The following is a 72,089-nucleotide window of genomic DNA, read 5'->3' as shown; positions in this document are numbered from 1 at the left end:
CTTAAACAGCTAAATAAAGTTAAATATACACAATAAATTAATAAATGCGTTTGCTTAACATTTGAGCACTCATGAGTAAATAGCTTTTTCATTGTATATACTACCATATCATATATTTGTATTTAATACTGTTTTATTCATATTTAACATTACATGCAGTTTGTAATTTACTTGCAATTGTACTTTTAAAATGTAACCTATGTATCTACAGTATAAGCATATTTAACTAATTCTGCAGTGAATAAAAAATTTGGTCTGACTTTTAGATAAAGTCTTTATTTAATATAATTTTATTATTGAATTAATTATTATATTATAAATATGATTCTTATTATCAATATTCTTGTCAAAATTAGTGTTTTAGAGCAAGCATTGTGCCAGAAGATTCTGCGGAACCTCTTCTCACCTGTCATGCACTATATGCTAACATATCATACATTTTTGTATTCTTTGTTGTACTTTGTTGTATCATTTGGCACACACGCGCGGGTGCATTACAACAATAATAACAATAATAATAAATTCGGGGTACTACACTAATGTTAATAATAATAATACTGAATAGAGAAAGCTCAGTCAAAGAAGTATCATCATTGGAGGAGAGAAATAAATGAAGAATAAATACATGTCAGTATTTACAGTTTGAGCTCGACACATTTATTAGCTCTGTCGCTTACTGTCAATGGGCGCCTAAGAGAGGTAACACATTTTTAGCTTCACACAATACTTCAGATTGAAACATGACTGCCCCCCTACAGGTAATGAACGGCATGTTCACAGCTTGCCGTGCGCTGTCGCGGCAGCTCACAAGATTCCTTTTCTCAAAATGTGCGTTCTTAATTGTCAGATCTGTATGTAGCTTAAAGAGTTCATCAATATCAGATGTGGTGTAAATGTTCTAATGCAAATGTTCTAATGCATTTCACCACATTTTGGATAGCTTTAGCCTATGGTAGCTATTTGGTTAATTTTTTTAGTTAGCTCATGACACTGTTATCTATAATGTTAGCACAGACACTTTAGGACCCGGTGGCTAAGATACTGCCTTATGTAGCTTACAGATGTTCGTAATATTCAGATGTAAAAACATGGTGGTTGTGTCAAAAAGCATCATATTGTGGTGCTTTTCTTCCACAGGGACAGGAAAGATGGTCAGCATTGATGTGTGGATGGATGGAGCCAAATACAAGGCAATGTTAAAAGAAAACCTGTTAGAGTCTGCAAAAGACTTGAGACTGGGGCAGAGCTTCACCTAAACATACAGCGAGAGCTGTAATGAAATGGTTTAGATCAAAGCATATTCGTGTGTTAAAATGTCTCAGTCTAAGTTCAGACCTAAATTTAAGTGAGATTCTGTGCATAACTTAAAATGCAATCTCCATTAAATCTCACTGAGATTGCGCTATTTTACAAAAAAGAATGGGCAACGATTTCACTCTCTAGATGTGCAAAGCTACTAGAGACCTACCACAAAAGAATTGCGACTGTAATTGCAGTGAAAGGTAGTTCTACACAGTATTGACTTAGGATGGCTGAATACAAATGCATGGCACAATTTCAGATATTTATTTAAAACTATTTATCAATTTCCTTCACAATTATGTGCCATAATGCAACAATTAAATTCTGAGTGTTGACCTATCCAAAATGTTTAGGGCCATTTTTGTTTGTTTGTTTCTTGCAATCTTAAAATAACACATTTTCTTGACATTGTGGCTTATAATATAAAAAGAAGAATGATAAGGTTGAGCTCAGACCCTGTGCCCATGCCCAGCTCAGACCTAGTGCCCATGCCAAGAGCCAGCTCTGTGGCAAGCTCTGACCCAGTGCCTGTTCTAAGCTCCAGCTTAGACCACACTGTAAAAAATGAATCATGAGGCTTGTAATTTTCATTTTTTTTTTAAATTATGTAATTATTAAAAATATTGTGCATATTTAATCAAAAAATAGGTTTTCTGTGTTTCCTATAATATATTGAGAACATTTCATTAATTAAATTAGTAAAAAAATTATCTATTTTTTTTAAGGAAATGTGCAATTCTTAGGTCTAATTTGAGGAACTGTTTACGCAAAAAAATTGAGGAAAAAAGGCTTCATATTTATTTTAAGAGAATTGGTCCAATTATCTGGGTTTGATTGAGTTACCTTCATTTGAATCTTAACAACAGCTGTGATTAGACACCATTTGAGAAGTGAAAAATATTAAGAGGTATATTTAGTCCCTTACAATTTTTTTCTGTTTATTTTTGATTTCTTAAATAAGCTTCTCAGGAGACAGCTTATTCACGTTAGTACAGGAATTGTTTTACACTGATTTTTAAATCTGAACAACAGTGATCATTTTGGCATGTGAATCAGTGACTATGTTGAACCAGGTGTTTTACAATAAAGGTTTACAATTATGCGATGTTATTTGATGTGAAAATCTGAATTCAAGCTCATTAGTCATAACTCCTCACATGCACGTGCTGGGTAGAATGGACATGTTGGTCGCTAAAGCAAAAATTATTACGGCCATGCATCGAGCTTGATAGACGGGGCAGTTTCTATGATTATACTTAAAAACTTTTAGGAGTGTTAATGTGTTTATATATTCGCTTCAAATTGTAAAGATGTATTAAATTTGTGTTTAATCATTTCATGCAATATATGCATTTTTTCATTCATCCTCGACGTTAGAGGGCACCCTCTTAAACAAAACAAGTCACAAACACCATAGAAGCAGCATGAAACAGCAGCAGCATGCTTTTGACTAGTTGAACAATACAAACATCTTTGCAAAAATTAAGTCATCATCAGTCTCCACAAAGAGTAAGATATATCTATAGCAGTTTAGATTTTCTCCTTGATTAATGTAAAATTTGACCTGACTAAAGTTATTTGAACACATTTGAGATTTATAATAATGCAAATTTATTTAAAATTAGTCTTTAACGATATAAAAAAAAGGTTTCGTCTTGTTTAGCAGTATTGGGTTTCTAGGCTTAAACCATTCTAATTTCATGATTTTTGTGATAAAAAATGTAATAAAAAATTCCACAAACCTTACATTAAATGTAAACCCCTATAACTACTTTTCCTTATGAATGATAATTTTAACAGCAACTTCTGAGATGACAACGAAGCTTATGGTGCAAGAAGCTACTTACATTTAATTATGTCAGTGCCTATGCTTAATTTTTTTTAAATATTATATTATACAACTGATTTTATTTGAAGCAGTTTTGTCAAGTAAATGATTTTTTACTAATCTGATTTAGTTTTTAATTATATATGTTTTTACAGATCATCGTGAGAGTCGTTGATGCACCATCTTTAAAAGCATTTGAGTTTTCAACAGAAGTGGTATTTTTCTACTATCTTATAGCTACATTTTCCATTTAAGCATGCTGCATCTAAGAATGTAAAAAGATAGCTTGAGATCATGCTATGGCGTTGTAAGGTTTAGTAGTGGACATCAATTTCAAAAGTGGGCCATTTACACACAGCCATACTATACCTTGTCCACATTACAGATGTCCATGCTCTTTCAAAAAACATGGTGCTCTGCGCACACATATGAGTAGAAATCATTTAGCTGAGGAATCTCTGAAGTCAGGAACAGTGCTTTCCTTTAACTGTAAAATTTGTAATACACCACATTCTTCCGAAAAGGACTATTTTTAACATTTAGGTCAACATCTTAGAAGTTATGAAACAGTAGAATGTGTTTTTTCTGTCTGTAATTTTAAGACAAATGTTTATGGGACTTTTATAAGTCACAAAAGTAGAAAACACAATCCCCATTCTTCCAATAATCTTAAGGCAGAGGTTCTTGTGATAAGCAAGTCCACACAGCATTCATTTGCCCCTGATCCACACTGGAAGGATTTAGAAGAAGTCCAAGGAGAAACTGATGACCAGACTCAGAATGTGCCACAAACAGTTGTTATTAAACTAGCTTTGCTTCTTTTGAAGCTGGATAGTGTTTATTATGTTTCTTCTACAGTAGGTGTATAGATGACTTGTCAGGAGAGCTCAAGTTTATTTCTTCTCTGGCAGCGGTACAAGATGTACGAAACACTGTTGAGTCAAATTTAAGGTAGAATAACTGTGTTCTCAGTGAAGACAGTATTAATGAGTTTGTCATTGAACTTAAAAAAAAAAGATAAACCCCATAAAATCAGCACTTGAGGTAGGAGGTCCCCTTGGCTCTTCTTTTAAAAGAAGATTATATTTAAAAGACAATTTGAAAGTTGTTGAACCTGTGGAATATATTTTGGATGCCGCTAAGCGTAGACACCATCAGTATGTACCTATTCTCCAAACATTACAGCAAGTGTTGAATAGCCGGCACATTAACTTGAAAAGGTCTCAAAAGAGTTCAGAAGTCCCTTTAACATTTAAATCCTTTGTTAATGGCAGATATTTCCATGAAAATTATTTTTTTTAAGATAAAAATCTCTTTGATATTATATGTTGATGACTTTGAAGTGTGCAATCCACTTGGAACATCCAAGAAAAAGGAGAAAATCACAGCAGTTTATTGGGTTTTGGAAAATTTGCCACCTGAATTACGATCTGCTCTTACATCAATACATACAACAGCTGTTCTCAGTAAAGCTGAAGATGTAAAAAGGTTTGGATATGAAGTCATTTTAGAACCACTTTTGAATTATCTTTCTATATTGGAGCAGGAAGGAGTTTTCATTGCCAATTATGGAAAAAAACATCAAAGGGACTGTGATCAATGTGGTAGCAGACAACCTTGGAGCCCATGCAATTGGTGGTTTAGTTAAAAATTTTACTGGGGATTACATCTGTTGATTCTGTCTTGGCCGCCATGCTGAATTCCAGGAAAAGGAAGTGAGATTAGGTGCTTTTCCTCCAAGAACAAAGATGTCTTATGCAGTCCATGTTCAGACTGTGAAGGATAATCCTACACTCACCCACTCCTTTGGTGTCAAAAAGGTTTACATTTACTGACAAACTAAAGCATTTTCATTTCACTACTGGTTATCCAAGAAAAGTCGGGGTCCTTTTTCAAAACTGGGTTACTGCAACTCACTCCTGGCAGGCCTGCCTCTGTCCACGATTCGTCCTCTGCAACTGATTCAGAATGCAGCAGCACGTCTCGTTTTTAACCTTTCTAAGTTCTCCCACACCATCCCACTCCTCCGCTCCCTGCACTGACTTCCTGTAGCTGCCCGCATCAAATTCAAAACACTGATGCTTGCCTACAAAGCTAAAAATGGCCCAGCACCCACTTACCTCTCTGCGCTAATTACACCACGCACTGCACCATGTTCCCTCCAATCCTCCAGCCCTGCTCGCCTCATCCCACCATCTCTCAGGGATCGAGGGCTGCATTCATCCAGGCTCTTTTCTGTTCTGGCACCCAGGTGGTGGAATGAACTTCCTCTAGATGTCCGTGCAGCAGAGACTTTGACTATCTTTAAACGACGACTCAAGACTGTTTCTCCAGTATCCCCCCATCCAAAAAAAAAAAAAAACCTCCTCCAGTTGTGTTGCACTAATGGCACTTAGTTATTAACCTAGTTAACCCAGTGTAAGTCTCTTTGGATAAGAGCGTCTGACAAATGCCTAAATGTAAATGTATCCCCCGGACATAGCCCATGACTTATTTGAAGGTGTCATTCCTGTGGAGCTAGCACTGTGCCTCTCTGTTTTAGTGAAGAAGAAATATTTCACATTGAGTTCACTGAATGAGGCAATTGCAATCTTTCCCTACAAACGGACAGATAAAACGAACAGTCCTCATGCAATCCCCCCAAATTTGGCTGCACGTCGAAGTATAGGGGGGAATATGCATGAGAATTGGGCTCTTATCAGACTTTTGCCATTTTTGATTGGATCCAAAATACCTGTAGATGAACCTGCCTGGCAAATTCTTATGAATTTGAAAGATATTGTTGAGCTGGTTGTGTCACCTGTGCACACTGCAGAAAGTATTGGTTTTCTTGATTTCAAGATATCAGAACATCGACATCAATTTCTTGAACTTTTTCCACAAGAAAGACTGCTCCCAAAACACCATTTCCTGGAGCATTATTCTGAGTTGATTGAGTCTTTTGGTCCAGTTGTTGGACTTTGGACCATACGCTTTGAATCTAAGCATAGCTTTTTTAAGTGTGTAGTGAGACCTACTACAAATTTAAAAAATGTCCTGATATCTCTTGCTACAAGGCATCAGCTAATGATGGCTTACTACTTACATGCCACTTCTGAGAACACTTCATTGCATGTGAGTAAAGTTTCCAATATGCCATTGGAACTTCTGCATGACGAGGTACAGCAGGCCATAAGAAAACATTTCAAATCATCAAACATTTGGTATCCTCTGGCAGCTCATTGTCTGGGTAAAAACCGCTTTGTCAGCCTGAAACATCATATCTGCTGTTCTTATTATATAGATGATGGTAGTATGATTTGTACAAAATACTGTCAATCCATAAAAGGATAATTCATATATAAAAGAGTGAGTAAGGAGTAAAATATAAGGAATTTTCTTTTTTTGGATAAAATATCCTGTCCATAACATTCAGTTAAAAATCCATAGATGCATGTTTAGAACGACAATGTCAGTAAAATAGTAATATTTAAGTTATACCTATAAGTAGTTTTTATTTTGCTATTAGTAACTTTAGGTTTATGTTTTATTACTGGTAATCTAAACTGTTACAGACTTGATGTTTATCAGACTTGTGCTTTGTATAATTTTTTTAGGCATTCAAATGACAATATGGACCCTGCAGCATTAAGAGTACTTATAAAACAAGAAATCAACAAGTTAATCCTTCCAGAAATCCCCAAAACTTTAGATGACCTTACGTTAGCAGTTGAGGAGGCATTTGATATTCATGAGGATTTTTTTTTTCAGTAAAAAGATTCTGAATTTAATGAATTTGCATCCATTGACCAAATTCAGCACAAGCATACTATAAAAGTTGTCTTCCATACACCTGTTATTCTTACACTCTTTGCTGAAAATGAAGGAAACCGTAGTGCTAGTACGTCAATTTTAGTAGATAAAAAATCCTCTATTTCTTGCACTACATGTTCATATGATGATGTTGGCCAACATCTATCCACTTCCTCTGGAGATACAGTCATCCTTTCTCCCCAAAGTAGACCTGATAGGTTGCCCTGGCCTCAGGAGTTTCCAATTCCATTTTTTTCTCCAGAAGTAGAGATGGTGCTCAAAAAGGGCATGGAGGCTTACAAGAAAGACGGCATCCTTCTAAATGTTCAAACTGTGAAGTGGGATATAAATGAGCATTTAGTAAAGGCCATCCATACCTACACATCATATCTTTCTGGGATTCAGGTTATCATTGTTGCTGAAGCACTTTCCCGAAAATATCCATGTCTTAAGGAACCAGGCAGTTTTTCTGGGTTTTATGGTTGGCAGATGAGCCTAAAGTACAAGATGGTAGATTATAGAAGACGACTCAGTAAGTTTGGTTTTCCTAAGGTTGCATGTAACACACTTCAAAGACATGAGGTGGTTGAATTGTGCCCGACTGTTGCAGAATTTAAAGATCGCTGGCCTGCTCTGTTTTACATTCTCCAGGTAGGGATTTTACATTTTGTCATTAAGTACTATCACAGATAATAATGTAGTTGTCAACTGAACATAATTATAAATCAGTGTTTGTGTGTTTCATTTTTTAGATTAATGAAGAGTTTAGAAGAATTACTACTCTGCACCTTTAGCTAACATTTATTAAGATGTTGGATTACTACATTCCTAAACTTTTCACAATATTTTCCTTCAGTACTCAAAGAAAATAATGGGTACCATACAGCAGGTATTTTAATTGGTATTTTTTATTATTATTTGATTGGTATTTACTTCATTATTATTGGGTTCTATTACTAATTTCTACACTTTTGGTGCCTTAGGATTCAAGGATTCAAGGAGCTTTATTGTCATACCAGCACACTTCCATGTTTAAGCCACAGAGATAGCATAGTAATATATATATGAGGGTGTAAATATGTATATACATGAATATAAATTAAGCAGTCAGAGATATATTATGCAGGAAATTAGACATAAACTATACATAGTGTATTACACATTTTCAGAGGCTGTATTGCACACATTGTATATTCGACTTATAGGGATATATATATGTATTGCACCATAGAGTTTTATATTACACTAAAAGTTCGATTCTGTTTAATGTGAGCGGACCTATAGAGCACGGCTAGAGTTCAGCAGTCTAATTGCTTCAGGGTAAAAGCTGTTTTTGAGCCTGGTGGTCTTGCACTGAAGGCTCCTCAGCCTTCTGCCCGAGGGAAGAGGTTGAAATAGAGCATGTGCAGGGTGGGTGGAGTCCTTAATAATGCGGAGGGCTCTTCTTCTGCATCTTGCAGTGTACAGTTCAGTGATAGAGGGGAGCCTGCTCCCCACTGTCCTCTGTGCAGCTTTAACTACTCTCTGCAGGGCTTTCCTTTCAGCTACGGTGCTATTGCCATGCCACACAGTGATGTAGGAGCTGATGATGCTTTCAACCGCTCCTCGATAGAAACTCTTCAAAACCAGGCTTCCAAGCCCAGCTCGTTTTAGCTTCCTGAGGAAGTAGAGGCGCTAGTGGGCCTTTTTAATCAGGCCCGAGGTGTTGACGCTCCAGTTTATGTCCTTAGCTATATGGACGCCTAGATACTTAAAGCTGGAGACCACTTCCACAGCTGCTCTATCAATGTGTAGGGGGAGAGGAGTTCGCTTGTCCTTTCTGAAGTCCACCACCATCTCTTTGGTCTTTTTTACATTGATGCAGAGGTTATTTCCCCTACACCACTGTACCAGTTGTTCTACCTCCCCTCTGTAATATGATTCATCGTTGTCAGTGATGCGTCCCACTACTGCTGTGTCATCTGCGAATTTGACTATATGACAGCCGGAGTGTTTTGCTATGCAGTCATACGTCAACAGAGTGAACAGGAGGGGGCTCAGCACACAACCTTAAGGCGAGCCTGTGCTGATGGTGATGGTGGAGGACAGTTTGAGATCTGTTGGTCAGGAAGTCTAGGACCCAGTTCCCTACTGAAGGGCTTAAGCCAGAAGAGGAAAGCTTTAGAATTAATGTCTGTGGAGAGATGGTGTTGAAGGCAGAGGAAAAGTCCAGGAAAAGCAGGTGGACGTAGGAATTCTTATTCTCCAGGTGTGTAAGGGCTGTGTAGATCACTGATGAGATGGCGTCGTCTGCAGAGCGATTTGTCTTGTATGCATACTGATGGGGGTCTACAGTGACATCGATGAAGGCTTTGATGTGAGTCATGACCAGCCTCTCAAAGCACTTCATGACTACCGGGGTTAGAGCTATGGGGCCGTAATCATTCAGACAAGTCACTGTTGAACACTTTGGGACTGGAACAATGGTGGCAGTCTTCAGGCAGGTAGGAACAGTCGCAGTTGACAAAGAGGTGTTAAATATGTCAGTTAACACTTCTGACAGCTGGTGAGCACAGTCCTTAAGTACCCTTCCTGGTATGTTATCAGGGCCTGCAGCTTTGCGGGGGTTAATTCTTTTTAGAATCCTCTCCACGTCGGCTGTTGTTACTTTAAGAGGCGTGTCATCAGGAAGTGATGGGAGCTTGGTACAGGGAGGAGGGTCATGTTCCTCGAAGCGGGCATAGAATGAGTTTAGTATATCAGGCAGGGACGGGTCCCAAGGGCATTGTGCATTTTTGGTGTTGTAGTCTGTGATGCATTTAATGCCCTTCCACATACTTCGCGGATCGTTGGACATAAGGTGACCCTGGATTTTTTGGGCATATGTGGATTTAGCCCTCCCAATTCCTGCCGTCAGTTGTTTCCTCGCCAACTTTAGCGCTGATGCATCACCTGCCCTAAATGCAGCATCCCTAGCTTTCAGCTTTACTTCAGCATTCAGCCAGGGCTTTTGATTAGGAAAACAAGTGATTTTCTTGGTGGTTACATCATCAGCACATTTAGATATAAAGTCGAGGACGGAAGAAGTGTATTTATCTAGGTCCAGCTTATCCCCATAAGTGGCTGCTCCTTTAAGATCTGCCAGTCAGTGCACTGAAAGCAGTCCTGGAGAACAATGTCTGCATCACTGGGCAATACAGTGATAGTTTTCTTTGTGTGTATTATCCTCCTCAGCAGGGTGCGATAGGCTGGCGCCAGCAGTACAGCTATGTGATCGGAAGCACCAAGATGGGGGCGGGGGAGAGCTCTGTATGCACCGCGGATGTTTGTATACACACAGTCCAGAATATTTTCTCCCCGTGTTGGAATTTCCACATGCTGGTGGAATTTGGGAAGAGTGTCCGTCAGTTTCACGTGATTGAAGTCCCCCGCAACCACGTAAAATGCCTCCGGGTGTTTAGTCTGCAGCGAGCTGATGGTATTATGAAGCTCCTGCAACGCTACGCTAGCATTAGCACCCGGCGGGATGTAAACAATGGTGACGTACACAACATTAAAGTCCCGCGGCAGATAGAATGGCCGACACTTTGTTGTCATGAACTCAATCGACTCGGAGCAGTGACTTTTTAACTTAATTACTGCTTGTACACCAACCTTCATTCACATACATACAGAGTCCACCTCCTCTTTTTTTCCCTGACCGGTAATCGCGGTCCGCACGGAAAAGCCGAAATCCATCAATTTGAAAGACTGAGTCCGGGATGTTTTGGTTTAGCCAGGATTCCGTTAGGCAGAGAACAGCGCAATTCCTCATTTCAGAGTAAGCATTAATCCTTAAACGTAGCAGGTCCATTTTATTATTCAGGGAGCGGACGTTGGCCAAAAAAAGAGTAGGAATCGGAGGTCGGCTAGCCTTTAACTGTACAGACGCTCCGGCTGGCTTTCCTCTCTTCTGTCTGCGAGCACAACATTTTCTATTGCCCGCTGTCCCCCGCGCTCTGCTACGCCACTTCGGTGTTCTCAGGAGGCGCTGTCTTCCGAGTTCAGATTTTAGTCCTGGTGGAATAGAAATAATCGAACTGTCTCTGATGTACAACAGTTCATTTACGCTATACTTTCCTCGCATTTTCAGCGTTGAAAAAGCAATGTCTCTTGTATCTGGTGTGCTATCAAGAGGCTTTGTTCCGGGAGCTCGAGAAGCCGCTGCATCAGCGTGCGCCGCCATCTACTCATGAGACCTCACATCAAACATAGAACACACAAGAGATGTTGTCCTCTGTTTCTTGGTCTATTACTTGGGTGAAAAGGAGGAAGACCTCATCCCAGAGTACAACGTAAATGTCTAAAACTATTTTAGATATTTATTGTTTGCATAAAACTGCATTTAGCATTTTTCGTTTACAAAAACAGAAATACATCTTAAACATGAGTAGAAAAAAAATTGCACTAGTGTCAGCAATATAAATGAAATAAATTAAACATTGTCAACATTTTTGAAAATATCCTGTCCGCTATAAGCCATAGTATATTTGAGTTTGTTGTAGTATCAGTCTCCATATTTCACTGAAACAAGTTTTTGGGAGTTAGTGTTTTACAATGTTACAAAGATATGAACCTTGGCTGTGCCAAGCTTCAGCCCCATATCTGTGCCCATATTTTTTTTTATAATGCAGCATTAATTCAATTCAATTCAACATTATTTGTATAGCTCTTTCAACAATTGTCATTGTCTCAAAGCAGCTTTAAACAATCAAAATAATTATTTAAGTTTGTATGGAATGTAAGTGTGCATGAATCAAATGGTAAGATAGTCCCTGGTGAGCTAGCCGAGGGCAACAGTGGCAATGAAACACTCCCTGAGATGATACTCCCTGGTCATAAAACTATGCTACTTAAACTAACACACACGCACACACAAACATACAATCAGATTGGAGGGTGCTGTCTTCAATGCATTGAAACAATGCTGCACGAGGATGATGAACGGTCTGTTAAACAGATTTAAAATGAGCTTCAGATCCGACTGCATTTAAAATATCAATTAACACTATTAGAAGGTCCATAAAGAAACTTGGATGGACTTTTGGCAAAGCCCAGTAAGCGACTATAATAATTTTAGCTACCATACATTATATTTTATACAGTATTTAACATGTTTATCTATATGTACTCAGCAAAAAAAAAGAAACGTCCCTTTTTCAGGACTGTGTATTTCTACAATAATGTTGTAAAAATCCAAATAACTTCACAGATCTTCATTGTAAAGGGTTTAAACAATGTTTTCCATGCATGTTTAATTAACCATAATCAATTAATTAAAAGGCACCTGTGGAATGGTCGTTAAGACCTTAACAGCTGACAGAAAATAGGCATTTAAGGTCACAGTTCTAAAAACGCAGGACACTAAAGAGACTTGTCTACCGACTGTGAAAAACACCCAAAGAAAGATGCCCAGGGTCCCTGCTCATCTGTAGAGTGCAGCAGAGACTCCGGCAGAACTAACTATAAAAGCATAACTAAAAGGGAGAGCCAGAAGGAAACCCATACATGAGGGCTCCCTGAGATAAAAGCAACCAATCACCTCACTGTCAACAAACCTGAGTGATCAATGAGAGTGCGGAAGACAGCATCTAAACCTACCAGTTCACCATAATACTCTACGTCCATGAGTCCCCTAGATCTGCTCCTTTACCCAAGACAAATCTATTTATGAAAATGCTTGATGAAATAAATAGGTTTTTAGCCTGGTCTTAAACACTGAGACTGTGTCTGAGTCCCGAACACTATTTGGAAAGCTATTCCATAACTTTGTATCATTTATATTTTGGGCTTTTAAACCATTGGTTTTGGTTATGTTACAACTAAGTCATAACACTAAGACATTTTATTTGGAGTAAAGTGACTGATAACTAACTTTTTTCAGCAGAACCTCTGTTTCATGTAAGACATTTGCATCAGATGATACACCCCGCGCGCGCACACACACACACACACACACACACTGTCACGCTCTCAGCTCACTCACACTGTTTAAAGACCACTTTCATCTTTTGCCATTTTCTTTACCATGCGGTCATGTTTTCCCACGCTGTCATGTCTCCTTAGGTGCCCCAGACAGCCCCACCTGCACACCAGTTTCTTATGTTTCTTTTTTTTTTCACCTTGCTGATTTCGCTTCGTTTCCTAGTTTTCTTGGCTCTAGATTTGGATTTGTCGCTTTGCTTTTGGTAACAGCTTTGAACTCTCGCATTTGTTTACTTGTCTATGGCTCTGCTTCCCATTTTGGCTTAACTACCTCGCTGATCCACAAGGCAGACACTCGCCGACGCCGCAAATGCAACGCCTTCAGACACCAACAGTTCAAATCACAAGCTCTGGACCCCTGCAAAAGCCATGCCTGCCAGCCCCTCCCACTTACAGAGGAGAACTGGGAACATGTAGGTCTTTTCTCTCTTAATGCTCATTAATTTTTGACCTACAAGCCTCCACCTTCTTATCGGAATGGTAATGAGCCAGGTAGATCCAGGGAGTGGAGAACCATGAAGCAAGAACTTCGAGGTCTTCTCCAAAGAGATAAAAAGGGTTTTGACTGCTTACACATCAGCAGGTAGGCCGGGACAAGGTTATTGAGACTTCGTCAGGGAGCCCGCTCTGCCTACGATGACCTCATCACTTACGAGCTTCCCACTGACCTCCATGAACTTATGTCTCTATTTAAGACAACCATCCGGGAGGTTGCCACCCGCCAGGAGATCACCCCAATCCTGGATAATCCACGCTTCTCCTCCCCCCTAAGCAGACTGATCAAGAGGAGCCTATGCAGCTGTGCAGGACTCGCATCTCTGAGGAGAAGAGACGCCTTGTCATTGACAAGTCACACACTGTTTTGGTCCTCGGGCTCCCCTGGCTAGCGCTTAATGGCCCCCAGATCGACTGGACCAAGCACGTCATCACAGGTTTGAGCCCCCATATTCCATGACATGCCTTCACTTAGCGCTTCCTCTACCTCCTAATCCTGCCACGCCCGACGAAACCACGGACATCTCCAATGTTACCACTAAATACCACAATCTCAGGCAGCACTTTAACAAGGCCTGAGCCGTGTCACTCCTGCCGCACTGACTATATGACCGTCCTATGGATCTCCTCCTGGACATCAGGCGGTAAAACCATTATTCTGGTTGAGAACCATTTGTAAAAATTGGTACACATTTATATTTTATTAAGCTGAACAACTATTACTATGCATGCCATGGGCTCTCCCCAGCAGGAAGTCAGTTATTTTGGGTTCTTTGCAAAACACACTCAGCAGAATTTAATACAATCCAAGGGGATTTACATGATTGCCACCAAACCAGGCTAATATGATCTCAAAACATTGAGGATGAAAAAATGTGAACGGATTTTTGATTTGTTACACATTTGTCTAAAATCTGCACACTCCTACTTTACTCCTACTATTTTAATATTTAATTTAAACAATGGACATCTTGAATGTTGTTTTCATTTAAGCCCAGGGCCAAAGGTTTCATGCCAAATGTTCTTTAGGTTCTACAAGTAATAAAAGTTAAGTAATGATTCGATTTGTCACCAAAAACTGATCCAATGAACATTATTTGTTGAAATTAAGGTGCACACTCTGCTCTCCGAATAAACTCTGCTCTGTCGCAAATCTTTTCAGAGGTAAGGTACTGGTTTGTTTGTTTGTTTGTTTGTTTTACTTTACAGCAGTGTTTCTGTTAGTTTGCGCTCACAAGAGTGTCATTAGCGATGTTTATTGCTAATTTTCAGATAAAACTGTGTAGCGGGAGAGAGACATTGATTTATGACCGCTGTTTATGGAAGTGTAGGCCAGTGCGGGAGATGCATTGTGGGTAATGCAGTCTGGTGTGTGTGAATACAAATGTGAGATGTAAGGTAGGATATAGAGCCTGAGTTTTATTCTTCAGTAGTTTTTTTTGGTGGATTTAAATACAGGATTCACCCGAAAGTTTGTACTATAACCTGACAATGCAGCAAATAAAAGAACGGGAGCATCGACCAGTTTGTCCATCTCATCATTACACGAGCATGTATGAACGGGCTGTTACGCTGTTGCGAGCAACATTAAAATAAAGCGGAGAAGCTTTATTAATTTAGAAGAAAACAACAGTCTTTCCGTTAATGTGTGTGTTTAAACGAGAGAAGAAAGTTTTAATGCGTAAGATGAGAAGCTGGAGACAGGAGGGGCTAAAAGCAAGAGTCTCCACTTACTCTAGCCTTACACACACACACACACACATACACAGCGCCTGTATGCACAAACACTTATCTGCCAGGATTTATTTTTTACTTTTTTGAAATGTAAAGTGCAGGTTAATTTGTTTTATTTTTTACTTTATTTTTTGGGCTGTAGAACAAATAATTTAAGTTTCCATTATTTCTTATGGAAAAATTAAATTTGGTTTACGAGTGTTTTGGAAAACGAATTATGCTCGTGATCCGAGGTTCCACTGAACACATAATAAAATTTAAACGTTTAACTGTGTTAATGTTTACTTTGCCTAAATTTTATCCTAATAAGATTAAATTTATTTAAAATTCAAAATTTGTACTGTAATTTTAGTACTGTGTTTACAAATTTGTCTAATTCCAATGTTTCACTTGATTTTATCTGCGACTACATGCAGCTCTTAAGGAAAGAATAAGAAATGAACTAAGGCCTGAGACCTCAGTCTCAGTTATAAAGCGTCTATAGATATATAGCAGCACTTAGTGGTAAAGCCAGCAAATGTACAACCCTAATGCTGTCGCAGCGGGAGACATGGCGGTAAAAACTGGTTGAGTAACATCTGTACAGTGGGCACAGACGCAGTGAAACTAGAAGAGAAACAAATCTTTCCCTGATCTGATTAAGCTTGATTTATATTGTAAAAAATCTAGATAATAAGGTTAGAAATTGTCAGCATAAAATTCAACTTACCTTGTGTCAGCAGTCCAGGCTGCTGCTGGGGATAAAATAGTTTGGGGACTGTTTTCTTTAGTATGATAACTGCAATCTTGTCAAAATGGTTTAAAATATCAAAGAAATATACATTGTACAAAGAAATTAAGTTGTTTTAAGAGCAAATGGTGTTTTAATCAGTGTTATCAGGTGTTCTTAATAAAGTGGCTGGTGAATGTATATACAAAAGCAAGTCAAAGCAGGCACTCCAGGCACTTCAAGCATGGCAGATTTCATGCAAAATTACTATAGAACCTTTTGACTGCATCAAAAGTTGTCTCTCTCTGTTGAAAAAACAACTCACACACTGTAAGCAGTCATTAACTCATCTCCAAAAAGAATATGTCACGATCACTCGCCTACCAAAAGCACCAAAAGTCAGTGAGTGGGTAGCAAGGCTTCTAGGGTAATCTATGTGAATCTCAGCACCGTTCTGGACACCACTTGGGTATGTAAGTCATGATAACATTGCAAATATAATGAACTGCGTCCCAACAAATCCACCCTCCTCCATGGGCTATTATCAGCAGGACTTGTGGCATTTCTCATGGTGTTAATGTTATGATAGTATATTTAAAATCAAAGAAGAAAAAGTTACAGTTTAAAGACATTTTTTACCTCCCGCCACACAAAAAATACAGTCAAATCTTTGACCCCTTTACACTTTGAGCTGTGCACTTGTTGTTTTACTAAATGATAATGCAGTTCATTTTAAAGACAAATAGATATTTTACAAATGCAAAAGAGCTTGCCTCAGGTGATAGTCTGTGGCAAAGTTCAAAACAAAAAACATAAAACAAAAATCTTCCATTTAGGTTCACACATACAGAAAATAGATTTTATCCATAATGACAACTGATACATAAAGCAATTTATGTCTCATTCATGAAAACTGTTTTACAAATGTTTTCTACATAACCAAAATCTAATGTGTGTGAATAATCACCCAGCATTCCTTCCTTCTGGTTGGGGGCTAGTATCAGTAATAGTACAAAACATTAATAACAAAAAATGATCAAAAGCTCTTTGGTATGGTTCATAGACAAGTTTCTGCTCCTGTTTTGTTTGTGGTTTATGATAATTATTAATGAAATAAACTGCACTTGCATACAATATGCTTTATGACTTTCCTTACAACATATAAATAAAGGAGTTTCAATGGATGTATTACTGTGTGGAGTGTCCTATAACCAAATACTAGATGTTTTTTTTTTCTTTCTTTTTTTAAAGCAGGCCAAAATTAAGAAAAGTGTACTTTGCAATAATTTTCCATGAGGCTACACAAAGCTCCTTATTTGCTCATTCAAATGAATGAATCTAAGTTCATTCATGTTACAGTACCACAATCAGAGCTGGACTAAACATTCCTGGGGCCCTAGGCAAAATTCGGCTAAGAGGCCCTCCTATCTGTTCCATCATTTACAGAAACACACCTGACAGGGCAGTGATCCCACTACAATCCTGCTTCCTATTAAACAGTTTATTTCATCCATCCAGTGAATAAACAGACCAATCCAGGGCAAAATTGGATATAAATAAACAATATTTATTGAACCAACAGTCTATCAACAAGCAATATGTATCAATCAAACACATATTAACAATATTCATTTATTTTTCTTCATATGGTACATTTTGTTTTCCTTCTATAAGTGTCTATACACTGTCATGAGCTTTAATGTTGTTGTTGCCTAACACTAGAGATACCATGTTTTTATTAATTTTCTACTTAAAGAAAGCTTTTGTCATCATTTCCACTGCTTCCACTGCATAACATACACAATACCAAGTTTTTTCTATATTTATTGTAAAGAGGCAATTATAGTGCATAAGCTGTGCAAGAGAATGATAAGGCCTTGGTGAAGAACACAGGTGGGGCCAAAAGAACCTCCTGTAGAGGCTGTGGGAGGACTGGAGATATTCATTGTGTTTAAGAGTAAAGACTGGAGAAAGATGGAGCTGTAGGCAGAAAGTAGCAGTACATGAAATGACTAAGATGGAACACTAGAAGAAACAAGGGTAAAGTCCATAAGTCCATAGTCCATATGTAAATATATTCATACTATACACTCTATATACGGTTCAAAAGTTTGGGGTCACTTGCAAATTTCTTTATTTTTGTTTTCCTACATTTTACAACAATATTAGGGATTTCAAAACTATAAAATAACACATATGGAATTAGGTAATTACGTAAAAGCACCATATTAAAACTGGCTCTCATTAAGGCCATCCCAGGAGAGCGAGACCAAAACCTACCTCTGCCGCAGACGAGAAGTCCATTTAGAGTTATCATCCTGAAAAATGACCAATTAACAGCACCTTAGATTAGAGGCGTTATGAAGTCTTTACAGAGAATAATTTACAGACACATCTCACCATTAACTGTTCAAAGGAGATTAATGCATTTTTGGGCGCCTTCAGCATTCCTTTACAATGTAGAAAGAAATAAAAATCAAAAACAATCATGGAGTTAGAAAGTGACCCCAAACTTTTGAACGGTAGTGTATATAGATGGATAGATATATAGAGTTTCTAATTACTTTTATATCAATAAAAACAAACATGAGCTGTGCTCAGAAATGTGTTGTTAATTCCCCCAGAGTATTACTTATCAATGCTTTGTCCCCTAGCCAACAATGAAGATCTTCTGAAAACATCCACAGTAATTGTTTTAAAAACAGAACTGTAAAAATTATATATATATATATATATATATATATATATATATATATATATATATATATATATACACACACACATTAATTATATAACCTTTTAAATAAGACCAAGACCATGATTGTGGCCCGAAGTACATATGAATATTTAAGCTGCTTTTTGCTACAGTATTTATATTGTTTTGTTGTTGTTTTTTTGGCCTCACAACAAATAGTGTAAGGTTTTACATGAGTGCATTTCGCAATGATCATGTGCACTAAAGCCAAATTCAGGTCTTTTGGATCCACTCACATAGATTTATACTCATTTGCTAAATTTTCTATTGCACACTGACTGCCACAGGTTAATCTATTCTAATCAGCCCATACCATATTTTATTTTAAAACTTTTTTGTTTGTCAGTGCAAATGGCCACAAAGCAAACTTTAAATGGTCAAGATTCTGAACTCATGTGCAGAACTTGGATATATAAATTGGTCAATTAGCTGTTTCTCAGGAGCCTCAAGTGTGATCAAGTTGAAATGTTGTACTTGCATTGCCTCTACCCAAAAATTCTGAAAATATAATATTGGCTGGAAGCCAGCAATTTCTTTCTGGTTTAGACTTAATTTTACTGCCATGTTACATTGGTGAGCCTAGACCTGACTAACTTTTTTGATTCCAGATCATAATACTGCCTGTCTTGTACCTATTACTATGACATGGCCACCATTCAGCAATCTTTCTATTTTTTGTCCTTGCTTGTCGCAGGGCAATAATTTTGACCTGAAACACAGTAAAAAAAAATTCCATGACTATGACATCTTCCAATATGATTATTTAAAAATGATAAGCTAAATGTTGCCAGCTATGCATATTTATCACTTTGTTTATTAGTTAATTAAAGCTCTGAAATATTTGCTTAGTTAAATCCAATGGTTGTTTTTTTTTTTGTTTTTTTTTTTTAGGCGTGGGGTAGTGGCTGGGCAGAATATATAAGCTAATCTGTAAATGGATAATTATGATAGTCTTATCACTGAACAAATAGGATTGCCATTGATGAATAAGAAATAATTTAAATCCCATTAAGCTGTTTTCATGAAACTTGAATAGCCAGTTCAGAGAGTGATGAGTTCTATTATACCTCTAATACCTGACCCAATCTTATTCAAGTAATACTGTAGGATTAATTCTCATAGAACTACGAGTAGAAGTACGAGTAGGAGTAATAGTAGGAATATTTTTCAAATTTTTCTTACCAGTATTAAGTTATAGGTTTCAGTTCTGGTTCAATTTTCCAGCGAATCTGAAATATCGATGAATGCATATTGGCAGATTTTATCTATGGAGAAAAAGTACTATTATGTGTTACACAATAATTGCAGCAAAGGAACTACAATAATCAGTAAAGGTCAGTGAATGTAGCTACAAGGTATGTGAACAAACAGACTACCACAGACCATTTTCAGAATGTTGTTTTTCATGGCAGGGTTGCTGAGATCCTCACTGCTATTAATCTTTAATCCCAAAAATGCCCACTTAATAGTAGGTCCTACAAAAAGTCAACATTATTGATATTTAACAACTGTAGTAAAACTTATTTTGACATTAAATATAAATGAAAATGTAAACTGAATATGAATATGTAACCTTCATAAACTTGCACCTCACAAAGTGTAAGGGCCTGGTAAATATTGGGAATGATAATGTTCACATAACGACCCATCATATTGCACGTGTAGCTTGCAGAGGCGCCAGCGGGAATGCTAGGGATGACAACACATCTGGTTTAAGAAAAAGAGAAAGAGAGAGAGATGAAAAAGAGACAACTGTGTGCAGAAAAATGTTACTGTATAAAGTTTTAAAAAGACTTTAAAACCATTCATGCTTAACATATGTATAGCTTTTTTTTAATCATAGATTTGTAATATATATATTTTTAATTTTCATGTCTTTCATATATATATATATATACTACTGTTCAAAAGTTTGGGGTCACTTGCAAATTTCTTTGTTTTTGTTTAGTGATTTATTTTTTACATTCTACAACAATACTGGGGATTTCAAAACTATAAAATAACATATATGGAATTACAGTAGGTGATTATGTAACAACAACAAAAACAACAGTTAGTTGTTATTTTAAGACACAGAGGTCAGCCTTTCTGTAATAGTTCTTGCAAGAACAGTATTGTCAAGTGCATTTGCAAAATCCGTCAAGCACCATAATGAAACTGGCTCTCATGAAGGCCATCCCAGGAGGGCGAGACCAAAACCTACCTCTGCCGCAGACGAGAAGTTCATTTAGAAATATCTAGCAAGTCTTGGTTTACGAGTATACAAGTGTGTACAGTGTGCATGTACTGTTTCTTATAACACAGAAACACTGCTCTGTCACAATTCTTTTCAAAGGTAAAGTGCAGGTTCAGATGTTTATTTGTTTTACTTTACAGCAGTGATTCCATTAGTATGCGCTCACACGAGTGTCATTAGCAATGTTCCTTGCTCATTTGTATGACAAAACAGTCTTTCTGTTAATGTGTGTGTATGTGTGAAATTCAAATAAGAGAGGAGAAAGGTTTACTGTGTAAGATGAGAAGGGGAAGACGGGAGGGGCTGAAAGTAAGAGTCTCCTTCTAACTTTACCTTGACAGACACACACACACACACACACACACACACACACACAGTAACTGCATGCATAAACGGGAACACTATTACTGTCAGGATTTATTTGTACTTTTTTTAAAAGGTAAAGTGCAGGTTAATTAGGTTTACGTTTACTTAATATTTACTTAGTATTAATTATTTTTATGTATTTATTTTTTTGGGCTGTGGAACCAAGTTCGACTTTTTGTTAAGTTGAACTCCATTTCCCAATGTGCACCTCGGTCAGTTGATTGGAGCGCTCACCTGATTCGAGGTAGCTAATTATGTTTATTATAAATAGTTTTTTGTTTGATTTCTCCCTTGCCGTGCATTTGTTGAAGTTAACCTTCTTGAGTTACCCCTTTAGTAAATCCTTTATGGTCCGTGTCATGCAATTTCTTTTAACTGGATAAATATCACTTCTAGTTTTATTGGATTGTAAAAAAGTTCCCATTTTTATATATATCCGGAGGAGAGTAAAATTAGCACATTAAAATGTGATTAATCTTGGAAGTATAATGCTTTACTATTTTCCTAAACACAAATTGATTATATGACCACCACATGAGATGTGGCTGCTGCTTCTAATCTGAGGTGCTGTTAATTAGTGATTTTTGAGGTTGGTGACTTAAAAATTAACTCTGATGGATCTAGTTTCATCATGGTGTTTGATCTTGTTTTCAAATTCACTTGACTATTCTGTTCTAGCAATAACTGTTCCAGAACAGCTGACTTTCATGTCTTAAATGTCAACTGACTGTTGTCGCTCTTACTTAATTACTCAATGATATATGTGTTATTCCACAGTTATGAAATTGCCAGTATTATTGTAGAATTTAGAAAATAAATCACTAATAATAAAAAAAAAAACATAGAATAAGAAATTGTCTCCAAACTTGTGACTGGAACTGGTTATTCATTTGTTTCTTTTTTAATTTATTGATGATTAACCTGGGGTTATTGTTGCCACTGTTGTTGAGGGAGTTGCCAATGTGAATCTCTGCACCATTTATCCGCTCTGAACAGCAGTCACCTCTGTTTGTGATGACTACAGTTCCAATAAGATACTCTGCCAACAAATCCACCCTCCACCATGCGTCATATTGTGGACTTGTGTGTGCACATGAGCCAGAACCAACAGAAGAAGCTGTGTTACCATCAATGGCCAAATTAGCAGGATAAGAGGTTCCCTGAAATAAGGAAGATTGTGTTGCTATTCCTCCTAAGGCCAAATCAACTGAAGAAGAAAAGAGAAGAATATATGTTTTAGAACATTAAACTAATTCAAATATTAGTCAAAGATAATACAAGTAAATACATTACGCAGTTTTTAAATGAAGGTTTTATTATTAAGGGAAAACATAACTCTAGTTTATCACATCTGAGGTAAATTTCTTTAGCCACACCCAGGGCTAGAGATATATACAGTGTATACAGTATTTAGCACCAGGTATGAATCGACCTAGAGAAAAATAATTAATTCATCTCAAAATTCAAGAGATGATTCTGCACAATTTTTAATAAATGCTTACGAGTGTGCAGTTGAAATCTACTTAATTAATGCAAAATCACACTTTCATTTTACGCACTTTACGGTAACACATAAGAATTTTAGTTTATTCCAAAATTCAACAGATGACATTGTACATTTAAAAAAAAAAAATTATGAGTCTGAAATTAAATTTCAGTAGTATAACGTAAGTAGTGGGCACATCAATATATACAGTATATATAAAAGAAAGACATGGACATGGAAAGCAAAAAAGGGAATGGAAAAAAAAACTAAACTAAACTTAAGAATTGTGAACATTTGTAGCCATTGATTTTTAATTATCTTCCAGGAGCTAAATACTTTTTATATAATTACATCGTCATGCCTTAACTTTATTTTGTTATTCGTGGAAAAAAAATCTGTTGTTTCTTTCTAAGAAAACAGAAAAATAAATATCTACCACCTTTATATTATTGGTAGTATTTGTATTTTATATAGTATATATAGACTTCACATTATTAATCTAGCTGTGCTCATGACTTTATTTGCATGGAATTTAATTGCACACCCATAAGCATATTTTAAAAATGCCATGTTTAATTTTGTAATAAACAAAAAAATTACAAAACGGACGTGTTACCGTTAACTGCGTGGAATAAAGTTGTGATATTGCCTTTATTAAGTGGGTTTCAATTGAACATATCTTCTTTTTCTGTGGACTGATTGCAATGAAACAAAGGCTATATGTTACCTCAAACGTGAACAAATACACCTGTGAAAACCCCATTAAAATTAATTCAGTAGTTTTTTTGTTCACAAACAGACAAAAAAATATTTTGTAGTGTTTCACAAGGTGCCCTAAAATGAGCACCGAACCGGCCCCTAAACTCTGCTGGTCTAGTTGCGAAAACCCGTGACATTACGAGCAGTGAGTTATGGGGAGCGTAAAAAAAATGTCGGGAGACCCAAAGTCCGTTAATGTGGAGCGCGGACGAAACAAAAGCGCTTTTAGCAGTTTGGACATCCGCCGAGATTTAGCAGAAATTGGAAAGTGCTTTAAGAAAAAAAAGGTGTATGAGGAAATAAGAGAAGAACTAATAGTCGCAGGCTTCGCACGAAGAAAGAAAGACTTTCAGCGGTTATAACACGTCGAATAAGCTGCCTTTGGATACTGAAATACATTTTTTTACTAGTTTGGAGAATGATCGGTAAACTGACTTCGGCCAATTCTGTTTAGTGGGCGTGGCCTGTGATGTATTATCATGCAGCTCACACTGAGCTCCTGTCTAGTGTATATGCGAGCCGGTTCTCAGTGTTTCCCAGTCCAGCACCGGCCAAGCACCAGAACCGGCACCTGGCACCAGCTCCAGTGTAGTGAAAATGAGGTAATAGACAAATCAAAACCCCCAGGCAGGACGATTTAGCAGACTCAGGAGTAGTGGTGCACCGTTTCTTTATGACCTTTATGGAAGAGTCAGCAGAAGTAAACCTTACCTGCGCCCCCATCATAAAATCCAACGTCAGAAGTATGCAACAGAACATCTACAGAAACCTGATCTGTTTTTCGAACAAGTGTTGTGGACTGATTAAGTTAAAATAGAACTCCTTGGCCACAATCAGTAAAGGCATGTTTGGAGAAAAAAAGGAGCAGCATTTTGAAAGCATTACAAAACTAGATCCTTTTGCAAGGAAGAATGGGAGAAAATCACAAGTACAAGAATTGCAAGACCTTTAACTGGGTATAAATAAGTGTTTGCAAGCTGTGATATCTGCCAGAGGACATATTACCAAGTACTGATTGTGTAGGGTGCCCAAACATTTGCACAATTGCATAATAATGTTTTAAAATTTTTATTTTTGTTTAATTTATGGCATAAGTAATTATGCAACATTGTTTGCTAAAAATATTGTCCATTTTTTCCATTTTCAAGAGAGAGTGTGTTAACATCTTTTCAATTAAAAAAATCACCAAAATTTGTTATTTATCAGGGGGTGCCCAAACTTTTGCATAAGACTGTATGCCAAACAGGATCTCTGAATTCACAACACATCAAACAGCAAAAAAAGACTATTCCGATTTCCAATCCTGTCAGCTAAAAACAGAAAACTTAGTATACAATTCTCATGGGCTTACCAAAATTGGACAATAAAAGAGTTTAAAAACATGGTTTAGTGTACTGAGTCTCAATCTAGTAGAGCATTATTTAAATGCAAGAGCATTTGGACCATGTCCATCCCTTTATAACCACAAGATAATGTGCAATGTCAGAAATCTAAAATCATTTCAAACTGGTTTCTTGAAGATAACAATTCATTCACTGTACTCTACTGATCTCCACAGTGTCCAGATCTCAGTCCCATAGAGCCGAAAAATCTGCAGTAACCTGCATAATGCTAATGTCGATAATACAGTATGCATAATGTTGAACCTTATTGTATAAGAATTGGGCGGGGGGGGGGAGGGTCTTAAGAAGTGGCCAGTGAGTGTATGTGCATTCACTAGCATTCACTAAACTAATAGATAGCTCTCATCACTGATAACAATAAGACAAAAGGAGGTTTGCTTACCACTCAAGCCATCAGTTTACTTGTTGAAGGTAATTAAAAAACAACCAATACAATCAGCAGTATAGAGAATTTTAAGAATGTATTTTAGCAGAGAGAGGAGGAAATTATTATTAAATGTGGTTTTGAAGTCAGATTTACAATAAAGAGTTAGTCCTTTAACATAATCTAGTCAACATTGATTCAACATCATTTAATCAATCAGTAACTTTAAAGCAGCAGCAAGTGTCCAAGCTAATAATGCCACAATGTTCCGATAACCAAAAGTATCTTTTTGAAAACAACTTCAGTGAAAGGTAACATCTTTGAAATAATTGTATGCATTTTAGAGTTTTTCTTTTGTATTTAGTGTATTGTCTTTTTACTTTACTGATACAGTACTGTAGTTTGCACTAAAGCTGAAATGAACTCCACAAGTTTGTGCAGTTAATTTTATGATCAAATCCACTGGAGTGTTGACTAAACACATGCTTTAACAGGAAAAACAGTTGACATGGTTTCTCACTTTTAACTGAGAAAAAATGTCCAACTTTTAATGTGTGTGTGTGTGTGTGTGTGTGTGTGTGTGTTATATTCTGGTACAGTATATTCATACCTTTCTGATGGGTCAGTATCCAATGTGATGAAAAAATGCATATCCCTGTGCCAAAATATGAATTTGGTTATTGCCTGCTTATGGAGAGATATACAGTAATAGGAAGGGACTGTAATAGTTTTTTTGTAATCTAATCAAACATATTTTTTTATTCTTTTAATTTATGACAATTTCCAACATTCAAAAAATCTGACTTTACCTAAAAAATGAAACTTGAGCCTCTGAGAATTCTTCATTTTCTTTTTTAAAAGAAAAAAAAGAACAACTTTAGATAATTTACAACACTCAAAAGGGACAGAAAAATAAATCAATGAGGAAGCAATATAGCATTGACTACTCAAGACTCAATCTTTTACTGTGCACATCAAATTATATGAAGTACCTCATACCAAAACCACTGTATTATGGCACAGTAGAAAGAAATTTCTTACTTACCTTGCTTGACATAAAGCAAAAAGTTAACTCTCTGACTATTTAAACTCTCAGCTGTCCACTTGGTGTTTTGTGCTAAATGATTATATAGGTTATTTAAAAGGCAAATGCACTTTGCGTTTACAAATGCAGTGGCATTTGCTTCACATGACCATTTTGAGTAAAAAAAAACATAAAACAAGAAGCTTCAGTTTAGGTTTTATTTATTCATAATTTTCTATTCTATTGTATGACATTTAACAAAATAAACTGTAGTACACATATGCTGAACAAAAGACAAAACTCCAAACTGATGTAATGAATCACCTAGTACTTACTTTGGTCAGTGGGACACAGGATCAGTAATGGGAGTTTTAAAGGAAAATTGGTTCTTTAACTTACTCATAGACAGGACAATATTAATTTATTATAGCACAATATTCACAATATCTATTAGCAAAAGGTAATGTGATAGTTTATTTTCATTTTTCAAAAGAGTAGGAATAATTGTGAAATGATCTTGGGTGTAGATTGCTCTTTAAAGAAAACATTAGCAGTAGTAGTAGTACTAGTGGTAGTAGTAGTAGTATTTTTTTTTTTTTTTACCATTAAAACATATCCAATTTAATGCTTGTTTCAGTGGTTGTAACATTGTAAAACATACCTTTAATCCAAGGTTTTGTCCTTTTTTGCATAGGTTTTGCATTTAACCTACTCTAAGATCCTTGAGTCTTATTTGCTTTTGCAGGTTGTACCTGTATTGGTAAAAACAACTAAACTAATTCATGTGCAAACAGCACAAGACATACAAACATAGTGTAAAATGTAAAATGATGATATGATTGTTTACAAAATATGTTGAAAAAAAAAACATTGTTGAAGAGAAAGGTTAGAGGATCTAAGCCAGACTAGTTAGACCTGACAGAAAGGCTACAGCAAATCTTTTCAGCTGTGGTAAACACAATATCATAGGATGACAACATCCTGTGTCAAACCAAATGAGGCAAGAACAAAAATCTGACACTGGACAAACATTGTCTGATTTAATGACCCTCACCAAAAAAAGAAGTATATTTTACTTTATTTTTCTAATATCGGTCTACTAATATCGGTGTACTAGTAGTACCATATACTAATACCAGAGTTCTGATCAGAATTATGGAAAGTGCAGGAAATGTGAGAAAATGTAAAAAAAATTAGAGGGAATCCATCCTCATTTGTGTAAAATTGATAGCAGGAATTGTTTTGCAGTCATACTGTCCATTAGGCAGCTGGAAGTTCAATATAACAGATGATGTCTTTAGGTTAATATGAAGTCCAGTTCGTTATTGGAAGCTCAGGTAGACTGTAGGCAATTCCAGTCCTGAGCTATTCAGAGACTAAAGTCACAAGTTCTCAGAGAACAGCTGTCTGCATCAGTTGAGAGCAGGACTAGCATCATGGAAAAGTGGAACCATCCCCAGTCACTACACGCATTCAAGTATACCACATGTGCCCTCCATGCGACGAGATCTCCAACCAGACGTGGGGCACCAGGAAGAGGCAGACAGGTCCAGAGGGGAGACCATCAATAAACCTAAGTAATCAATGAGAGTGGGGAAGACAGCATTTAAACACCAGCACCATAATACGTTATGTCCATGAGTCCATAATACGTTATGTCCATGAATTGCTGTAGTTAGAGGTGATGAAAACATGAACTATTTTTTCTGCATCGTTTACTGTCAATATACTAATTATCTTGGCAATATTTCTGAGATTATAGCATGCTATCCTTGTAATATTATCTACATGAGCTTCTAATAAAAGAGTGGAATCTATACCCACATACAGGTCTTTTACTGTTGTACGTGATAAAACAGAAAGGACTAAATGTGTGATCAGAAAGCTTACTTCTAGCTGCATATGGTCCTAGTACCAGAAATTCTGTTTTGTCAGGATTAAGTAGAAGGAAGTTAATTAACATTTAGTCTCTTATGTCATTCACACATTCCTTAACTTTAATAAGCTGGCTTTTCTCACCTCGCTTTGCCGAGATATATAACTGTGTCATCAGCATAACAGTGTAAACTAATACCATGCTTATAAATTTTGTTGCCCAGAGGAAGCATGTAAAGAGAAAATGTATATGGTAATTAAGCAATATCACACTGGAGGGAGTGCTGTTATACTGATTATCAGCATAGCTGTGATGCAAAGCCACAAGGGCACAACCCTTATTCATAGTACATTGCAAATAACTAAACAGTATAATTTTATTTTCCAAAATTTATGTTAAAATTTATATTAAAATGCTCGAGCCTCTGTGAATTCTTAATTTTCTGCTCAACTGGAAATTTCTAGATGATCTACTAAAAAAAAAAAAAAAGATAACTAGATGAAAGGAAATGAAAACATCCAACTAACAAAGCAATGTAGCAGACACAGGCTCAGGCTTTTACTGTTTACCTCAAATCTGTATTGTAAGTTTTTAGGCCAAATAAAGGCACAGTTTAGAGAGATTTCTTACCTTGCTCAACATAAACCAGAAAATCCACTCTGACCTTTTTAAACTTTAGGCTGTTCACTTGATGCATTGCAAAATGATGGCTCTGTTTATTTTAAAGGCAAATGCACTTTGTGTTTTACAAAGGCATGTTTGCCTCAGACAATCTATAACAAATTTATAAAACCATGAAGGAAAAGGCTTCAGTCTTTGTTTTATACATGAATAAATATGTAACATGGGTATACATTTTATAGGTGTTATAGGTTAATATTAATCAAATAATGTAATTAAAAATCAATGTTTGATATGAGTAGGGTACTATTATTATTATTATTATTATTATATTTTACCAATAAGGCACACACAATGTTAATAATAAAGATTGTTTTAATAGTAATGATGTGTAAAGTGTGGTAAATTGCAGGGGTTTTAGCCTTGTAAGTGATGGGAAAATAGTATTTTGCATGAATTTTACATTAGGCAACTTAAAGCTCCTGGAGTGCCAGATCAGAAGAATGTAAAACATAAGGTCCTTTATGTGTCAGCAAAACAATGCATAAAATCAAACAAATACAGATAGAGCTTTACATTCAAACAAAATTATTCTGTGGCCTTTCACAATAATAAAAAGGTTATGTTACCTTAATAAAATCTTTAAAAATCATATGCAAGACTGAGTTAGACAAATCAAAATAAATGCCAAAAAAAACAACTATTTATTTTGTCCTAAATTTACACTATAATTGAAGCTTACTTCACTAGTAGAAATTAGCATTTGACTAACTGAAATATATTTTTAACATGCACTCAATATTTTTAATACATTTTAATAAAAATATTTGGTAATTACACTGATTAGTTTCAAAAACTACAAGCATTACTCATTCCAACTCAATATTCTTTATATTGAACAACAAAAACTTAAATAATTGAGTAGCGTGCCCCTTGCAAGTGCTCATGGTAAGTTTAATTAAATTAAATTTTATTTGTATAACGCTTTCAACAATGGTTATTGTCGCAAAGCAGTTTTAGACAATCAAAATAATTATTTAAGTCTGTATGGAATGTGAGTGTGCATGAATCAAAATGAGCAGATCGTCCCTGGTGAGCAAGCCACAGGCGACAGTGGCAAGGAAAAACTCCCTGAGATGGTAATAGGAAAAAACCTTGAGAAGAACCAGACTCAACAGGGAACCCATCATCATTTGGGTGAAACAGAAAGCAGGAATTGATCTGCATTCATACAGTGTGTTAAGTGGCAGCCAGTTCAGCTATAACAGTTTATGTTTATTGAAGTTAATATGGAATCCAGGTAGTTATTGAAGACAATTGCAGTATCGAGCAACCGCAGCCAAGTCAAGTCCTCAGAGAAACAGCTGTCAACACCAGTTGAGGTCATAACCGTCTTCATGGTAGAGTGAAACCATCCCCAGACACCGGACGCATTCCAAAGAGACACACGGGGCATCCATGCGGCGAGATGCGACCCAGGATGGGTATATTTTATATTTTAAAATAATCAGTATTTTAAAATCAAAGCGAAATTTTACAGGGAGCCAATGAAGTGAAGATATGGTAGGTGTGATGTGCTCGTATCTTCTGGTTCTAGTAAGGACTCTCGCTGCTGCATTCTGGACTAACTGAAGCTGAAGCTTGTTTATGCATCTAGTTGAACAACCAGACAGTAAGGCATTAGAATAGTCCAAACTAGAGGTGATAAAAGCATGAACTAGTTTTTTTGCATAATTTAGCGACAGTTTATTTCTTATCTTGGTAATATTTCTGAGGTGAAAGAATGCTATCCTGGTGATATTATCTCCATGTGCTTCAAATTAAAGGCTGGAATCTATAATCACACCAAGGTCTTTTTCTGTTGTACTCAGAAAGAACCAGAAAGGCCATCCAAAAGGTACAGTGTGATCTAAAATCTTACTTTTACCTAAATGCGGTGCTATAACCAGACCTTCTGTCTTATTAGGATTAAGCAGAAGGATGTTAATTAGCATCCAATCTTATGTCCTGCACACATTGCTCAACTTTAGTAAGCTGGTTTTTCTCATCTGGTTTTGCTGAAACATATAACTGTGTGTCGTCAGCATAACAATGAAAACTAATACCATGTTTACGGTTTATGTTGCCTAGAGAAAGCATGCATAGGGAAAAAAGCAGTGGGCCTAAAACTGAACCTTGTGGAACACCAAACTCTACTAGAGAGCATGCAGAATAATCACCATTTAAGTCTATATATATTCATATATTTAAGTGTACATACTGATAACGATCGGTTAAATAAGATCTGAGCCAGGAAAGGGCTCTACCCTTAATTCCTACTACATTTTCTAATCTGTGAAAAAAAATACCATGATCAATGGTGTCAAAAGCTGCACTGAGGTCGAGTAATACAAGCATAGTTACACAACCCTGATCAGAGGCCAATAGGAGGTCATTTACTACTTTAACGAGTGCTGTTTCTGTGCTGTGATGGGGCCTAAATCCTGACCGATACAGTTTATGTATGCTATTTCTACGTAGATATAAGCATAGCTGCTTTGCTACTATCCTCTTGAGAATCTTAGAGATGAAGAGGAGGTTTGATATTGGCCTGTAATTGGACAGCTGACAGGGGTCGAGGTCAGGTTTCGTAATAAGTAGTTTAATAACTGCAAATTTAAAAGACTTTGGAACATACCCAATGCTGATTGAGAAATTAATTATTCTCAACAGGGGTTCTATTATTTCCCCTGTTGTTGTTGTTATTGTTATCTGTTTAAGAAAATGTGCCGGTATAGAATCTAATATACAGGTTAATGAATTTGCAGAAAAGATGAGTGAAATTAGTTCATTCTCTTCAAGTGGAGTAAAGTATTCTAGGTTCCAATCTGACATGGCTAGTTTAACATTTGCATCAATTCGGTTCAATTTAATTATTAAAAATAAAGTCCTCACTAAAGGCCAATCCCAATTCTATTTTTTACCCCTTCCCCTACTTCTCGCCCCTTCCCCTTGTCCCTTAAAACAAAGTGAAAAGGGGAAGGGTTAAAATATTTTCCCTAAGAAATGGGACACCACTACAACACTGTTATACGTCATCATACGTATCCGTTAATTTACATGTACACATATGGCTGTAAGCAAAACAAACAATGCGTTATTAAATGCTCGGCAAACTGCCGTGCTACTGAATCTTTATATTTGTTTGTAGCATGTAGTAAAGTGTATTTGACATAAAAATATATTTCTGTAATATCGTGCAATCAGTGCTATGCGCTGGCAAATTTTAGCGATTTTTTTGCGAACGTTTCTTTACAGAACTTTACCATAAACACAAACACAAGACTAAAGGTAATATACATATAAAGAAAACTTGTCATAAAAATCCTTATTAATGGCAAAAATTTGTTACATTTATTGGTCTGCTTGCTCGAGTGAGCAGCCATGTTGAAAATTTCGCTTAGCTCTTCGTTTGAAGTGAGGTCCCAAAAAATCTTTGTTTGGAGGGCTATCTGACCCTTCCCCTTACCCCTACCCCTCCAACCAAAAGACAAATGAGACACCCCTACCCCTTCACGTGAATGCGCCAAACGGAGGGGTAGGGCTAAGTGTAGGGGTAAGGGGTAAAATTGGGATTGGGCTTAAGTTTCAGTCCCTAAGTTCATAAAGTCCTTACTATTGCATGATGCTGTTGTGGAGATTTCTAAAGTGTTCTTATTTCTAGTTAATTTGGCTATGGTGTTAAATAAAAATCTAGGATTATTTTTGTTATTTTCTAAGAGTGGAGAGATACGTTGATCTAGCTACACTAAGAGCTTTTCTATAATTCAGGGTGCTCTCCTTCCATGCTATTTGAAATACTAACAATTTAGTTTGATGCCATTTACGTTTTAATGCCAGAGTCGGGGGATGTTTATCTCCGCCTGTGGCACCGAGACTATCCACTACCACTGGGAAAAACGCTGCTCTCGTGCTCTCTAACCCTTTCTAAAGTCTGGATGCTCTTCTCTAATGCTGATATCTTGTCCTTCAGAGTGCTAACTAACACACACCTATCACAAATAAAAATTATTATTTGCGCGTTTCTTCAAAAAGCGCAAAAAACGAAAAAACGGGTGAGTTTAATAGTATAAAAAACGTAACAAAACCTAGTTGCTATTAATCTAATAATAGAAGTAAGTTTGGTGTAACATCAGCGACAAGAAGGTGAGGACATGAGAATGGACATGAACCACCTGGAATACAACTTACAAATCCTGGTAAGTAAGCAGCTAACACAAGTTAGTGAAATAATGACTCTGTTTGCATGCATACACAACTTTATAGGGTGTAAGTTACGTTTCTGAATACTGTCGCAACCATGCTCGGCTGGGTCAGAGCCACGAAATGTGTGAGCGTTGGTGTCAATGCAGAGACATGAAGATGAGCCGTAGTCAAGAGAGTGCGAGAGGACAATTTGCGAGAGGACAATTTACAAGAGGGCGATTTACGATGCGTCGTAGCTGGGACACGTGGAAGGTGGGGTGAATCTGTCACATGGACGAGGGAAGTAAAAGTCGGCCAGTGCACAGGTTGATTATCTTGGTTACAGTAAAGGGGCTGATGAAACGTGGAGAGAGCTTGCATGAAAGTGTTTTTGGGGGGATGTCCCTGGTGGCGAGCATGACTCTGTCTCCTACGTGATACCTGGGTGTCTTGGAGCGATGGCGGTCCTCCTGTCTCTTGTATGAGGCAATGGCTCGTAACAGAGTTCGTCTTGCTCTTAGCCATGTTTGTTTACAGATGAATCGTTGGGCTGAAGGAACTTCCGCCTCTAATTCTTGGCCTGGGAAGAGCAGAGGTTGGTGGCCTAAGCAACATTGAAATGGGGACAATCCCTTCGAGGCGGAGAGAGTTTTTGACTTTACGACGTTTTGGGCGTATTTGACGCGAAGGAAAAATTTGAGTCCCAAATAGTCAGTGGAGGGAAACTTTTAGTGCTTGGTTCATTCACTCGGTGTGTCCGTTGGACTGAGGATTGAACCCAGACAATAGGATGGGCATAGCTCCAACGAGCTTGCAGAACACGCCCCAGAAACGAGTGGTGAACTGAGGGCCCCGATCCGAACGGAAAGCTTTGGAAGCTCCAAAGCTTAGAAAGGGGACGAGATGCACTGACTGCAAAAAGCGTTCGACTATGGTCATGATGCAGGTGTTGCCATCAGTTGGGGGCAGGCCAGTGCCAAAGTCAGCGGAGATATGGGACCAGGGATGGCCAGGCACCGGTAGGGGTCTAAGAAGTCCCAAGAAGGGGAAATAAGAAAGCCCAAGAAAGTGGTGGAGGATGTGTGGAACTCGCATTTCTCTGCCTTGACATAGAGCTTGTTCTCTAAGAGCCTCTGTAGAACCTGATGAACATGATGCTGGTGCTCCTCCAGGACTTGAAAGAAAATTAAAATATCGTCCAGGTAGACGAACACAAAAGAATTAAGAAAATCACACAGGATATCATTAATGAGGGATTGGAAGACGGCGGAGGTGTTGGTCAGACCAAAGGAGACCACCAAATACTCATCTTAAGTGGACGCACAGCTAAATACATCAGCTGTGCGTCCAGCAGCAGCAACACTGCAGAGGGCACAGCTTAGGCAGTTTAATTAGCAGTATAATACTGCATGGCTTTGTTTAAACAAATAGAACTTTAACCCTTTCCCCAAGTTAAAGTCCTAAGTACCTGATGTTCTAAAATGTATTTGAAGTGCAAAAGTACTACAAGTACTCTGCAAATAAAACAGTGCACTTAAACATTATTGAATTTGCTGTTGATGACATAAATGTGCTAAGTACTACTAACTAAAGCAATGAAATATAAAAATTTAGTAGTACATTTCTCTCAAAATTATAATTGGGAGGAAGTAACATAAAATTTAAATATTAAAGTTAAATATGTTTTGTATGTTGTGATATGTAAGTAAAAGAAACTAAAACTGATTTTCAATTGTTTTTTTTTTTTTGTGTGTGAAACATTATATATTTCAATATCTCTTTCACAGCACCAACAACACTAAGGAAGAGAAGTTGAATGGAGATAAAACAGGAGTTAAATGTCAACTATTTTAATGTTATTGTATTAAAGTATTAAACGTGTAACCATTGAATCAAAAATAGAAATTAAAACAAGGCCTGAAATATTTCATTTTTATACACAGAAATGTACGAGGACGTTCAAGTCAAAGCAGGACCTTTGGTTGTGCGGAATAACAGAACACTTAAGAGTTATTTCCCCTTCTTGGGCCTTCTTAGACCCCTACCGGTGCCTGGCCATCCCTGGTCCCATATCTCCGCTGACTTTGGCACTGGCCTGCCCCCAACTGATGGCAACACCTGCATCATGACCATAGTCGAACGCTTTTTTCTCTATATATGTGGTTGGGCATGGTACTGTTGGTCATGGCTATTTAGTGTCCTGTCTTCATTTAAACTGCCATTGCTCCTTTAAGACCTGAGATGGTCTGGACACACATTTGTATAGATCCCACAGTTTGCATGAAGAGTGTGAAAGTGTGTAACCTTGATTTATTGATGTTTGATTTATTAGATTTTAACACAAAAGAATACTTTCCACACATTAACTGTATATTATTTGTGGCAGATGTATTGTTTGTGAGACAGTTACCTAATAAGATCAATTCAGCTCACTGTTTTTATTATCTTTTTAAATGTAATTTGCAAGGTTAACAAAATTTTGTACATCATTGCATTAAATGTACTGTAGTTAAGCATGACTACTTAATTTTTACCCGTGTACTCAATTCATGAAGTATATTTATATGATTTTTCAACTTTTATATTTACTTTATATTTTTAGGTGTAAAAAAGTTTCATAAAAAAATTGAGTACAGCACAGTTTTATTGTTTAAAGTGCAATTTACAAACTGGTTTTTGGTAAGGTAAAAACAGACAGCATAATGAAAAAAAATCCAGACATAACATTTTTTATTTTTATTTTTTTACATCTGTGGTGAGCAGAAAAGGATCATCATCACCTGCACGAAGCATCATTGGTCATATTCACAAAGCTTTTTAAGCCTAACAGTTGCTCCTATTGATGAATTCTAAAAAATTCGCAGAACTATAATATTTAGTTAGAATTTCCCCTTAAATTTAGAACTAAATCTTAGTAAAGATAAAAACAATTCACGAAACAACTTAGAGCGAAAAAGAGCTCTTAAGGTAAACATTGTTAAGAGTAAAGATTAAATCTTTTAAGAGGTCTAAGAGTTTCTATAGCAGAGGACAAAATGGCGGAAAGAAGAAATAACACTAAACGTAAAAATTAACTCAACTGTTGGACTAAACTGTCCAGTTTGGTTTTTTTGGTCTTTCAATTTCATCTCTCTTAGATTGCTGACAGACTACACATCTCTAATTTGCAGCATGAAAAAAGAAGATTTATAAGAAGCCATGTTTTGGATTAAATCTTTGCTGAAAATGAGGCAGAGGACACAGAGCAGCATAGCGATATGAATGAGCCGGGTTTTAAGGAGTATTAACCAGAAGACACAGGCACATATGATGAGGCGGTCACCGGTGCTAAAGCTGCTCCCGCTCCTGCTGAAACATTCAAATCTAAATGTGGTACTATAACTGTTGGAGCTCAGAATCTCCTGACCTTCATGGCAGGGTAGCTGCTCTAAATGTCTTCAAACAAAAAAAGGTTTGTGACATCAAGACATCTTTTGATCCGTTTATGGCACTGTCACTAAAAAAGTTACCATTGTTAAGACAAACCTTGGAGGAAAATTGACATGTGGAAGGACATATCTTGTTCCCATCATGGATGTTTGGGACAGATTGGTGCAGCTTCTTTCACTGATGTTCAACCCAGGGGCAGAGATGACAGGAGATGAATATTTTCTTCCTTACAGTGGAAAACGCCCCTTACAGCAACATATGCCAAGTAAGCCAGGCAAATATGGCATGAAAAATCTGGTCAGCCCATCATGCAAAAACCAGCTATACATGGAATCTACAGACTTACACAGGCAAACTGGTGAGTGGCATTCTTCAGAAAAAAACAAGGAAAACATATAGTCCTTAATATGTCTACTGGATTGTGGAATACTGTGAAACTTACCATGATGGGCAATAAATATAGAAATCTGAACTGCCTGCTGAAATTTTGCAGGTGAAGGATAGTGCTCCACTTTCTTTAAACTTTGCTTTTATAGATACCACCACTGTTCTTTCATATTGTCCAAAAACGTGTGCAACTTCTGCATACTTTTCACAAAACGGCAGTTGTGTCATCAGGAAGTGATAAAACACTTGCCAGCGAAAGGCCAGGAGATGGCCAATGGTTGTGTTTTATGACATCTTAGATGTGTCTGTACAGTGTATTTGTGTAGGTGAATAATATACTGCATAAATATATACAATGATATATACAATACATAAATACAATGCATAAACATATATTGTATATGTAAGTCAAAATTGACCCATAACACCATATACACCGACCTAAAGGATTATTAGGAACTCCATACTAATACGGTGACCTCCTTTCGCCTTCAGAACTGCCTTAATTTTATGTGGCACTGATTCAACAAGGTGCTGAAAGCATTCTTTAGAAATGCTGGCCAATATTGATAGGATAGCATCTTGCAGTTGATGGAGATTTGTGGGATGCACATCCAGTGCACGGAGCTCCCATTCCACCACATCCCAAGATGCTCTATTGGGTTGAGATCTGGTGACTATGGGGGCCATTTTGGTAGTGAACTCATTGTCATGTTTAAGAAACCAGTTTGAAATGATTCAAGCTTTGTGACATGGTGCATTATCCTGCTAGTAGGCCATTGCATTTAAACAATGCCCAATTGGCACTAAGGAGCCTAAAGTGTGCCAAGAAAACATCCCCCACACCATTACACCACCACCACCAGCCTGCACAGTGGTAACAAGGCATGATGGATACATGTTCTCATTCTGTTTATGCCAAATTCTGACTCTACCATTTGAATATCTCAACAGAAATCGAGACTCATTGAACCAGGCAACATTTTTCCAGTCTTCAACTGGCTAATTTTGGTGAGCTTGTGCAAATTGTAGCTTCTTTTTCCTATTTGTAGTGGAGATGAAGATTGTGAAGGACCTCAGCCACCCCAGCAATGGACTGTTCTCTCTGTTGAGGTCAAGAAAGCGATTCCGCTTCCTCTAAACTTCACAGTCCTCACTTCCCACTACTTCCACACTCTCTGCTCACTGCTCCCTAACCCCCAACCAGGAGAGATTCAGAAGGTCTTTTTTTTCTACAACAAAGTCCCTGCAGCTGACCCCACACACACATAGTCTAACAAAGAAACACATCCAAAACACCATGTTAGTTTCTACGTGCAATATTTCTCATATGCAATATTAGTTTTTGTCAATCCGTCACTACATTGCATGTCTGTCAATAAAGATATATCCACAAGGTCGTACATATATTTATATATCCACTCTGTACATAATATACATACACTATTTATATATACTGTACATACATATATGTATCTGTATATATACACACGTGTCCATATTTATGTCTCCAGATTGTTTGTATAGTGCACTTTTTATACTGTACTCTTGGTACAGTTTTTATTTTAACTGTTTTTGTCTTGCACTGTCCACTTTTCTGCAATGACAATGCAGATTTTCCACTTGTGGGCCTAATAAAGACAGATTTGCTGCGATTTCTGACATCTGGACACGCTTCACCAAGAATTTTGCTGAGAGTCAAGGAACTCCATTGCTGAATGCAGGGACAATGGTCATTGCAGATTGGGTCTGCAAATGCTGCAAACAGACTTTGAAACAGACAGACAGACTGTGTGGGAGAGTAGCCACTGAGACAAAAGGCAAAAGGATGAAGAGATGAACCTGGAACTGAGGGACAGAATTTTTTTTTATGTTTTTTTTTATATTATTTAACGTAAACAGGCAAAGGAAGAGAACACGCAAAGCTGGAGAGATCACACAAAAACAAAATTCACTTTTGGTGTTATAATTCAGTGATTGAAAATGAAATGACATACTTTTATTCTGTATGTGTACGAAGTTGTCAAAAACCATGGACCATAACTTCACTCAGCTTATGACATTTGTGTACAAACATACATTGGAGACTGAAGTGTTAGCAAGTTTTCATTGTATTCATGTCATTGTAGTAGCAACTTTTCATTCTGTTTTCACACATTTTTTTTATAACAGACTTGTGTTTCCATATATTGTGAATGTGTGTCTTTAATATTTGCAGGTCAGTGAATGTATGTGTGGGATATTTTGTATAGATACGCCAGGCATTTCTGAAGGTTTCCATGTCACACACAGAGGTTTGGATCTGAGCTACTCTGAGTAAACAAATGCAAATGTGCCAGGCCTCACAGGCAATGGGTGGTTTGCACAAGAAAAGATTAAGAAAGAATCAAGCTGAAGACCTGTGAAAATCTCAGCAGGGGTGAATAACACCATGGGCCTTGCACCAGAAAATAAAAAAGTCAGTAATTCTAGTGTTAAACAAAAAAATATATAAAAAGTTTGCTGGAACAGTTACAAAAAGAACTTACAACACGACATAAGAACATAATGGGAATAAATCCAGATATAAATGAGATGCATGAAACACAAATGAGAAATATTAGTTTTATTGAACATCATTTAACAGCATACAGTGATGAGCCACAACTAGCACCACCTGAGACCAGTCAGTGTCCGTACTGACCACTGTCCACCACAACATTAAAACCAGCAAGTGAACCAAACACTTTTAAACCTCACTAGTGTTAGTTATCTAGACCTGCTAATCCAAATGCTAAACTTATATTCCGACTTCTTGTCAGTAACAACTACGCACTTAAATTTTAAATCCAGAGCCAAAAAGTAAAACCCACAATCACCATCAGTTTTGTCTTGGTTTGGATAAATGATGTTTAGTCAAGTTTCCTAACATTTCTCTAACACACTGGAAACTTAAACATTTGTAGACTTAGAGCATGTGTGGAAAAAATTGTGGGAAATTATGTTTATTAGAATCTACATGTACAGGACTATAGGCTTAATTAGATTGGGCATGAGAAAATCCTGAACATTCAGTCATAAATATATAATCCAAACAAGATTTGATTTAAATTATAATTGTAGACAGAAATCACTAAACACAAACATTATCACTTCTTGATAAAAAAAAAATCTGTATATTGTATTTAAGTTCTTTATTGGTAATGACATTTATACAGAATGTAAACTAAGTTTGCCAGTTACCTGTTTAATTTGAATAAATTTATTAGATGTAATATACATTTGTAAGGTTAGCCAAAGGTTAGGAATGTTGATCAACTAAGGAAACCTGGGTGTACATGTGATGAAAACCCACTCTGTCAGCAAACATACATTTTATATCAAGGACATAATATATAATAATTTGCGCATTTTGTGAGTTCTAACTTTTTGCAACATCATTCCAGTAGTAGTAAAATGTCAATTTTTTTGTTTAGTATTAAACCAGTTGCCAGTTGATGGTTTTTCAGGTCCTAGGTAAATTGTTGAACCCACTAAGGTAACATTTTCCAGATCAACCTGCACTTTAAGGGTACGGTCAGTCAGGGGTGTTGAGGTCGTTGGTGGGAAGCCAAAATTGACATCGTCCATGCATCCGATGGCTGATGTGGAATGGTCACCACGAGACTCATGAATTAGAGTCAAATTTGCAGATGGCTGTTAACAGTTGCCCTAATTTTCCAGAGGGATTGAAACTCTCGACCAGACTGTCTGTGGATGTGGACTGGTCTGCTGTTGGCAGATGAGATGTATCTTCACATTTAAATGTGATTCCACCCAACCAACCCTGGCCTCCAAATTCAGAAGCCCATGTGTCAAAGCCAATAACAGCTCCTTTGGAATGCTGGCTACAGTGGGGCATTGCCAGTTGATCAGTGCAGCCTGTAAAAGTCAACATAAAAAGCATTTAATATCTTTATTACACCACTGACATGTACAGATTGTTTAATGGTGTTGCAATAAAAATACATAGCTGTGGAAACATGATGTTTCCAGAGGTAAGCATGTGTGTGTGCGTGTTTGCGTAAGTGAGAGAGAATATAGATGTGTGTGCGAGGGTTGCCCAGCGGTGACATTTAGGCCAGCTGTCACATTCCTTCCCCCTCTTCAAGCTGCGGACTGGCCGGGAACCGGGACAGGTAGTCGGCGATCACATTCTGCTTACCAGGTCGATAACGTGTTGTCACAGCGTGCACCTGTGATAGGCGTGCGCCCATATCTACTATCGCTCCTCGCTCACTCTGTACAGTGGTTACTCAAGGGGAATGTCTATGACTGCCACGCACTCTGTCGCGGCAAACGGCCACAGCCAAAGTAAATCAGTCGCAATTCAAAGTAATTTGTGAAATGACCGCCAGGTGGCACAAAGGGACATTTCACAAAACGGCTGCAATTAATTTTGCTTAGACAGACTCTGTTTCTATCTGTCTATTGTTATTATTAAGGAAAATAGAACCAACAACAGCTCAAGGGCTTGTAAAAACATTTTTATTTTTAACGGTTAAAAATTTTGGAGTCAGAGGTCCGAGGACAACGTAATAATCTTTGTATGATAAAATGACTCGTGGCATGAATCTGTATGAGGCGCTTCAGTTTCAAATAATCATTTAACGCTGAACCCTAAACAGCTAAAGAACATGATAACAATAATCTAAAAAATAATAATCATCTTGATTTTAGCTGTTTATGTCCAACATTGAATAATTATTTAATTAATAATAATTAAAGCTGCTCACATCGCGCGTGCTTTCACTTTAAAAAAAATGCAATGTTTAATCAGCAAGTATATGTTGCCTCTCTTTATGATAGAGGATCTTTATGATATTATTGAAACAAAGCTGCTTGTGTCGGCTCATATCGGGAGCATTTTGATCAAAGGGGAGATGAAAAGTGAAAGTGTGTACAACATAGCACAATGCATGTGTGTGAATGGCTGAAATGTGGTTGTGAATTTTTAGTGAATGTAAAATGGTCGCGTGAACCCGCAGGGCGTGTGCGCTCTTTCACTTTGCCAAATTTTGAACCAAGAATTGAACATTAAAATAACTAAAATATACACTTCTATCTTTGGTATAATATTGTTATAGTATAGTATATCTTGGCTGAAAATTTGTTTTACTAAATAATATTTATGCAGTATAATCAGGGCCTCTTATTTCTATTGTAGCGTTTTTACCGCTCAACAGAACTTGGAGAGACAAGTGAGCTTCCTGGCTGCCCAATGCAAATGGCTGGGAGTACTTTATTGAGCAACAGCACATCCTACAGTCACTAAACAGACATCTACCCACACACACACACACCCTGGTCGAAGCCACTACCCCAAACACCTTTCCCCAACACGGTGAACACATCATAACCCCTCCCGCAAAGCATGATGGTCGTCTGTCAAACCCCACCCACGCCACACTGCCCCCACCCGAGCTGTGACCGTTCCCGGTCACCATGGCGAACTCAGTCCTGGAGGCGTGACGGTGGCCGGCGCTGGCGTTGTGAACGCCGGAGTCCTTCCGCGGGGGAAGGAGGGGTGCAGCCCCCCTCCCGAGGCGGACCGGCCTCCACAGAGTTTAATGTTTCACTAGCGTTGGGCCGATAGGGAGCGAGACGGTCTCGGTGGAGCACGACCACTCGCGACCGCCCCGTCAACCGCACCCGGTAGACTACATCGGAGAGCTGGGCAATGACCGTGCAGGGGCCCACCCAGTGAGACATGAGCTTAGGCGAGAGCCCCCTTTTTCTTCCGGGGGAATACACCCACACCTGCTCCCCAGCAGCAAAGTCTTGCCCCTGGCTGCGAGTGTCATACACGCGGCGCTGCTTAACACCGGCGTCCGCCAAGTGTCTACGTGCCAACTCATGGACACGGAACAGTTTGTCTTTCAGTACAAAAAAATAATCCAACCCCGGCTTCGTGGGTAAATCCACCTGTGGGGGGGAACCGAACACAAGGTCCACGGGCGTGCGCAACTCGCGACCGAACATTAACGCAGCTGGCGTCAGCTGTGAGGACTCCTGCACTGCTGTGCGATAAGCCCAAAGCACGAGAGGCAAATGTTCGTCCCAATCCTTTTGACGGTCGCTGGTAAGCACGGCGAGTTGGGTGGTGAGCGTGCGATTGAAGCGTTCCACGAGGCCGTCACTCTGCGGATGAAGGGGCGTGGTGCGGGTCTTTTTCACCCCGAGGCGCTCGCACACCGCCGCAAACACCTCCGCCTCGAAGTTACGCCCCTGATCGCTGTGCAACTGCTCCGGGGCGCAGAATCGGCAGAACACCTCATCTACCAGCACTCGAGCTGTCGTGGAAGCGCTCTGGTCAGGGACAGCAAACGCCTCCGGCCACTTGGTGAAATAATCCATGGCCACTAGCACATACCGGTTCCCACGATCGGAGATAGGAAACGGCCCAAGAATGTCCACGCCCATACGCTTCATAGGTGCCCCCACCCGAAAGTCTTGCAGAGGTGCCCGCGAGCGCTGGGTAGGTCCCTTCTTTGCCGTGCAGACGTCGCATCTGTGCACAAAGAGTTCACTATCCGTGTGGCAGCCCGGCCAGTAGAAGCGAGCGCGCAACCGCCGCAGCGTTTTAGTGACTCCGAAGTGTCCCACACCCGCATGCCCGTGTACCATTCCCAACACTCGTGACCGCAGATTCCGCGGCACCAGCAGCTGAAAAGATTCGCCAGCGCCGCATGGTCGTTCTCAGTGACGGTAGAGTAAACCTCCCCGCAACACTAGTCGGTTGAACTGGGAGTGGAGAGCTTTTTCCTCGGGCCCCAGGTGAGCAACCGCGGCATAATCCGGTCTCTGGCCCGCGTTAACCCACCCCAGCACCCGCTGCAGCGCCGGATCCTTCTTCTGCTCGGCAGTTAGCTGATCACCGTCCATCTGGGGCACAGGCGAAACGGCTACAGGCGATAGTTTACGCGACGCGATAACTCGGCTGCACACCGGATCGGACGGCTGGTTACCGACAGGGGCTCCGGAGGACTGCGCAGGGAGAACATTCGGCTTCACGGGGGTCGGAGAGTGTTCGATGTCGCGATCACCCACGCGCTCCTCCACCCGCTCGCAGTGCCGACAACGCTCTTTGCTGCACGGCCGGCGGGATAAAGCATCGGCGTTGGCATGCAGTTTTCCCGCTCGGTGCTGAACGGTAAAATGGTAGTCCTGCAACCGCTCGAGCCATCGCGCTAACTGCCCCTCGGGCTCTTTAAAACTAAGCAGCCACATCAGCGAAGCGTGATCGGTCCGCAGCAGGAAGGATTGCCCGTATAAATACGGCCTAAAATGTTTAAGTGCCGCGACGACCGCTAGCAGCTCGCGCCGGGTGACGCAGTAGTTCCTCTCCGGTCCTGACAACGCGCGGCTGAAGTAAGCTATAGCATGCTCTTTACCCTCGGAAACCTGAGACAGGACGGCCCCCAGCCCTACATCGCTTGCGTCCGTGTCGAGGATAAACATACGAGATGTATCAGGATATCCGAGAACGGGCGACGTGACCAAAGCTTCCCATAACCGAGTAAAAGCACGCGCGTGCACCCTGTCCCAGCGAAACGGCTGATTCTTTCTTGTGAGCCCGTGCAGCGGACTGGCGATTGTGGCAAAATCCTTCACAAACCGGCGATAGTAAGAGGTTAACCCGAGGAAGGTGCGCAGTTGTGACACATTTAGCGGTTCAGGCCAATTCTGCACTGCCGCAATTTTTGCTGGATCGGTGGCAATACCTCTAGCACTAATTACGTGTCATCAAGCGCGTCATCTATCCGTGGTAACGGATAAGAATCTTTACGCGTCACCTCGTTTAACCGCCGGTAGTCCACACAAAACCGCCACGATTCGTCCTTTTTACGCACGAGCACAACGGGTAAAGACCACGGTCCGGACGCTGGCTCTATGACGCCCGAGTCGGCCATCTCGCGCAGCTTCTGCTCGGCGATAGCTCGTTTAGCTAACGGGAGGCGTCTCGGATGTAGTCGAACAGGCGCTGCGTTACCCGTATCGATCGTGTGCTGTACCAGATTGGTATGTGTGCACTCGCGCTCATCTACCGCGAAAATATCCGCGAACTCATGCAAAAGGGACTTCACGGTGTCGGTCTGTGACTGGCTAAGCCCTACACTGCTACGCTGCATTAGCTCGGCCATTATCCTAGCTCGGTCGGCTACCGGATGTTTACATGGCGCGTCCACCGGAAGTTCCGCCCCCCTGGTGCGTGCTTCTAACCCGTCCGGCTGCGCTTTGGGCACTAGCAACCTGGCTAACCCGAAATTACCGCGCAGAGTTCCGTCCACGAGATTCAGTACCGCACCCCACCTTTCCAAAATGTCTAAACCCAAGATACAATCATCCTCGATGTCTGCCACAAAGAACGGATGGGAAAGAATGATTGCACCTACTTGTATTAGCACCGTGCGACAGGCCCGTATCTTCAAATAACTTCCCGATACGGTGCGAATGCTCAAAGCCGGGTCCGGCAGCATACAACCGCGCTCGCCTTAATCTAATACTCCCCAGCGCAGCAGCGAAACCGTAGAGCCAGTGTCCACGAGCGCCCGTAGCGAAACGTTGTCCAGGCCACAGTTCACATAGACACCCGCGCGATTTCCTACGCGTCCTGACCGGAAGTTGAACCCGGCCGTTGGGGAAGCAAAGACGGCTGTAGGAGGCGGCTTCTCCTCGGCTAGTTTTAACGGCTGCTGGAGTACGTTGTCCTCAGGCCTGAGAACGTACGCGCTCGGCTTCGCGCAGCGCCTCAAACAGGGAAGCCGGTGCCGCCAACCGGATGTGCTCGCGAAGCTGCGACGGCCGAATTCCCCGCAGGAACGCACGCCGTGCTAGCTCTTCCTGCTGGACGGGCCCGAATTCCGGGTAGCCCCGGCGTGCGAGAGATCTCAGGTCCATGGCGAACGCCCCTAGTGGCTCAGAGGCGCTCTGCACGCGGGTTGCCAGCTCCTCGCACGCGGCCTCGTTACGGTCATTCGTGCCGAACCGGAAGTGGAGCGAGTCCCGCAACTTCGCCCAGTCCTTCCGCTCATCCAGACGGAGGTCTTCCAACGCCCGGAGTGCTTCGCCCTCCAGCGAGAGGGCCACCCGGACGGCTGTTTCCGCCGGGGACCAGCCCGCGAAGTCAGCGGCTAGCTCCACCTGGGCGATGAATGCGTGGGGCTTGATAGCGCCGTTGTAGGACGGCAGGTGCAGCTGCAGGTCGCCTTGCCGGCTGACGGCGCACGGAGCTGTAGCTTGCTCTGGGGTGCGCTCTAAGCCGTTACTCTCCATCCCACTTCTGACACCAAATGTAGCGTTTTTACCGCTCAACAGAACTTGGAGAGACAAGTGAGCTTCCTGGCTGCCCAATGCAAATGGCTGGGAGTACTTTATTGAGCAACAGCACATCCTACAGTCACTAAACAGACATCTACCCACACACACACACACCCTGGCCGAAGCCACTACCCCAAACACCTTTCCCCAACACAGTGAACACATCATAATCCCTCCCGCAAAGCATGATGGTCGTCTGTCAAACCCCACCCACGCCACACTATTTACTTTAGGTTGTTGTTCTTGCAGTGCTACTGTGTGTGCTTTGCAATGTCGGACACATTCAAATGCAAATGAATCACCCTCCCCAGGTGTAAATCAGCTGTTCTCACCTTTAAACTCAGAGAGAGTAAAATGCACCCCTCCCCACGGTGCATGGTTATAGCAAAGTGTTATAATAAGGAAATTTTCTATCGCTTCCATTCCAGTAATTAAAAAACAGTAAAAAAGTCAATTTTGGAATCCACAGACGCTTAGTGGTCCGAGCACAATGTAATAATCTTTGTATTATATAGTGACTCGTGGCATAAATCTACACTAAGGGCTTCAGTTTCAAATAATCATTCAATAAGTTGATAATAATAATAAAAAGTAAAATAATAGTTATTTTTGCTGTTTATGTCCACCATTTAATAATTATTTAATTATCAATAATTAAAGCTGCTCACATCGCGCGCTTTCACCTTAAAAAATTTCAGTGTTTAATCAGCAAGTATATATCGCCTCTCTTTATGATAGAGGAATATTATGACTGAAACAAAGCTGCTCGTGTCGGCTCATATCAGGAGCATTTTGATCAAAGGGGAGATTGAAAGGGGGGAAGTAAAAGTGTGTACAAACAACATAGCCCAATGCATGTGTGTAAATGGCCGAAATGTGGTTGTGAATAAATCTTTTAGTGAATTAAAAATGTTCGCGTGAACCCGCGGCGCTCTTTCCCTTTGCCGAGTTTTGATCTAAAGTCAGATGAACACACGCGTCAATATGAGAGATTTATAAGAGATTTCTTTTCCCCAGAAATTGAACAAGCACATATTTATGTGTGTTAAATAAGTGCTGTCTTTGCGGCGCTGTGCGAAACGTACGCCTTATTTCAGTTATAATATATATGTTTTTGCTGTGTAGTGGATGGGAAAGAATGATTGCACCTACTTGTATTAGCACCGTGCGACAGGCCCGTATCTTCAAATAACTTCCCGATACGGTGCGAATGCTCAAAGCCGGGTCCGGCAGCATACAACCGCGCTCGCCTTGATCTAATACTCCCCAGCGCAGCAGCGAAACCGTAGAGCCAGTGTCCACGAGCGCCCGTAGCGAAACGTTGTCCAGGCCACAGTTCACATAGACACCCGCGCGATTTCCTACGCGTCCTGACCGGAAGTTGAACCCGGCCGTTGGGGAAGCAAAGACGGCTGTAGGAGGCGGCTTCTCCTCGGCTAGTTTTAACGGCTGCTGGAGTACGTTGTCCTCAGGCCTGAGAACGTACGCGCTCGGCTTCGCGCAGCGCCTCAAACAGGGAAGCCGGTGCCGCCAACCGGATGTGCTCGCGAAGCTGCGACGGCCGAATTCCCCGCAGGAACGCACGCCGTGCTAGCTCTTCCTGCTGGACGGGCCCGAATTCCGGGTAGCCCCGGCGTGCGAGAGATCTCAGGTCCATGGCGAACGCCCCTAGTGGCTCAGAGGCGCTCTGCACGCGGGTTGCCAGCTCCTCGCACGCGGCCTCGTTACGGTCATTCGCGCCAAACCGGAAGTGGAGCGAGTCCCGCAACTTCGCCCAGTCCTTCCGCTCATCCAGACGGAGGTCTTCCAACGCCCGGAGTGCTTCGCCCTCCAGCGAGAGGGCCACCCGGACGGCTGTTTCCGCCGGGGACCAGCCCGCGAAGTCAGCGGCTAGCTCCACCTGGGCGATGAATGCGTGGGGCTTGATAGCGCCGTTGTAGGACGGCAGGTGCAGCTGCAGGTCGCCTCGCCGGCTGACGGCGCACGGAGCTGTAGCTTGCTCTGGGGTGCGCTCTAAGCCGTTACTCTCCATCCCACTTCTGACACCAAATGTAGCGTTTTTACCGCTCAACAGAACTTGGAGAGACAAGTGAGCTTCCTGGCTGCCCAATGCAAATGGCTGGGAGTACTTTATTGAGCAACAGCACATCCTACAGTCACTAAACAGACATCTACCCACACACACACACACCCTGGCCGAAGCCACTACCCCAAACACCTTTCCCCAACACAGTGAACACATCATAATCCCTCCCGCAAAGCATGATGGTCGTCTGTCAAACCCCACCCACGCCACACTATTTACTTTAGGTTGTTGTTCTTGCAGTGCTACTGTGTGTGCTTTGCAATGTCGGACACATTCAAATGCAAATGAATCACCCTCCCCAGGTGTAAATCAGCTGTTCTCACCTTTAAACTCAGAGAGAGTAAAATGCACCCCTCCCCACTGTGCATGGTTATAGCAAAGTGGGGAGGATCTTCTTAAATTTGTGTAAATTTAAAATCTTCTGGATTCTACATTCTAAAATTGACATTGTTACCATTTTTAATCCCTGTAATGAGATTTTACTTATCATAACATGCATGTTATTAATCACTCTACACTTTTTTTAATTACTCTACAATGTTTTAATTTTAGATTTTATTTAAAAATAAATAAATAAACCAAATAAAATTATTCCATTTGTACCCTTGTAAAATAGCATTAAGAATTATTTGTTGTGTATCGAGCGATTAAAAACAATACAAGGCGTGTTATAATAAGGAAATTTTCTATCGCTTCCATTCCAGTAATTAAAAAACAGTAAAAAAGTCAATTTTGGAATCCACAGACGCTTAGTGGTCCGAGCACAATGTAATAATCTTTGTATTATATAGTGACTCGTGGCATAAATCTACACTAAGGGCTTCAGTTTCAAATAATCATTCAATAAGTTGATAATAATAATAAAAAGTAAAATAATAGTTATTTTTGCTGTTTATGTCCACCATTTAATAATTATTTAATTATCAATAATTAAAGCTGCTCACATCGCGCGCTTTCACCTTAAAAAATTTCAGTGTTTAATCAGCAAGTATATATCGCCTCTCTTTATGATAGAGGAATATTATGACTGAAACAAAGCTGCTCGTGTCGGCTCATATCAGGAGCATTTTGATCAAAGGGGAGATTGAAAGGGGGGAAGTAAAAGTGTGTACAAACAACATAGCCCAATGCATGTGTGTAAATGGCCGAAATGTGGTTGTGAATAAATCTTTTAGTGAATTAAAAATGTTCGCGTGAACCCGCGGCGCTCTTTCCCTTTGCCGAGTTTTGATCTAAAGTCAGATGAACACACGCGTCAATATGAGAGATTTATAAGAGATTTCTTTTCCCCAGAAATTGAACAAGCACATATTTATGTGTGTTAAATAAGTGCTGTCTTTGCGGCGCTGTGCGAAACGTACGCCTTATTTCAGTTATAATATATATGTTTTTGCTGTGTAGTGGACCGCGCGCACAACCTCTCCAGGCGAGCCGCTGAATACGTCGTTTTAACGGGGGTGGGGATAAGAAACACCGCACCGGCAGAAGTAGACTAATGATTATGAATGCGTCGGGGAAAACAGCAAGGAGACAAACTGGCCATTTTTATAATTCATTGATGAGTTGATGTCTTTTCGTTTTGGCTGTGAGTGGATGCGCTGTAGTAATCCACGTTTTATGCGAATTACGTAAGCTGATTTTTTTCTCTATTTGTTTATATAAAAGCAGACATTTTGCTTTCTGTAAGTATATATTTTTCACGTCTGTGAGGCGAGTATAAATGGAGTTTCGGTTCATTTTCTGACGCGCTCAAGTCCACCGAAACCGATACAGAATAGCACTGTATCCCTGTTTGCTTTCATTATTTTACAACATCATAATGTTTTCTTGTCACTGTGCATGCACTTAAATAAAAGTCAAGTCTTATATAGGCTATGTAGCTTATATGGGTTTATTATATAGTTTTTGCCCATTAATCTGACAACACCTGAGACTCACCCACGTTTTCTGATACACACAGCCAAAGTTTTCAGTCTACGCGAGTGTTACACATGATAAAATATTAAGGCTTATATGGGAGAAATTTTTATTTAATTTCATTTGATTTTACTTACTTTTGGGGGATAGAAGGTACCATATCTGTATATAATGGGGGATGTGTGTGCGAAGCTGAGACATAGGCTTCTCTGTGTGTGCGTGCATAGGAAACCAGAGCTTTACATTGGGGCACCTTCATTGTGAGCTAAAGAGGGCCCCTAATGGGAAACAGATGTTGAAGGGATGTACAGCGAGCCCTGCATATATAATGGTGAAAACGGACCAGAGATTCAGTTGTGTCCATGGTGCAGCTCCGGCCGTTATTGCATGATAATAAAGGTCGTAATCTTCTGTAAGCAAAGCCTGACTCTGAGTATTTTTCCACAACATCTTGGCGCTGCGAGCAGGGTGGTAAAGGGGCAAAGGTGACTGATCAGCATGGGCTTCCTTGGTCAGCAACACAAACAAGTGGCCACTTACAAAGGTAAGCAACTTTTGCTTATATACTTAGGTTGTGTTGTTTGCTTGGGATCACCCATGGTGGTAAGGACGCCTGATAAAGGCCTCTCCAACTCAAGTAATTTAAAATGGGCTTTGTTTTCAGAAGAGAATGCATGCATCAGCTTACTAACTGTTGTACTGATAGTAAATTGATAAAATAAGCATTGCATTGGTCTGTTTTGTTGTCAAGTGGGCATTGATTGATGGCAGCAATAACAGATGGTATGAGAGAGCGCATTTGAGTGTCTATTTGAGTTGCTAAGAGGGCAATGTAAAAAGGTAGATAGTCTTGATATTAATTTGTACTCATTATCAAGTGGGCCTTGATGGATGATAAGGAGTGGAAAGCAAGTTAATAAGGAATTGCGCTTAATTAGTAATATTGCTTGTGTGAGGATACGCAGCAATTAATAAAAAATACCCTTTTGTATGAGGAACACCTTTTGGTGTCGTAAGCATTTGGTAGCCACCTTAAAATTTGTATTGTATGAGGTTTTGTGGCTTTTATTGATATCTTTTCCTATGAGGAATGTACTGTTGTACATCATAAGCATTGTGTAGCCACCCAAAAAAGGTATTGTATGAGTTTTTGTGGCTTTTATTTTATATCTTTTTTCCTATGTGGAGCACTATTTTGTGCCATTAAGTTGAATGCAATTGCAGTTGTTTGGGCCTAATTGATGTTGTGTCTGTCTGTTACTGTCTGTTACTGTCTGAGTGTGTGAGAGCTCTATGTTCGCCTAAGTGTGTGTCTGTGTGTTTGTGTGTGTGTGTGTGTGAGAGAGAGAGAGAGAGAGAGAGAGAGAGAGATGGAATCTGGATAAGTGATACCATAAGCTCTGTGTCCAGTGAACAGGGCTGGACCTCCCGAGGGAATTGTGTGTACAACCCTCAGAGGGGGGGCAGCTTGTTGCCGGACCAGAGATGTGTGTGTGTATGAGCCCTAATTAGCAAAGGGGACAAGTATGCAAAGAATAAGCCCTATTTTCTAGGAAAAGAGGGACAAAGTATGAATGCATAAGCCTATAAATAAATAAATAAATAGTGTGGAGTGGTGAATGTGTCTAAACCCCATATTAATACTGTGGCATTAATCAGTTATTGATGAAAGTGTTCACTGTGTATAAGAATACTGTGCTTTTTGGCAAGCTAATAGGCAAATAGTAAAATATTGTATATTAAAAAGTGGTTATAACTGTTGAGCCTTGGTAAGGAAGGCGGACATTTCTGTGATTATACAATGTTGTATGTTGCAAATTTAATCATTAAGTAAGGGCTTAGGCATAAGATAATGTAAGAATATCTAAGTTGTGGTGACAGGCTATAAAGCATAATGGCAGCCTCTCCAGTATTAGTGCTGAAGCATCCTTTGTGTGCAGATCTCATAACTAAGATCTCCAATAAATGGCAAAAGCGAACTAAAGATATGATTACAAAATGGCCAAAGGAGGGGACCTTAGATGTGGCATGATGAGGAGATGGAACCTTAATTATAATTATAAAATGGCAGCAAGAGAGAAAAAGCGTGTCCAGAGGAGTTGAAAAGACAGCAGGAAAGAGAGGTCCTAGCTCTGTTTAAGGAAGAATGAGTAGAGTTGGTAAGAAAGAAAAAGCAAGTGAGGAAAAAGTTGAGAAAGTCAGACAGTGAGGCACAGAAAAACAGAGTAAGGGAGGGGAAGCGCTACACCTCCCCTATATGTGCAGACAGAAGGTCAATTCCCAATGTTTAAGGGAATGTTGAATATTGAATGTTGAAAAAATGTGAATGGAAGGTCATGTAGATTTAGATGGAGGCGACAGAGAGCCAGGTGTGAAGTTGAGAAAGGAGAGGAGAAGGAGTAGAGAGCAAAGCACACCGTAAGATTGTTATAAGAAAGTAGGAGCAGATTTACAGAGTGAAAAAGCTATGTGGGGAAGAGGATAAGGGATAAGAGGATAAGAGGATAAACGAACAGGAAAGGGTGCAGATAAGTGAGAGAGGTTAGACAGGAGCACTAACACCAGGACAAGTAAGAAGTCAGATAGATACAACATTAAGGACTGGGCATAGGTCTTTGTACAGTAGAGGGGATGAAGGTGAAGAGGATTGTTATTTAATATGGGCAGTTGGAAACAGAGAAGGAACACTGGAAGACTTAGGAACCTAGCTCCATAATTTCCAATTTACCTTAAATTTTAGTTAAAGGTGCACGGGGACAATATGTACCATGGGCAACTCAGGATCTCGAGGGAGTTGTCAACCGCCTCCATAACATTCACGAGGGTGCAGGGAAATGGATTAAGGTCGTAGAAGAGGAGACCTTAGGCAAGCTTTTATCGGTGATTGATATGAAAACTGTTTGCGAAGATTTTGGGGGGGAGAAAAAACATGCTTCGGACTCGAGTGAGGCTGTGAATACATAACACATGGATGAACTGTATTTGAGGCTTACCGCCCTGTTGTGTGGAAGGCCTTGCGTGCTGAATATCCACCTAAAATTGACCCAAAGACATTAAAGGGGCGACCTGGAGGCAGTTACAGCTTGAAAACTTACAGAGCTAACAAAGAAAAAGGCCTAAGGTACTCTGATTACCAAAGAAACAGAGAGGGCCCCAAGCAGTCCTTCACCAAGGATCCAGCCAGTTGCAGAAACAGTGAGACATCATCAGCAGCACTACCTCCAAACTCAAACCAGATGCCTGCGCCTGTCATTAACATTTTCACTCAAAAGCCAGGGCAGAGGGAGTGGAGAGCCAACCAGCAACAGAGAGGACAAAGGAACACTCAGTCTAACTTTCCCCCAGGCGTATGTTGGGGGTGTGGACAGGCTGGACACAACCGATCAAACTGCCTAACATTCATGGCCCCAGCCCCGAAGGAATGCGATGGGAGGGGGATGGCAACATCCTCCCCGAGATCAAGTTCAAGGCCCAGTAAATCCTTGAAGAGGGGGATCCAAAACAGGGATGTTAGGGGGCCCAGAGAATCCAACAGGGGAGAATAAATCACCTATTTTGACAACTAACAAGAACTCAACTAACAAGTTACACACTGAGATAGACGGTAAGAGTACACCCATGTTAGTTGATACAGAAGCAGTTTATACATGCTTAAATTAAAGTCATGCCTCACATTGCATGTTTGGGGAAAATTTGCCAAGACAGTAGGATTCTTGGGACAAAAGCAGTTAGTTCCTACAACCGCACCAGACCGTCTACAAACAAACAATAAAAGTATGACCAACTCTGTATTAGTCTCAAGTCATACACGAGTTAATTTACTAAGCAGAGAAGCAGTAGGTAAATTAGGACTGCAAATATGGTGTTCTCCAGAAGGTGTATGTTGATCACAGATTCCTGAAGCACAATTACCCTGTTCAGACTTTCACTGTACAATGATGTATGACCCAACCAAAGATACTGACTTTGGACAGGCATGGCAGGAAGAAACAAAAGCACACAACGTTGGTTAAATTAGTTACTTAGTATATCATCATAGGCCGGCCAGGAGCAGCTATAGTTTTAGTGTAGCTATAGTCTTAGTGTAGATGAGTGTGATTTTGTAAAGAGGTGGTTCAATGTAACTGATTCTGTTCTTCAGGTGACATTATATGTCTGGTAGGATAAATTACAGCTCAAAGGACATAGGACCAATAAGGAAGAAAGCTAAAGAAGTCCAGTGGGAGTCAACCATAAACCTGTTGATTTTTCATGCTACAGATAAAACCTATATTAAAATCTTGTGTGGTAATAATTTGATTGGTAACCCTTATAGGGAAGTTGTAGTTAGCCACAAGTCACAAACACAATTGGCATCAGCATCTGAGGTAGTTGAGACTGTTGAAGATGAATTGTAGAGGGAATGGAGAGTCAGGTCCCACCTGAATTATGGGATCGGCATTACACAGTTGTAGGCCTATTTAATTCAGCCAGCTCAATTCAAGTACAACTTTAACCAGATGTAAAACTGCTCAGAATAAGACAATATCCTTTGCGATCTGAGGCAGAAGCTGGCATAAAAAAAAAACATTATTGAAGGCCTAGTAAAGACATCTGTACTAGAAGAGACAACCAGTTTCTGTAACTTTTCTATTTTCCCGGCGATCAAGCCAGGTACAAATAAATGGCGTCTTGTGCATGATTTGGATGCAGTTTAATAGTATAACAGGTAAAAAAAAAAGCCATATACTTTACTGTAATTGATCTTTGTTCAGCCTTCTTCAGTGTTTCAGTGGCAGAAGAGAGTAGATATTTGTTTGCATTTACATGTACTGGTAAACAATATATGTACCAAAAATGCCATGAAGATTCAACCACTCACTGCATAAATTCAAGCAGATTTGGAAGCTGATTTAGGAGGTTTAAGAATAGAAAATAGCCCTCGTAAGCATATGGATGAGTGTTTAACATGTTTATCATCATTAGAAGCGTGCCATAGGGATTCCATTACGGAACTCAGTAAGCTATGTAGCTCAGGGAGGTCATAGAGTGTCCAACGCTAAACTACAATACTGCGAGCCTCAAGTTGAATGGGTATGATGACTATTTTCACATGAGACGATAGCCGTAGTGCCTACCTAATTAGAAGGCATAAGTAAAGCACCATTGTCACAACCAGATAAACAGTGATGACCTGTCTAGGGGTAACAGGTTTCATGCTGACTGGAGGGAGGAGTATGCAGTAAAAACAGATCCACTAAAGGAAATAATGAGAAAAGAAAACTGCAAGATCTAAATGCTCCCTTAAAATGGAACACAGATGAACTGTTAGCATTTGAATCCATCATCAAGAAATGAATTTTAGGTACACCTGATTATATCAAGCTGTTCTATCTGTATGTGGCTAACCGAGCTGATGGATCTGCCTCAGCTATATCGATGTAGTGATGAACTTGCAGTGATAGGAAAAACCAGCCCTAGCTTACTACAGCACTAAGCTAGATAATATAGCTTAAGGATAGCCACCATGCTAACAACAGGGTCTTGCAGCTGTACATTATGCATATGGAAAATCATCTATGTTGACTAAGTTACCTATAGGTTGTAGAGTTGATAAAACAAGGGAAATCTTTCTAACTCAAGCTCGCATTCTAGGTCATTCTTCACTGCTCACATATCCCGACATTACAATAAAGCGATGTGACACAGCTAACCCAGCTAGATTAATCCCTTATGCCTATGAAGAAGTGTCTCATGATTGTGTGGAGAATTCATTGGCATTTACTAGGTTACGGCCTGACCGAGTCTAAACCGATATCGGTTGCAGAAATCACTTACTTTGCTGATGGGTTTAGTTTAGAGACCATGTAGGAAGTCACACTAGGTATCCAATAATGATGAAGAATTGAGAAGACTTTAAACCATCTTTTCTCAGAATTGTTCGTAACCGTGTTCCACTCAATCAGCTGAGCTGAAAAGTGCCCACAGCCTCCTGCCAATTATGAAAAGGGCTAATAGCAAATATTTTTACAGATTCAGCCTATTTGCATGGTGCATGTCATCTGTTTGGAGCAGTATGGAAGCAAAGAGGGTTTAAAAGGAGTAAAGGAACTTCCATTTAACATGCTGAACAAACAAGTAACCTAATATCTGCTATGATGCTACCAAGATGGTTGGCTGTCATTGAATGCCAGGCCCATAAAAAGGGAAATGACTATGTCACTAAGTGTAACAATATAGCAGACTTAGAAGCAAAGCGAGCATCAAAGCTTCAGCTGGCAGTGCAAGTGCCAATAGTCCTTATAGAACTGCAGCCTCAGTTGAAAGATATTCTTCGGGTTCAACATCAAGCAGGTCCATACGAGCACTCGATGTGGCTCCAGATGGGAGCGCAGAAGGACGCACAGGGTATTTGGCGTTCACATGAAGGTCTGATCAAAGCACTCACAGCACTGTTGAACATTTTTGGTTTTAAATGATCATGGACTTGACCATTGAACAAGAAGTGAGGTAGTGAGAAAAATCGAGCAACAAGGGTATTGGTCTTCATATCTGCATGCTATGGTTGATGATTACCTAGCTTTATGTGATATGTGCTAAGCATAATGTCATGAAGGAAGCAGCGACACCCATTGGTCATACACCGGTTCCAGAGTGACCATTTAAGCACTTTGTGGTGAACTATGTGGACACGATAAAGTAGGGTTCGAGGCGAAAGGTACATGCTTGTAATAGCTGACAGATTTAGTAGATAGGTAGAATCAATACCATCTGCAGACGAAGGGGCAGGAACAGTTATCAAATCACAAGGGAAGTGATACCTAGATTTGAAATTCCGTTAGAGATCAGTTCAGATAATGGATCAGTATTCATTCAGAAAATATAAGGCAGGTATTACAACGGTTGGGAACATAGCAAAGATTTGGGTATGTTCACAGTCCCAGGAGAAGGTAGAAAGTATAAAGGGCAATCTCAAAGCCATGATTAATAATATTTGTAGTAGTATAAAGCTTAACTGGGGTGAGGCTTTACTTTTTGCACCAATGAATTAACAAGCATGCAAACTAACAGAAGTACACACTTAACCCTGCATGAAATGCTTACGGGTCGACCCATGCCTGTGCCATTCTGTAAAAGCCATATAAAGGCCCACCGCTAAAACAACTGCAAAAAATCTTATATAAAGAAACTAACTGCCATATATGGAGCAATTTATGTGCAGGAAAAGAGCAAGGAGGCGATGAAGGAAAGACGCTCCATGCCCCACCACTCCAGGAGACCAGGTCTATCTGCGAGTGTTCAGGAGGATATGGCACAAGCCCAGGAGGGAGGGGTACTACAAAGTTGTGGCAGCCACTCCAACAGTGATTCAAGTGAAAGGCAAAACCACGTGGTATCACTTGAACCATTACACAAGAGTCCCCAAAATATGAGTACTGAAAACTGAGGAAGAAGGAGAGAAGGACCTAACATCAAAAAAAAGTGCAAGAAATTAAATCTTTATTGGGAAATAACCAACTATTGGCACAAGTTGGATACCAAATTGCGCAGCGTCAAACACTCCGCTGCTCCAAATTAAGTATGAAAAACTGCTTAAAAGCAGCACCCCACTCCTGATACAGACGAGACTGACTGACTGACTGAGACCAGTTTTCCCCCTTACACAACTGACAGGACAAACAACTGTACAGATTATGTGTGACAACGATTTATGTCCTCTATATTGTATAAATGCATTTCTGTTTAACTAACACTATATTGCTTTCACAGATAAAACAGCAGAAGCGACAACTAATTTTAATTTCCTCCACAGGAAAAGTGCACGAGAAGGAAGCAAGCCTTAAACAAATTATGACAATGTGTAATGCCACTAAACAACGTTCTCTTTTATTCCAGATGCAGAAATTTAATTGAAGCAGCTAATGGGTGATGTTATTGTATCTAATGAATTTTATAAATGTGATTTATATTTAACCAAAGGTTTTCTAAAATTAACAGCCTTTCCTAGCAACAACAGACAAGGATAAATTTCTGGACACAGTCATCAAGGACATCCCTAACTCACCCATATATAACTCTAATAAGAGACTTTACTGGTTCATATATTGATGCGTATCGTCCATGGCATGAGCCCATAATGACGTGCTGGCAACCTCTCTTGTGGGCTCCAACTGACTCTCTACGATGCGCAAAGCATCTGGGTTGAAGACTATTATATTACGACAAGGCTGTTTAAAATTCTATCTATTCTTAAAAATTGTATTGTGTTATGTATGTTTCATTGTAGGTTATATGATTTGTCCAATTGATGTAATCCTAGAAAATCACTGTATTATTTACATGTTCATGTCATGTTATTGGGTTATGAGAAGTATAAGGTCATGGAGGTCGAGTCTTTTACTCCGTCCTAGTCAAATAAGGGCGGAGATGTTTGGCTCGATCTTCCCTAGAATACGAATCCATAGGTTGGTCATTGATAAAAATCCAGTGATTTAATTTAATCACCAGTTAGTGTAAGGAAGACTAACTCATGGAGTCGCACTCTAGAGTAAACAATTAGTGTGGGACTTATAAGCCCCAGAGGGGGGGATATGGGAGAAATTTTTATTTAATTTCATTTGATTTTACTTACTTTTGGGGGATAGAAGGTACCATATCTGTATATAATGGGGGATGTGTGTGCGAAGCTGAGACATAGGCTTCTCTGTGTGTGCGTGCATAGGAAACCAGAGCTTTACATTGGGGCACCTTCATTGTGAGCTAAAGAGGGCCCCTAATGGGAAACAGATGTTGAAGGGATGTACAGCGAGCCCTGCATATATAATGGTGAAAACGGACCAGAGATTCAGTTGTGTCCATGGTGCAGCTCCGGCCGTTATTGCATGATAATAAAGGTCGTAATCTTCTGTAAGCAAAGCCTGACTCTGAGTATTTTTCCACAACACTTACTGTGTTAACATTTACTTTGCTTAAATTCGATGGAACTAAAAAATGCCTATATTTAAGTTCTAAATTTGTACGGTAATTTTAGTACTGTGATGATAAATTCGTTTAATGTTTCACTGGTACAGCGCAACGGGGGTGCTGGGATGTGAAAATGTAATTTGTTAAAATGTTTTCATTATTTATTAAAGAACATTATAATGATCATAACAGCCTACTGCATTTACTCCTTATAATAACGCAAAAACACATTGACATCTGCTGACGCAGTAGCACGTCCTGACAATTTTTATGGTCATTTATTTTCATTTATTTCAGTTAATAAATCTACTACAAATTTAAAGAACACAAAATATAAGATGACAAAAAACATACATGCATAGCTTTTCTAATTACACATAATATAATCTAAAGGCTCACTGTGTAAACTTTAACTTTGATTAAATTCGATCCTAATAAGATTTAACTTAATTTAAAAATGTTAATACTGTGATTATGAATTTGTTTAACTACAATGTTTCACTTACTTTTATCCGCTACTACATGCAGCTCTAACAGAGCGCGGCTCATTAATCTTTGAGAGAATGAACTGATGCCCGAGGCGTCAGTCTATAATTATATAGCGCCACTCAGCGGTAGAAGCCAGCAAACGCACAAACTTAAATGCTGCCACCGTGAGGCGTGGCGGTAAAACCAGAATACTGCATAAGTAACATCTGTAGTCTCCCTAGATGGGCGGCACCTCCTTCTGCAGGTATGCAAAGGGACGCCTAAAAGGACCTTGGACTTGCTCCGCATTATAAAAGCAAGATGCGGAGTTTAGTCCATGTGCTCTGTTCTGCCACTCAGCCATGGTGTGCCTGCATGCCTGCGTGCCTCCATTCTCTTCCCTCAACCCTTTCCTTCCCCATTTCTCCTAAATAAATTACTCTTTTTCCCGTAAGACCTCGCCTTGTCTCTGTGCTTCATGGTGCTGCCCGTGCACATAGGGTCGAACCTGTTACACGTATTTTAAAATTATAAGGCTGCAGGGCCAAGTACCACTTTGTAACTCTGGCATTATGATCTTTCATGGTTTGGATCCCGGTCAGTGCTCTATGGTCGGATTCAAGGTCGAACTCTCATCCAAGGAGGTAATACTGTAAGCTGTCAAGGGCCCATTTGATAGTGAGGCCCTCTTTCTCTACTGCTGAATATCTGATGAATGAGGTAAACGACAGGTTTTTATTCTCCTGTACCTTCTTTTGCCAGTACTGCTCCGAATCATGTGGCGGAAGCATCTACTTGCATCAGGAACCAGTGGGCTCTGTAGGACTAAGCTAGAACACATTTTCTCTTTTAGAGTGTTGAATGCTGTTTTACAGCTTTCTGTCCGTGGAATTGGATTGCGACCTGATTTAACTAGCAAGTCTGTCAGGGGTACTTGACAGCATAAGCCTTCTGTACCAGCGCACTAACCCAAGGAAAGACCTCACTGCCTTCTTTGTTCTGGGTCTTAGGCTTCGCCGAATTGCCTTCACCTTGTCCACTTGTGGTTGCAGCTGACCATTGCCCAGGTGATATACAAGGTAAATAGCTTTCTGATGTACCCACTTACATTTGATCACATTCAACGTCAATACCACCCGAACTGTTCCACGGACGATGCAATTTCTCATCTCCTTCACACATCGCGCACTCATCTGGACACTAGAAAAGGGAATTATGTTGAAATTCTTTTCATCGACTACAGCTCAGCATTTAATACCAAGCTTCAGCACCTGGGACTCAGCTCATTTATGTCTCAGTGGATCTCCAACTTCCTAACTGGCAGACCACAGGCAATACGGATGGGCGGACATGTCTCAGCCTCACTCACTCTTAGCACTGGAGCCCCCCAGGGTTGTGCCCCCTGCTGTACTCATTGTACACCTATGACTGCACAGCCACTACGAACTTCACCACCATCATTAAGTTTGCTGACGGCACTGTCGTAGTGGGCCTGATCTCTGACAACAACGAGACAGCCTACCTGGAGGAGCTTGGAAATCTAGAGAGAACTGGTGCCAGAGGAACAATCTACTCCTGAACATCAGCAAGACAAGGAGTTGATAGTGGACTTTAGCACAAAGCAGTAGAGGAACTACCAGACCCCCATCATCAACGAAAGCCCAGTGGAGAGAGTGGACAGCTTCCGATACCTCGGTGTTTACATCACGCAGGACTTGTCATGGTCCTGTCACATCAGCACCATGGTGAAAAAGGCCCGGCAGTGTCTTTACCACCCTAGGCGCTTGAGAGACTTGAAACTGCCCTCCAATGTGCTCAGGAACTTTTACTCCTGCACCATTGAGAGCATCCTGACGGAAAACATCTTAACTTGGTTCGGGAACAGCACCATGCAGGACAGACGAGCTCTACAGAGGGTTGTACATTCGGCTGAGCGTATCATCTGTACCGAGCACCCTGACCTGCACTCAATCTACAGCAAGCGCGGTGCTGGACCAAGGCCAGGAAGATTGTGAAGGACCTGAGGCACCCCAACAATTGGTTTTTTTTTTTCTCTGTTGTGATCAGGAAAGCGCTTCTGCCAGCACAGAGAGACTTTGGAGGAGCTTTTTCCCGCAGGCGATACCGTCTCTCAACCAGGTTAACACACAGAACTAATCATCTCCGTGTTTTTGCAACATTGCACAGAAATGGTCATTTATGGTCATTATTTATCTGTGCACACACTCCAATACACTGTAGACTGGACAACCATGGACATTGCACATTTGCACACACATTGCAACATTTGCACACATTGCATATTGCACGCATTGCATATTTCACATTTATTTCACTTTTTATTTGCATTAAAATTTTAATTTATTTTGTCTTATATATATATATATATATATATATAAAGTTTTATATTCTTTATATTTTGAAAACTTTTATATTTTGGTCTAACTTCTTATAGTTAAACTATTTATTTATTTCTTGCTTCTTTTTCCATTTCTCTTATTTCTTGTCAATTGTTTTTTAAAATTTTAAGGTCACAGGCGGTCATATAAGCATTTCACTTTATATTGTACTGTGAATGACTGTGTACGTGACAAATAAAATTTTAATTTGTAGGGAATATTTCATTTTTTAGTGTTTTTTATGATACTTTGTATGCATAAGAACAGAGTGTTTTCTTTTATTGACCTTGACACGCTGCGCTATAAGCAAACACATTTTTTAGTATAATCTATGTTCAGGTCATAAAACCGTTCTCCTAACGAAGAACAACTACCAAGCTCCTGTTCCTCTCCATGATCTTTTATAAACATTCTGGACCAGATATAACCACCTGTGCCTTCCTTTTTGATACCTTTGTGTGTGTGTGTGCATATATATACTCCTGTTTTCCACAATAAACTTTGAACGTCTCACTGAGCACTGGCTTGTGTGTTTCATTGGGCGGTTCCCTGGATCCAGGGGGGACAAGCAGAATACAGGCTGAGCACTGAGTAGACAAAACGGGGTCTACCAAATTCAAGGAATCCTTACAGAATTTAAACTTGTGGACTCTTTCCACTCTTTCAGCAGGTTCACATGGTAAGTCTGTTTGGCTTTACCTTTGTCAGGTCGGTGGATCTTATAAGTCACTGGCCACATCTTGCGGACCACTGTGTACGGTCCTTGCCACTTGGCTAACAGTTTGTTCCTATTTGTACAGTAATAGGAGTAGAACTTTCTGCCCCAGCTGAAACTTTCGAAACCTTGCATGCATGTCATACCATCGTTTTTGAGCTCTTAGTGCCTCTTGTAGGTTTTCTTTTGCCTGTTCCCGGTACTGCTCAAGTCGGTCCCTCATCTTCAGCACATACTGCACTATGCCAGTCTCTTCAGGTTTGGATGCAGGGTCTTTCCAGGCCTTTCCCAGCAGGTCCAACAGCCCCTGAACTTTACAGCCATAGAGGAGTTTAAATGGTGAGAAACCAGTTGAGGCTTGAGGTACTTCACTGTAAGCAAAAAGTACAAAAGGCAGCTATTCGTCCCAATCACACCCTGTGTCTGCAACAAACTTACGTAGCACGCTCTTCAGGGTTTGATTAAACCTCTTCACCAGTCCATCCATCTGTGGATTATATAGGACTTATTCTGATGGCGGTGATGCACAGCTGACGGTTCAGTTGCCCCATTAGTCATGAGGTAAAGTTGGTTCCCTGGTCCATCAAGATCTCCTCTGGAATGCCTTCCCTGGAAAAAAGTTAAATGAGAGTGTGAATATCTTGTGGTATATGGTGTGGTAATAGATCGTAATGTTAATGCCTCTGGATATCTTGTAGTATAATCGCTGACCCCCAGGATGTACTGATGTCCTACACTACCTTTTTTGAGTGGGCCTACAATGTCCATGGCAATGTGTCAAAAGGGTGCACAGATCACAGTGAGAGGGTACAGGGGTGATTTTCACTGCTGGGAAACAACCCTGGTCTTTTGACAGGTGGCACATTTGTTGCAGTATGTCTGTACATCTGTGAATAGTGTGGGTCAGTAAAAGTGTGAACTAATGTGTGCGTATGTTTTCTGCTGGCCAAGGTGCCCAGCCCAGGGGACAGTGTGTGCTAAATGTAAAACAATTTGACGGCGGCAAATTGGAACAAATAAACACGTCAGATAATTTGTTTTCAGAAACAAAACTCCATTTACCACAAGACAGATTTCATTGCACAGGTTAGTTGCATTCTTACAGTCAGTCTTCTCAAAAAGCAACTTTAAAGACTTTTGTAACTTAGCAATGTCATATGGGATCCTCCAGCCACTAACACCAAGACCATCCACGAACCCCCAAGAAGTGGATGTGTGAAAAATGATACTCAGTGTCAAGACAATGCTCGTTTTTCAAGTCAAAATTTATTAAAAATCTTTGCTCGTCTAGCGGAACACTTGTAATCCACGTTACTTATAATCTGAGGTTCCACTGTAATGTGTGAATATGTGTGTGTGCTCTGTGATGGATGTGCTTGTGCCCTAAGTTTTCCAGGATAGGCTCCAGGCCCCCCACAACCATGTATACAGGATTAAGCAGTATAGAGGTAAAACACTTATAAACCAAATCGGGTTTTCCCATAAAAAGTAAGAGAAACTCAAATTATTTGTTCCACAGCCCCAAAAAATAAATACATAAAAATAATTAACACAAAATATAAAGTAAAAAAACTTTTAAAAACTTTTACTTTTTAAAAAATTAATAAATAAATCCTGACAGATAAGTGTTTTCGTTTGTGCGCGCCGGGGCTGTGTACAGTATGTGTGTGTGTGTGTGTGTGTGTGTGTGTGTGTGTAAAGCTAAAGTAAGTAGCCCCTGCCCTCTCCCCCTTCTCGTCTTACACAGTTACCCTTCCTCCACTATTTTCACACACAATTCTTTTTCATAATTAACTGTGAAAACCTACTACAGAGTCTCTAAGGGGACAAAGAAAGAGAAAAAAGGAGACAAAAACTAAATTTTATAACAAAAGTATTTATTAGTTTGTTTTATTCTAATTGAAGCTTCTGAACGGCTTGTTTTTTTAGTGTGACAGTGCTTTAGATTGAGCAGGAGCAGTGATTTAGTTCTGAACTCGCTTCCGTGAAATTATCGCTAAAACAATGTTATGACCCCTCCTGAGGATATAAAACTTTATTATTGCATTTGAATAAATTAGATCTACCACAGCAGATAATAAAACTATGCTATGTCATAACCGAAGCAAAAACAACGGTTATGCCTCGTTCAGTGTTGCTACAATAGGCAACGGACCACGCGCCTAATTGGTAATCTTCACTTTTCCGTTTAGCTCTGAGAAAATAGCTGTATTTTGTTTGTTTGTTTATATTTAGAATATTTTATAACAGTACAAGAAGATAACAGTTTGGTCTGTGCAGTTAGTGTCCTTCGAGAGATTGTGTGCACGCGGTCCACTACACAGCAAAAATATGTTAGTATATTGTAACTGAAACAAAGCGGCTCACATTGGAAACACAGCGCTTATTTAACACATATAAATTTGTGTTTGTTGTATTTCTGGGAAAGAGAAATCTCTTATAAATCTCTCATATTGACACGTGGGTTCACTCCAACATTGTACATTCACTGAAAAGCTTATTCACAACCACATTTCAGCCATTCACAAACATGCATTGTGCTGTGTTGTTGGTACACACTTTCACTTTTTACTTTTTATCTTCCCTTTGATCAAAATGCTTCCGATATGAGCCAACACGAGCAGCTTTGTTTTAGTCATTATATTCATCTATCATAAAAAGGGGTGACATATACTTGCTGATTAAACACTGGTGGGGAAAGGTGCATTTCATTTTCTTTGAATGTATAGGTGAGAACATCAAACATTCCCCTTGTAATATTTTAACCTAATTATTTTACTATTTTAGCTATTACTATTTCGTTTACTTCCAAATAACATTAAAACAAGAATTAAAGGTTTTTTTTTTTTTATATTGTTGACTACATTTGGCCCGTGTAACGGGTTTGACCCTAAGTGCATGGGCGGCACCATGAAGCACGGACTTGAGGTAAGGTCTTACGGAAAAAAATGGGAAGGAAAGGGTTAAAGGAGTGAGGATGGAAAGGATGGAATGTGCATGTGCAGGTTTGGTTGGCATGCGGGCACAGGCTGGTAAACGGTGGACAGCGGACAGAGTGGCAGCGTGGGCCAGCGAGGACAGCAGCTCCTGCCTCCGTCCACTCGCACTGACTCTGCTCTCCGCTGATAGCCAGGCCCCTCCCATCTCTGGCTTCTTTAAAGTCCCTGGGCGCGTTTCATTTGCCCCACTTGCATCCCGCACTTCCGCGTTGTTGCGCGTGCGTCGCACTCGAACTGTGTAGAAAAATCCACTGTAACCCAACAAACCCCGATAATTTTATAGCGTGGGGTGCAAGCCTGGGATCATTAGCAAGGATAGCTCACCAGCCAAGCCTAATTCCGCGGCCCCGCTCCTTCGCATATCTGAAGGGGAGGCCGCCTAACTAGTAAGCGAGAAGCGATATTGATTTTGGTGCACGTCGTGTCCTTAAAAATGTAACAGATGAGGACTCTGATAAATGTGCAAAAACTATATAAGACTACATAGGCTTTATAAGACTCAACTTTTATTTAAGCACACTCACAGTAACGAAAAAACTTTATGATTTTGTAAATGTTTGAAAGCAAATAAGCTGTGTTGTTCTGTATTGCTTTTGGTGAACTTGAGCGCGTCAGAAAATGAATGCAAACGTTTTTTAAAATGGTCAGAGTCAGTCTGCTTGCTGTTTTCCCGACGCATTTATAAACATTAGTCTACTTTTGCCGGTGCGCTCTGGAAAACTTTTTGCGTGCGGCTGAGCGCTGATTTAGACTACGTAGTAAATTAAAGAGAAGGACATGACGGAATTAGGCACGACTGGTGAGTCGTTTTTCAATCACTGTAGTGAAAGAGATAGAAAGTTTCCTTATCGTAACATGTCTTGTATTGTTTTTAATCGCTCGATACACAACCCATCATTTTTAATGCTATTTTACAAGGGTAAATACAAATGGAATAATGTTATTTGGTTTCTTTATTTATTTTTAAATAAAATCTAAAATTAAAACATTGTAGAGTAAAACCATGCATATTTGATAAGAAAAATCACATTCCAGGGATTGAAAACAGTAACAATGTCAATTTTAGAATGTAGAATCCGGAAGATTTTAAATTTATACAAATTTAAGAAGAGGCCTGAAGCAAGATCCAAAATCCTTCCCAGTTTGCTGGAACCATGCACAGTGGGGAGAGGTGCATTTTAGTTTCTCTGAATGTAAAGGTGAGAAAAGCTGATTCACACCTGGGGAGGGTGTATTATTTACATTTGAATATGTCATATTCTTAATATTGCAAAGCACACACAGTAACACTACAAAAACAACAACCTAAAGTAAATAGAAATTAACCCCACCCCGTTGAAACAGCGTATTCAGAGAAAGGCTTGCCTGCGAGAGGTTGTGCGCGCGCGGTCCACTACACAGCAAAGTTAGTATATTACACACCCAGTTATTATATTACAGGTATGACAGAAATAAAGCGGCTCACATCGGCGTGCGTTTTGCACAGTGTCACATAGACAGCGCTTATTTAACATGTATAAAATTCACGTTAGATCAAAATTTGGCAAAGTTAAAGAGCGCACACACGCGCCGCGGGTTCATGCGAATATTTAACAATTACTAAAAGCCTTATTCATAACCACATTTCAGCTCTTCACACACATTCATTGTGCTATGTTTTTTGGACACACTTTCACTTTTCATCTCCCCTTTAATAAAATTGCTCCCGATATAAGCCGACACGAGCAGATTTGTTTCAGTCAGAATATTTATCAATCATTAAGAGGAGCGACATATACTTGCTGATTAAACACTGCACAGTGCACGCGATGTGAACAGCTTCAATTATGAATAATGAAATAATAATTCAATGCTGGAAATAAACAGCCAAAACCACGATGATGATTATTATTATTAATTTTTTATGTTCTTTTACTGTTTGGGCTCAGCGTTGATTAAAAAGCAGCACGCGCAACTCACTTTCACTTTGCACAAGGTAATGTTTATTGTTAAGTGTATATTTAAAGCGCATAAACACAATAAAACAATAATATTTTAATCTAACATATCATACATCTTTGTAGTCTTTTTGCACACACGCGCGGGTGCATTACAATAATAATAAGAATAATAACAATAATACATTCGGAGCACTACTACTACCACTAATAATAATAGTGAATAGACAAAGCGCAGTTAAATAACTATCATCATTGAAGGAGAGAAGAAAATGAAAAACAAATACATATTAGTGTTTACAGTTTAAGCTTGACACGTTTATGAGCTCTGTCGCTTGCTGTCAATGGCCGCCTAAGAGAGAGAGAGAACACATTTTCGGCTTCAGTAGACACACAATACTTTAGACTGAAACACGACTGCCCCTTACAGGTAATGAACTGTATTTTTACAGCTTGCCGCGGCAAGTCGCGGGATCCCTTTTCTCGAAACATGCATTTTTAATGGCGACATATGTACTATTTATGCTATTTTATAAAGGACGGCAAGTAAGAACAAAGAGTGAATTTGAAATTCTGAATGAAACTAAACAATCCTGAGCTCCATGGATGGTTTTTGGCTGCCAGCCAAGCCAGATTTAGCAGCCCCACCTGTTTACACACCTGTGGCTAGACTGCCTATGTAGTGAGATCCCAGGAGTTTGCGAAGAGCGGCAAAAATATTTGGAATCACACTCGGCACCGATGCATTTGTATTTTCAGATGATGGATTGAACACGTCTCTGTGAGATCTTCAAAGTTAAGAACCTAACCCTGCTTTAAACTCCTCCACAACCTTATCTCTGACCTATCGGGTGCATTTTTGGGCTTGATGCTGCGCTAATTTTCTCTAACAAACCTATGAGGGCTTCACAGAACAGCTGTATTTATACTGAGATTAAATTACACACGGGTGGTCTCTATTACCAATTAGGTGACTTTTAAAGGCAATTGGTTTCACTGGATTTTAGTTAGGGGTATCAGGGGGTACCAGTTATGGGGATGAATCCAAATGCATGCCACACCTTTCTGATTTTTATTTGTAAAACATTTTGAAACAATTATCATTTTCCTTCCACTTTACAATGATGTGCAAAATGATGTGTTGGTCTTGCTTTTGTTGTTTTAAAAGTGCAAATGTGGGAAAGTTCAAAAGGTATTAATACAGCAGTAATTCTTATAAACTTTTTTACCACTTAAGTTTTAGTTTTCACTTCTGGTTCCATTGTCCAGCAAATCTGAACTACAGATGACTGAAGATTCGCAGATTGTATCTATGAAGAAAAAGGTACTATTAAGTACTACTAAATACATCACAGGCAATATACTGCATAATACACTTTATATGCATATATATGTACTAACTTCAGCTCCTATAATGTTGTGCTTTTTTCACTCCATCTACTTCACGGAGAGGAATCACTGCTGGACTGCCACTAAACAAATATTATTTGGGTGGTGAACCATTCTCAGCACAGTAATGACACTAAACATGGGGGTGAAATATAAGTGTGCATAAGGCTCTTACATGTGCCATATTGAGTAATAATCTGATAAACTGATTCTTAAGGGTATATTCTTATGAACTTGAACCTTTTAAACATACTTGCCCATAATGGTAGGAAAATTATATACAACATTGCCACCGCGTTTTTATAACCATACCAAATTTCTTTTTGACAACAACTTCAGCGAAAGTTAAAATCTTTGAAAGAGTTACAGGAATTTAAGAACTTTGCACTAAAGTTGGCATGGGCTCCACAAGTTTGTGCAAAACCTAATGATCTATTTTAAATCAAAATGAATGGTGTAATGTCTGAACATGCTGATCACATGAAATTAGGCATAAAGAAAAGTTTTTTATTTATGGTCATACCACAAATATCACTAATTTGTTTTATTAGTAGGGACCTAAATATAATGCAGAATTTTAAATATGTATAATTAACTTAATTTTAAATGGTTTCAAAAATATGTTAAGACCTTCCTTTTGTTTACTATTTTATTTAAGAAATATGTCCCATTTTTTAATGTACCTGCTCTTTTAATTCTGTATATTTCTGTGTAAAAGCATTATAAAAAATCCTCTGTAGCAGGTCTTAGAATTAGGCAAATACAACCTCGGATGTATAAACATATAACCCTTTTTACCATGCCATTATTTATGTAACAATTTAACCAAAAAATAAAAAGATAAAAGGTGCTCAATACTGAGTACCCCTCATAATTCAATAGCTTGTAGATCTACCTTTAGTAGCAATAAATTTAAGTTATTATTTTCTGTATATCCATGTCTCTCACATCATTGTGATTGAGGAATTTTGACCAGTACTTGTTTACAACAATGTTGCAGTTTATTAAGGTTTTTTGGAATTTTTTTATACATATATCTCTTACGGTCCTGCCACAGCTTTTCATTTGGGTTGAGGCCTTGACTATGACCATGCCATTTTACAATCTTGATTTTTTACATTTTTTGGCCACTCTGATGTAGATTTACTGATATGCTTTAGATCACTGCCTTGTTGCATGACCCAATTTCAACCAAGCTTTAGTCCTTGCTGTCTTTCCATCTGTCTTTAGGTTATTGTTTCAGCAGTCTTGAAGTTTGTTCAGATGCAGTTTTGTGAACCTCAGTCCTGCTTCCATGTTCTTATTCACAGAAAAGCCTTTCTCCTGGCAACCGTTACGAACAAACTTTAATAGTTCAGCCTTTTTTTAATTGGCTGTCATGGACTTTAAAACATGCTAAGTGAGGCCTGTAGGTTTTTTTATTTTATTTCTCTGAACACTGCATGATCTGACCTTAAGAAGAATGTGCTGGGGAAATCACTTCTGGCAACTCTCTTGAATGCTTCACACTAAGTAATCTTTCTCACTGTAGAAGGTTGAACTCAAATTGTTTGAAAATTGAGTTATAACCTCTTCGAGATTGATGTGAAGCAACAATTGCCCCTCTAAGGCCATGTGCAAACGTAGCCGTGTATTGTATCGTGTAGTTTTTGTCATTGAAAACAGAGATTTTGGAAAACTCCGTCTAAAGTGAAGATTTTACAAAACTCCAGTCTTCTTGATTTGACATCTTCTTTGTTTATGAGGATATTTTGCGCAATAGTGGACATGCGTATAGTAAACTAGTGACTGTGCATGTGTGTACATACACGCTCAGTTACTCACACATTATGTTAGTAAACAGAGGTTCCTAAATGTACTACCAAGCTCACCGCAACTACTGTACATACTGTACAAAATTCTGACGACACAGACCCCGCAGACAGCAACAGCAGTTTTGGATGAGACCCGTTGGACTTCTACAAAGCACAACAGGTAATGACATTTTATCTAGGCTTCTGTTTGGCCCCCTGTTCATTTTGCGTTTTTATGTGGACAAAGATATTTTTAAAACGTAGGTTGTGTAGACGGAATTAAAAAATTATTAAAGTTTATTAAAATTAAAGTTTTTTTTAAATACCCGGCTACGTGTGGACATGGCATAAGACTACTGCTTACATCTCCCCCTTTTGGCATTAGGGTAACACACCTGAATACTCCAGAGAGCAAACTGCAAACTGAAATGTCTGCTTTTACAGAGGCCTGCACACCTGCTGATGATCAATTAATTAAGAACTGATGATTAGCAGGTTTACAAATTACAAATTACATGAGACAATAAAATATAATAAGCAATATGAAAATAAATATATTGTATATGAAAAAATAAAAATATTAATATTTTTTTCAAAATTTTGAATGTTATGTTTATTTTATAATAAAATTAGTTTCGTCAAATTTATCATTATAAAATATTTATTTTTAATATAAATAAATATTTATTTGCATATTTTTATGACAAACCCCTGAAAAATAAATGTGTTACAAAATAACAGGCGGTCTCATGCCTAGGGTTTATTATAATAGTAATATCATATTTGATAATAATAAACCTATGAATTTATGTTCATATATATAATATTTGATAGTGATTATGTGTATGTGTGGGGGGGTTCATGGCAGGGGGCATATAGTTTTCTTTTTCCACAAGAGTCAGTCGTGCTCTTTAACCAATCAGATGTGACCTCGCCATTTCATCCAATCATAACCCGCCAGGATCGCAGGCTAAATCCTGTTTACATGAAATAACCCTGCTCCCGGATATGTTGCTATGACAACAAATGCTAGAAGCGCATCGAAGAACGAAACAATCCAAGATCAGGACAAGTTGACAACAATTAAATCCAGCTAACTGAGTTAGCGACGTACGAAGAACGGACCCCTGCTATGTTCAGATTATTTTTATTATGTTTTTAAACAACAACACAATGTATTAATAGAGGGAGTTGAAACTTTTACAAATTACTGTATATACATACCTTGATGATACCTTAAAGTATCATTTGTATTGAGAATGCATATCTCTGTGCAAAAATATACATTTGGTCAGTGCTCACTAAGAAATG

At 39.4% G+C, this 72,089-nt stretch overlaps 1 protein-coding gene across 1 annotated transcript; it reads right to left on the bottom strand.

The window, feature by feature from the left end:
* Window positions 1-19,266: 19,266 nt before the first annotated feature.
* Window positions 19,267-65,804, bottom strand: LOC128508424 (fucolectin-like). Its single transcript, XM_053479766.1, has 7 exons — window positions 65,699-65,804; window positions 25,843-25,887; window positions 22,142-22,427; window positions 20,192-20,325; window positions 20,002-20,093; window positions 19,801-19,883; window positions 19,267-19,327 (listed from the first exon to the last, which is right to left on the bottom strand). The coding sequence occupies exons 1-6, from the start codon at window positions 65,802-65,804 to the stop codon at window positions 19,806-19,808; spliced, it is 741 nt and encodes a 246-aa protein (XP_053335741.1). The 3' UTR covers window positions 19,267-19,327; window positions 19,801-19,805.
* Between the last annotated feature and the right edge of the window lie 6,285 nt (window positions 65,805-72,089).

This window comes from Clarias gariepinus, chromosome 20 (genome assembly GCF_024256425.1).
Source record: "Clarias gariepinus isolate MV-2021 ecotype Netherlands chromosome 20, CGAR_prim_01v2, whole genome shotgun sequence".
In the NCBI taxonomy this organism is placed as follows: domain Eukaryota; kingdom Metazoa; phylum Chordata; class Actinopteri; order Siluriformes; family Clariidae; genus Clarias; species Clarias gariepinus.
The sequence above is the reverse complement of the archived record's forward strand: the minus strand, read 5'-3'. Positions and strand labels throughout refer to the sequence as shown.

Coding starts and splice junctions, on each gene's coding strand:
- LOC128508424 (XM_053479766.1), bottom strand. CDS start 65,804: ATGGGAGGGGCCTGGCTATCAGCGGAGAGCAGAGTCAGTGCGAGTGGA. Junction 20,326..22,141: donor AGTGGCAACAATAACCCCAG/GTTAATCATCAA, acceptor TTCTTAAACCAG/ATGTGTTGTCATCCCTAGCA. Junction 20,094..20,191: donor TGAGGTGCAAGTTTATGAAG/GTTACATATTCA, acceptor GACTTTTTGTAG/GACCTACTATTAAGTGGGCA.